At 40.7% G+C, this 72,089-nt stretch overlaps 1 protein-coding gene across 1 annotated transcript; it reads right to left on the bottom strand.

The window, feature by feature from the left end:
• Positions 1–27,934: 27,934 nt before the first annotated feature.
• RBM38 (RNA binding motif protein 38) lies at positions 27,935–58,790 on the bottom strand. The gene is made up of 4 exons (XM_074288674.1): positions 58,285–58,790; positions 56,920–57,043; positions 56,102–56,156; positions 27,935–29,425 (listed from the first exon to the last, which is right to left on the bottom strand). Exons 1-4 carry the CDS (start codon positions 58,507–58,509, stop codon positions 29,125–29,127), a joined length of 705 nt encoding a protein of 234 aa, XP_074144775.1. The 5' UTR covers positions 58,510–58,790; the 3' UTR covers positions 27,935–29,124.
• Positions 58,791–72,089: the final 13,299 nt, after the last annotated feature.

The raw sequence follows: 72,089 nt of genomic DNA, 5'->3' as shown, positions 1-72,089 counted from the left end.
AAAGGAAAGTGAAGATAGTCCATACTTGAACTTGGAAATATATCCACCCTTTGGGGATGAGGTAGAATGGAATATGGGTAATGATCCATAAGCAGGAGTAGTCAATTAAGAGGAGAACTAAGGGAGAGCAATGTCATGAAAACCCAGATTGGATAGCGTATGTGGGAGAATGTGATTAATTAGCAGTGCCACATACTGCAGAGAGATTAAAAAGGATCAAGAGTGATGAGAACCATCATGTCTGACTACTAGAAAATCCTTGGTAACTTTGGTGAAAGCAGTTTTATAAGTCAGAAAGCAAATTGCAAAGGGCCAAGAGGTAAGTGAGGGGGAAAAGAAAAAGTAAATGAGAAGAGGGTTCACTCTTATTTTTCTGGGAGTTTGACTGTGAAAGGGATTGTATTGATTTATCATGCAAAATGACCAAATTGTTTATTCCACAAGTTTGCATAATAGGATATATTTCAGTTTTTCTGGGATCTGTGATTTCATCAGTATTTCAATCACCAATGCAGATCACAGCTCCTCTTTGGATCTCTTAATGATCTTTATGAGATAGTATGCTTGAAAAATTCCTCACCAGGATCTAGGCTGGCGAGCAGCCTCTCATCTATGGAGGCTATATTTCAGGTTCTGCCATCTTAGGGGGACCTGGGGAAAGCTTGCATCCCAGGGTAATCTGAGAACCAAAAGTCATCTCTATCCACAAGATCACATCAGAATAGAACTTTTGGAGAGAAAATAATAATAATAACTAATTTTTATAAACTTTTTTGTAGTTAGAAAGCACTTTCACACACATGATCTCATGTGAGTCTTACAAGACAGATAGGGCTTATATTAATGTGATATTTTACAGATGGGGGAATTAGGGTCCAAAAATAATAATAATCAAGCATTTATTAAGTACCTTCTATGTACTAGGGACTGCATTAAGCACAAGGAATACAAAGAAAAGCAAAAATAATCACTGATCTCAATGAATTTATATTCTAATGAGAGAGATAATACATATATACATATGTAGATGAATAGGGATATATAAGAGCTATACAAAGTATATAGATAATAATTTCAGAAGGAAGATACTAGCATCTGGGGAGAATGGAACAGAAGGGGACATTAGGAAAAGCATCCTGCATTGTATTGTTCAGATGTATCTGACTCTTTGTGACTTTATTTGAGGTTCCTTGGCAAAGATATTGGAGTGGTTTACCATTTCCTCTCTAGCTCATTTTACAGATGAAGAAACTGAGGCAAATAGGATTATATAACTTTCTAGTGTCTGAGATCACACTTGAACTCAAATCTTCCTCACTCAGATCCAGTATTCTATCCATTGCACCATGTAGCTGTCCTAGGAAAAGGTAATAACTAATAATTATAATAGTAATTAGCATTTATCTAGCACCTTAAAATTTACAAAGTATTTTACATAGGTTAATATATTCACAATAACCCTAACAGGTAGGTGCTATTATTATCCCCATTTTACATATGAGGAAATTGAGGCAGGGAGGAATGAAGTAAATTGTCCAGTGTCACACAGCTAGTAAGTGTCTGAGGCTGGCTTTGACCTCCATCTTCCTGACTCCAGTTTCAAAGATTTATCTAGTTCCACTGAACTGCCTCATAATAAAAACTTGATCGATTGACATGCCAAATACATAAATATGCAGAAGAAAAGATATAAGGGACCGGTCCCCAACCTTCACACGAGGAAAGATTACAGTTCTGTAGTCATTTAGTACTATTGAGCCTTCATTTAAAGACACCTCCCCCCTCCCCTTACTTCCTCTTACCCATCCATCAGGAAGCTTATCTCCAAGACTATTGATAGAGAGGGATTTGTGTTAACCTCTTGTCCCTGGAAAACACTGAGTGACAGTGAGAAGTTTAACAGATGTTCTCACTGATAGGACAGAGAGAGTTGGGAAAGTGGAAGGGAGGTGAATGTCTTCTGATATTGTCAGCATTTCCACTTACCTCTCTGCTATTATCTGCCCCCTCGTTTATTGTCTGTGTTTTAACAATTTCAATTCAACACACACTTAATAATTGCCGACTTTATTCAAGGCTTTGTGCTAAGCGAGGGATCTGAAAGGATTATCTTTGCTCTAATAATCAGTGGAGTGAGCTCACTCTGAAATGACTACTTTGTGGGTAGCTGTAGGGGTGGGGGGCTCAGAACCAGGCCTATCTTTTCTATGATACTTCCCCCAAGGACATTCCCTCATAGGAAGGACCTAATGACTTTGTCTCCAGGTCCTTTCCAGATCCTAGAGGGCTATTCCCAGAAACAGAATCACATTCCACTGGGAAATATATCGCCTGGATTTTGGAGTGGTTATCACAACAGCTGCAGGCGTTGATCACCCCACACCTTCCTTTCCTTTCTCTCCTCTCATTCCTTTCTCCCACCCTGTGAGCACCCCTCCTCACTTCTCCTGTTCTTGTCACACATAATAAAAATAGCATTGCCCCAGCCCAGATTAAAGGTGAAGTTATAGGGCAGGAATGCGTTCACATGGTGAAATTTTCGCAAGCAGGAGTGAAAGCCCAGAGCCCCAGCAGGCCTAGAGGAAAAGAGAGCCAGAATTTCAGCTCCTTGGATTGGGATAACAGGGTGAGGAGCCCTAGATTTCTTCTTCCAGGATCCCTAGACCAGTGTGGGGGACGCTGACAAAGGTTGGGCTGTGGTTTGTGTGTCTCCACCATATAAGTCAAGGGACCACTACCCCATGTGGAGTGCTAGAGGCTGCATTCACTGACACAGAAAAGGAGACCATGCTGCTGTGGCAACTGCAACTTCACCCCCACAGAAAATCAACACTAGAGCCCAAAGCCTAATGCACCCTACAGAGCTCCCTGGCCAACTGAACAGAAAGCTTGAACCTACCCCATCCCACACTGCCACAAAGGAATTAAATGAAGGGGGTGGGAGGCAGCTTAGGGCAAGGAACAATAAATTAACTCTAAAGCAGAGGGTCTTAACCTGGGGTCTGTGGACTCCTGAGGAGGTCAGTGGATAGATTTCAAGGGGACCCATAAATTAGGATAGGGATAAATGGCATTTTTCTTTTCGCTATTCTCTCATTAAAATTTATCATCTCCTTAAATTACTTAAAAACACTTTTCTGAGAATTCCACGGAATTTCTGGGTCTTCCAAAGAAGTTCACAAGATAAAAAATGGATTCAGAGCTGGCATTATCTAATGCCAGTGGGTTTGTGAGTCTGAGTTCTGCCTCCTACACTTAAGCTACAAATCCCCTGACAAATCCCTTATTGCATTGAACCCTCATATTTCCCCATCTATAAAATTAAGGGTGGGAGATGGAAGAGCACTGCCATCTTAGGACAGAATATCTAAGAATTTAGGATTCTTCAGGAGCATTGAACTTTGCTCGGAGAGTCTGAGATCAGAGTTTATAAAATCATGAAAGGTTTGGAGAAGGGAAGCACGAGCCTGATGGTCCATATCTAAAATACCAGAAATAGGGTTCTCCTTCAAACCTTGAAGAGAGATGCCAGAAGAATGAATATCTACTTGCCAAATTGCATAATCCCATCCCTTTCCTTCTCTAAGGTTCACTTTCTGCCTTCTTTCCCTGGTTCTAGTGAAACTCAAATGAAAGTATGAATATATAAGTGCTTCAACATGTAAAATGTCATTTTAATGAAAGGGATTATAGGCAAAAGTAAAAAGGAAATAAATATATAAATTGGTATCCCCAGTGGGACATATCAAAAATATAAATATTTCAAAGGGGGTTAAATTAACAAATTTATAAATATAGCTGAAAGGGATTTCAAGAGATTATTATTTAATCTACCTCTTCCTCATTTTTGTATTTGAGTAAACTGAGGCCCAGGGTGGTCATATAACTTACTAAAAAAATTTCATTCATATTGAGAAGTTGTTATTCAGTTGTAACCAACTTTTAGTGAACCCTTAGATTACACCATCTATGGGGTTTTCTTGGAAAAGATACTGGAGTGGATTCCCATTTCCTTCACCTCTACATAATGAGTAGAGCCTTCTAAAAGTAGAAAGAATGGGCTGCCTCAGGTAACAACCCAGCCTTGAAAATCTTCAAACTTAAGTTGGATAATCACCTATCATGGAACCATAGACTTAGATCTGGAAAGGAAACAAGATCCGTGAGAACAGCATATTACAAAGGAGGCAACTGACATTCAAAGAGATTAACTAATCTATGAGGTGAGATTTGAACCCAGGAGTCTGACTACAAATCTGGTGTCTTATCCACTACATGGCACTGCCTCAATATATCAACGATGTCCAGATCTCATTTGGATTAAATAACCTCAGAGTCGACTCTGAGATTCAGAGTCTCTGCATTCTGGGCCAAATAGACTCCTCTCTGTTTCTTCATTATCATCCCAGCTTCTGTGCTCCCCCATAATTGGAATGAACTCTACTCCCCTCTACCCAATTTCTGAATACTGAAGGCTTCCTTTTCTTCAGGACCCAACTTAGACTCTAGCTCCCCCAGTGAAGCCTTCTCCCTACAATGGCATCCCCCCACCTAAAGTTATCCTTCCCTCCTTAAACTTCTTATACAACTTTACCTAGATCTCCCCTCTCTGCTTGCTTTGTGTCATTTGCATTTGTGAACTTGTCCTTCTTTCCTTACTGTCCACCAAATAACAGGTCATGTTCCAGAACAGGGGGAACATCATACTCACTCATGTCTCCCCACTGCCTAGCAATGCCTTATTTTCATTGGTACTTACTTAATAAATGACTGTTGTATTTATAAAATTGAATTGTTCCAGATCACATAGCTATTGGGGGGGTGGGGTTGTGACTCAGACCCAGGTCTCCAGAATGCTTCTAGGATGGCAGATCCAAGACAGATTGATAAGGGAAAGAAGAGGAAGCTCGGGGCTAAGGTTAGGCCATCAGTAACAGCAGCTTCAAAAGGTTCTGGGAGAGAACCCCACAGCTCTTCACAAATCATTCCTCAGCATGCGCCATCAGAGACATGCATTGGCAGGGCCGTGGGTCAGCTCTGTGAGGCACTGTTTATGCTGTTAGGGAGATCACGAGGAAAGGCACAAATGCAGCTGTGCCTTGCCCTGTTACCCAGCTCTGTCCTCCAAGGCATCATCCCTGCTGCTCCTTGGGATGCAGAGTGAATATGATACAGCCATCCTGAAAATAACAACAAACAGTACCCAGACTTTACCCAGACTTTGCTGAGGGACGATCAGTTCCAAAGGAAGCAAGACCTTTGCTGAACAGTCACAAGCAGCCCATGAAACCAAAGAATATATTCCCCCAACCTCCCCACCCCCATCTACCTTCATCTTCAGAGATACCCTCCCCATAAAGGAAATTGGTCTGCTGATACCAGACCAGATTGGAACTGAAACTAAAAGGAAAGGGTGACCCCCAAATGCACCTTGAAGCCCCAGTTAGGAACTCATTGTCAACAGATCTATATGGAACTTAGATTATTTCAGAGAACAATTATCTACAAGGGGAAACAGTTATCCTAGGTCTTTATCATCTTAGTGTAGATAGAGCAAGGGATAGACCACCCTGAGTTAAAGAGACCTGAGTTCAACTGTAGTCTCAGAAACTTACTAGTTGTGTGATCCTGCACAAGTCATTTTGCCTTTGTCTTCTTCAATTTCCCCATCTGTAAAATGGGGACAATAATAGCACCTATTTTTTGTGAGGTATCAAGTGAGATAATATTTGTAAAGTGTCTAGAATAGTGCCTGTCACATAGTGAGTACTTGATAAATGTTAGCTATTATTATTATGAATGGAAAGAGCTTTAGATTGGGAAATGGGAAACCTAGGTTCAGGTTCTAGCTCTGTAACTCAGAAAAGCCATTTCTCAAATCCTCAGGTCTCTGAATCTGTAAAATGAATACAATGGCTGAGATGATCTCTGAGGGCCCTGACACGGTTGATATTCTCCAATGCTAGTAATTATTTTATCTTCACCCATTTAGCAGAATCTGGATTGACTGGAACAACTGAAATGTTGTTCAAAGAAAAGGGAAGGGCAAAAAGAGAAAAATAGTCTGAGACAAGCTGGGTAGATTTTAGAGTTTCTGCCAGATTCCACTGGGCTGAGGCAGTATTTATTGTAGTACTGGTAAAGCTGAAGGCAAATTGGATATCCAATCCAAAGGGATGGCTTTGTTATAAAGAATTCTGGAGTCAGGAGATTTGGGTTCACATGCTAGAAATGACTCAATTGTGGGACAACAGAAATGTCATGTTAGCTCTCTGAGCTTTACTTTGCTCATATGTAAAATGCAGATAATGATGTTTGGGATATCTGTAACACAGAGTTACTGGGAATAATGTGCTTTATAAACCTTTAGTCCTATATAAATGTTAGAAGGGAGAAGAAAGAGGAAGAGAGAAGAAGAAATGAAGAAAAGAAAGAAAGAAAGAAAGAAAGAAAGAAAGAAAGAAAGAAAGAAAGAAAGAAAGAAAGAAAGAAAGAAAGAAAGAAAGAAAGAAAGAAAGAAAGAAAGAAAGGGAGGGAGGGAGGAAGAAAGAAAGAGAGAAAAAGAGAAAGAAAGGAAGGAAGGAAGGAAGGAAGGAAGGAAGGAAGGAAGGAAGGAAGGAAGGAAGGAAGGAAGGAAGGAAGGAAGAAAGGGAGGGAGAAAGGAAGAAAGAAAGAGAGAAAAAGAAAGGAAGGAAGGAAGGAAGGAAGAAAGAAAGAAGGGGAGGGAGAAAGGAAGAAAGAAAGAGAGAAAAAGAAAGAAAGGAAGGAAGGAAGGGAGAAAGAAAGAAAGAAAGAAAGAAAGAAAGAAAGAAAGAAAGAAAGAAAGAAAGAAAGAAAGAAAGAAAGAAAGAAAGAAAGAAAGAAAGAAAGAAAGAAAGAAAGAAAGAAAGAAAGAAAGAAAGAAAGAAGAGGAGGGAGAAGGAGGAGGAGGAAGAAGAGGAGAGGAAGAAGAAGAGGAAGAGGAGGAAAGGAGGAGGAAGAAGAATAATTCTGGATTAGGGAGGGAAGATTATTGGAGATATATCTTGTTTGTTCATAATTATTTGCAAGTTGTCTCACCCACTACAATGTAAGATCCTTGAGGGCAGGGGCTGTTTTTTATCCCAAGCACTTAGCACAGAGCCTGGCACATAGTAAGTTCTTAACAAATGCTTATTGGCTTGTCTTGAGTTACTGCCAATATCTGGTCAATATTCAGGGCACAACAGCACATGACTCCTTTTGGCTGATGGGGAAGAGGGAAAAAAGTGTCTCAGCCAGAACAGACAATCTCAGTTGCACGTCAGACCCAGATACCACTAATGTCTTTCTAAGAGTGTGCTACAGATTGGAGGACAGACCCGACAAGGACTATTTTAGTCACCAGGCTGACAACAAGTTTCTCCACCTTCAGTGGCTGTGATAAGGTGGAGCCAAGTCACAATCATCTTTCCTGAGGGCCCCTGAGGGGGTAAAGGGGTGCCTTAACCCTCTCTCATTCACTTATTGAGATAGATTGTCCCAAATGCCTGTTATAGGCTCCGACCACAAGTGTATATGGCACTGAGTAACCCTGGCGATTGCAGCACCTATTGCCTGTAAAAAGCTATTTTTACCCCTCTGGACTGAAAGGAATGCTTGATTTATCAATCTGGGACCAACCACCTTTGCATTTGGTCTAGTGCTGTGTGCCCAGAGCCCAGAGCCCAAAAGAGGACCTTCCACATGATTATTTACTGAATGTTTGTGCATTTAAATCAATCCATTGTTTTCTCAGCAACATTTTAAAGCACAAGAGAATAAGCCTAGAATAGCACCTAGAATAAGGATCTGAGCATAGTGGGTGCTCAGCAAATAATTGTCACTGATTTGGGAGAGCAGACTCATATACCAGAGTTCCTCCAATATTAAAGTGCCACCTCTTCTAGGAAGTCTTCCCTTGTTCCCTCTCCCTTTTTGTTCTTGTGATTGAATTGTGCTTGACTCTTCATAACCCTGTGGGGTTTTCTTGGCAGAGATAATGGAGTATTTTTGCCATTTCCATCTCTAACTCATTTTACAGATGAAGAAACTGAGGTAAACCGGATTAAATGATTTACTGTTAGCAAATGTCTGAAGCCACATTTGAACTCAGGTCTTTCTGACTTGACTTCAGGCTCAGCACTCTCTCTACTGAGCCACCTAGCTACCTATTATATACTTCATGTGTAATAAAGGATTTAGCACATTATATTCATATACCAGCATTTTCTCCTGTTGGGCAGGGGAATCTAGACTTGAGATTTCTTTAATATAGGTAACTCTTAGTATGCAAATTTCCTCCCACAAGGTAGCTCAGCAAATCATGTGTAATTTAAAATCTTACAGAATTGCCTGGAGCTCACAGGTGCAAACACACATACCACATTCATACAAGCAATATAGTTTTTAAATAAAGAAGTAGGTTCTTCCAGATCTTGTCCTGCTGATAGCATCCAGGAGAACAACAGGCAGACAAAAATACAGAGCACCTTTTATTAATCATTTGCTAAGTACCAGGAATGCCTGGGGGGGAAAAGAGACCCTGGACTTAGAGATCTCACATTCTAATGGGAGATTATACATAAAGTAGATCTGGAAGGGAGAGAGAATGGTGGAGATAACTGTGGAAAGGAGAAGTGGTTGTAAAGTGTTGTAGAAGAGATTTGGGTCTGGGCAAGGTGATCTAGGGCAATGAGAGCAGCCTATGTCCCCAGGGGTCCCTGATGCATTCTGTATCCCTCTATCCCTTCTTATCACATAGGATCTTGGAATTTTAGAATCACTGGAGGGAATTTCTACAAGTCACAGGACTGATATTAGGAGTTAGGCCTAAAAGGGACCTTGTAGTGTGAAATGGTGCAAAGAATGCTGGAATTGGAGTCAGAGTACTTGGGTGCAAATTCTGCCCTTGTTATTAGGGTGATTTGGACCTCAGTTTCCTTATCTGTAAAATAGTTTGAACCAAGTGTATTCTAAGGTCCTAGCTCTAAATTTCTGATCCTAGTTTAATTCCTCATTTTATAACTGAGGTTGAGAGGAATTTATTCTTCCAATGCTACCCAGGTAATATATTAGACTGAATACATCACTCCATTCTTTTCCCTGACTCCTTTCCTCTTCTATATTTCTTGTCCTTTTCTTTTCCTTTCTTCCCTAATTATCCTAGGGCCTGGCAAGGGCCTTCTTTAGTGACCCCTCCCCCAACACCTGACTGTTGCACTTGAGGTGGCTCAGACTTGGCCCATGGCCTGGGCACAAAAGGGCTTACTTAAACACACATGCCAGAGCCCATTCTTAAGGGATTGGCTTTCCCCAGGGGCTGGATTCTCCTGCTCACATTTCTTGGGCACTTAACTCTCAGGCTTGGAGCAATTTGGGCCTTGAGCACCCTCCCCACAGACAAATGGCAGCTCAGCACTTGGGGAAGCTCCAATATGTGTGTGGGGGAGGGTGGGAGGGAGACAGCAAGGCTCCATGCACTGTGGGTAAAAGCAAGGCTACTTTTCTAATACTTCAAAATAAGAACCTATAAAAATCTGCCTACCCCTCCAAAAAAAATTCCTTCCACTCCCACCACAGCAGCCATTCCCTATCCCTTACTGCTTGTTGAGAGCCCTTCCACAGCAGCTACCCCTCTTTACTACTTGCTGAGAGCCCCTTCCAGAAGCCACCCAGCTCCTTTACTGCTTGCTGAAGGCCTCTTCTACAGCAGCTATCCCTCTTTACTGCTTTCTGAGGGCCCTTTCCACAGCAGCTACCCCTCTTTACTGCCTGCTAAGGGTCCCCTCCAGAAGCCACCCAGCTCCCTTACTGCATGCTGAGAGACTTCCCACAGCAGCAACCCCTCTTCATTGCTTGCTGAGGGACCTTCCACAGCAGCTACCCCCTTCCTTAATGCTTGCTAAGAGCCCCTCTAAATCTCCACCCACCCATGGACTGGGTAGTCTGTGCTTTGTTCAGTCTCAGGGGAATTGGCTGAGTGGCTTGAGGGGAGTGGGGAAGAAGGAAGCTTCTAAGGAGAGGTGAGCCATTAATCACTTAGCCTTAATGGGCCTTACTTTTCACAATACAGAATAAGGGCATTGGACTAGAATGAGATGATCTGTGATAGAGTGAAAAGCCATTCTGGGCTTGGGATCAAAGGACCTGATTTCGGATGTTAACTGCTACTACTAGCTATGTAACTTTGGGCATTCTATTTCCCAGGTTCTCAGTTTCTTCATTTGTAAAGTAAGGAAACTGGAATTAGAGAGTGTCTAGCAGTATGGAAAAAAGCCTTGGCCCTGGATCTGGAGTCCCTGGAACTGGACTTGAATCTTGGACTTTGCTACTCCTTTCTAGCTGTGTAAATATGAGATTCTCTTTCTTCCTCTGTAAAATAAGGCACTAGATGAGCTCTAAGACCAGCATTAAGTCCTTTGTTCTCTAGATTGTGACTCAGAAGGCAGTTCACCTTACACAGGTGATCCAAACGAGAAGAAAAATAAGAAGAAAAAGAGCTTCATAAGTTATCAAGTCACCCCTTCCACCTCCTCATACCCCACAGCACCCCTCCACTCAAAGGAAAAACAAATCAGCTGGCAGCTCATCTTGCTGGAGTTGTCACCGCAAAACAGTTATTCAAAACTCTGCAGCTGGTGACTCCAGGGCCCTCCCAGAGAGGCCTAATCTCCCTTAAGGGCTTTGACCATCCTGCCTGAGAAATGTTAGTCTGGAGGGAACCTCAGTTGTGAAATCAACCATCCTCCTCCAGGCAGCTCAGAGGCACAGAGAGGGCCTGTCTAACCTGTAGCCACGCACTGATTGTTTTTCTTTCTTTCAGAAAGGTTACCACAACTTCAATTTTAGCTGTGGTTTCCTTGCTCAACCCATTGTCCTGAGGGGTCTGTATCAATCATCTGTCCCAGCCCACTTATCTCACCTCATCTTGCCTCTACTTTAAAATAAATAATTAAATAAAAATAAAAGAAAGGAAAGAGAAAAAATCAAATATACATGTCCATGTTCTTTCAGAAGGGAAGCCTCAAGTGGGCATATCTATTTATCCTCAGACTTCTTTACCACACAATTATAGATTATTTCTTACAATTCTCCGCCTTTCTATTGTGTCCTAGCTCTGTAGCACAGAATCTGACCAAGTTTGAATCTGACATTATTATATGGGCAACAGGGGCCCTAAAGTTGGTATCAAAAGACTTGGATTATTTCAGAAATAGTACTCAGTAAATACTGTTTCAAATTCAAAGACTCTTCTTTCAAATCCACTTCCTCCAGGGAGTCTTCCCAGGTTAACTCTTGTGTTCTTGCCCATTCCCCAAACAGCAGCTCAGAAAGATCTGGGCTTGATTACTACCTTTGACATTTCCTATGTAACTTTGGACAAGCTAGTTGACTTCTCTTGAATCTCTGTTTACTTATTTGCAAAAATAGGGATAACAGTGTCCTAGCTATCTTGAGAAGAATCAGGGAATTGTAGAGTCAGGAACACTGGAGTGGAGTCTAACCTCTGCCCTGGGGGTATGTAGTCATGGAAAAATCACCTAACTCTAAAAATTATCTAATCATCTGAGATGAAAAATTATCCCAATGTTTCCAGAAACTCTCAAAGATTTATGAATTACAATCTGCCTTGGTAAAAGGAATTCCTCACCATGAGTTCCAAATACTGATGAAATCAAATGACTAGACTTTTTTTAGCCTCCTAGAGTCATTGTGAAGATGAAGTAAAATAATGTATATGAAGTACTTTGCAAAGTACCTTAAAACTAACATTTTCATATTAAAACTTTAAATTTAAATTTTAAAGCATTATATGTTTATTGGGATATGACTGGTAACAATTATGTATGTGTCTATGTTTCCATAGCATGTGTGATTTTTGGGTCTCTGTGTGTATCTTATTCCTACCATTAGATTGTAAGCTCCCGTGGTACAGGAACCCCTATATATTTATAATGAGTTGCCCAGAGTGAATGTGGAATGGTAGTGATTCTCCCCTGCCCTTCCAGGATCCACAGATGCCTCTAAAAGTATGAAAGAAAAAGCAAGGGATTTCAAGTTGGGGAATCTAGGGTTCTAAACTTTGCTACCTTGAATGACCTGGTTATCCAAGGAAAGGAAGTAATTTAGCCGTTCTCTGCTGTCAAATGTTGGACCAGATGGTCTTTCAGGTCTCTTATAAGCTGCAACATTCTGAGAAGCAGCCTTATGGGTTGGAGAGAGCTCTAAACTTGGAAATAAAAAAAAAAATGTAGGGTTCCATTCCTAGTTTTTCTTATGACTATCTGTATGACTGGACAAGCCACTCCCCTTTCTAGATCTCAGTATCTTCATCTGTAAAATGTGGGGTTGGGTTAGGACTAGATGGTCTCAATGGTCTTTTATTCATGAGGACCTGGAGAGAAGACATGGTTTTCTGTCCTGGTTCTGATGCTCACCAACTATGTAAAACTGTAGACAACCATTTGGAGTTTTCATTTCCCCAAGATATGAGTTTTTAAACAGCTTACCTCCTGTGATTGTTGCTAAAAAGGTACTTTGTAAACCATAAAGTGTTAGAGAAATGTAAGTGGAATTTGGAATTGAGAGAAGTGGATTCAAATCCCATTTCTTATGTACTTCTGTGGGACTCAATTTCCACATCTGTAAAATGAGATTACACTAAATGGTCTTTGGGCTCTAAATGCTACTGTTCTCAATGAGCTATGGGTCATACTTTGGACCTTAATACTGAAGTGTTTCTGGTCTCTTATGAGAACCCTTCTTAGTCTGCTTGAGGCCTTCACACAACTCAGACAAGAACACTCAAGCAAGGCAAAGTCAGAACTGCCAAGGTCTCTTGTGGGTTCCATCCTCCAGTCAAGGATCCCAGAATCTGTCTTTGTGCTGCTGGGACACCCAGAAAAATTGTCTTTCCCCATACCCAATAATCTCTTTGTCATAAGAAAAGAGCTTAACAACAGCCCTAGATCATAAGAATGTGTACGTAATAAATGTTAGCCTGGCCCAGGCCAGCCCACACTGAGAGTTAAGGATATTGGGCTTTATCACTGTCCCACACTGAGTGGCTGGGGCTGAAGATTAGGAGGCTGTGAGCTGGCCAGTTGACAGACCCTTTTGCCAGGCCTACTGATCAGTGGCTCTGGAAACCTGAAGCCTCAGCCCTTGGTGGTCTTATTACCAAAAAAAGAAAACAAGTTATAAAATGAGTCAGGCCAGCCTTTCGTTTTCACTCACTGGCTGACTTTTTGGAGGCTGAACCTCCTGACAGGGCTCAAAAGCAAGTGAAAGGGGAAGACATTGTGTGTTTTTATTTGTTTTTTTAAGATACATGTTTGATGGATGCTTTTTTAACTTTGCCATCACTTTCTAATGATATCTTTCCCCCTCTTGTAAAGGCCTTCTCTTGTTTAAAAAAAAAAAAAGTAGAGTTAAAACAAAACAGACCAGCACACTGGCCATATTTGATAATTTATGCCTCATTCCATGCCTTCCTACAAAAGAGAGGGAGCTGTGCTTGCCATGGTGCTTCTGAAGTTATGATTGGTGATTGTTGTGATCAGAATTCTGAAGTCTTTCAATACTTTTTTCTTTATATATTTGTGGTCATTGTATAAATCATCAGAGTCATATAGTAAGCACTTGATGTTTAACCTATGACTGACTGACTTTGTTTATTACTCCTTTCATTTTTTTTATACATTTCTCCCTATGTTTCTTTGAATTCTTCACATTTGGAGCAGCTAGGTAGTTCAGTAGATAGAGCATCAGCCCTGAAGTCAGGAGGACTTGAGTTCAAATCTGTTCTCAGACACTTAACACTTCCTGGCTGTGTGAACTTGGGCAAGTCACTTAACCCCAATTGCCTCAAGGAGGAAAAAATAATAATTCTTCACATTCACATGAGGTGATTTGCTCATGTTCTCTCTCTCTGGCTGAGCTCCCTCAATTTTGCTGGGCTGCTGATAAACAGATTCATAATTTGCATATCTTAATAGAAGCACACAGCATGGTGTATCAAGTAGAATACTGGATTTGGAGTTTTGAAGACATGGTTTCAAATCCTGTCTCTGGTACCTAAAGTTATTAAGCCTTTCTGCCTTAGTTTCCTCAGATATAAAAGGAGAAAAGGAGGGGGCTAGACTAGATGACCTTAAAAGCCCTTTGAAGATCACAATCCATGAATCTATGAAACTAATTAAAACTTTGATTTTCAAAAAATATCTAACTCAAATTGTCTGCAAAAAAAGAAACACTAGACTCATTATTTTGTGATCGAATAACACCCTAAAAATCACATAATGATCACTACTTTTTATGTTATTATTTTATGGATGATTACTTTTATCTGTGAAATAGACTATAACCTATAGTACCTAAGTCACAGACTGCTCAAATGATCAAATGTAAAAACACTTTGGAAATCTTAAAGGATTATAGGATAATAGATTTAGAACTAGAACAGACCTTCAAGTCATCTGTTCTTCTTAGATCAGTCATAGCTGTGGGCTTAGAAGGAAACATAAATGTAATCCAAACTCTCCACTTTTGTTGTTGTTAGTTGAGGTATTTAGTGTGTCCGACTCTTCATGATCCCATTGGGGATTTTCTTAGTGGAGATAGTAGAGTGGTTTGCCATTTCCTTCTCCAGGGGACAGATGAGGAAACATAGAGTAAAGTGACTTAGCAGGATCACACAGCTAATGAGTATCATTTTACAGACAAGGAAACTGAGACCCAGAGAGAAGGGGCATGTTCAAGGTCATGCAGTGAGTCAATGACTACATCAGAGTTAGAATTCAGGTTTCCTGGTTCCCAGTCAAGAACTCTTTACACAGTTCATCCCTCCCCATAGTTCCTCTTATCCCCTTCTATCTTCTTTTCTCTACTCTATTTCTAAAATTTTTATTGAAGCTTGAATTAGAATCACAAAATGTCAGAGCTAGAAGGAACTTTGGAGGACCTCATTTTACTGGCCAGGACAAGTGGCACCAAAAGGGGACATTTAGTGTACTTGAAAAAAATTCTAAGTTTAGAGTCAAATCCCAAAGAGTCCTGCTATTTATTTAATACCTGCTAAGTATTTAGTTTCAGTGTCATCCCCTGTAAAACAGTGATGAACAAGATGATCCAGAAGGGCTCAGTCAATTCTAACATTCTATAGTTATGTGACTCCCAAGTATCTTCCTACTAAAGGAATGTTGTATTTACCCAACAGGGTCTGGCTAGCCATCTAGGTGTTGGAGGTTTGTGTCATTAGGATAGACAGATGCAGAAAGCAGGTCAGTGGTTCAAGAACTGAAGGCAATAGAGCCCTAATACCTATTCCTCTCTCTCCTTAGGGCTTCAGCAAAAAAAGGACAAAGCTAGAGGAATGTACACTAGTGCTGGGATGTTAAATTGAAAGCTTCTCTGAGCACACATTTATGGCAAAGATATGACTAAAAGGTATGATTCTTGTCCAGGAATTGATGACCAAACAGTCAAATCAATAAGAAAGCCCAAAGACCTACATGGAAATCTTTTTTTTTTTTTAGTTTTAATTTTTATTTATTTTTATGATTATTTTTAAAAAATATTTTTAGTTCAAAATTCTTTCCTTCTCTCCAGCCCTTCCCCTACCCATATGACAAGGGAAGCAATATAATATAATATGATATCAATTATTCATGAGAAGTCATGCAAAACATATTTCCATATTAGCCATGTTACCAAAAAAAAAAAAAAAAAAAAGCAAGAAAACAAAGTAAAAAAAGTATGCTTTGCTTCAATCTACACTCAGAATTCATCAGTTCTTTCTCTGGAGGTAAAAGCATTTTTCATTATGGATTCTTTGGAATTAACTTGTATCATCATATTGATTAGTAACTAAGTCTTTCAAATCTGCTCATGGTTATAATATTGCTGTCACTGTGTACTATGTTCTTCTTGTTTTGCTCATTTAACTTTGCATCAGTTCATGTAAGTCTTCCCAAGTTTCTATAGAGAAATTCTGTTGGGAAGTAGAAAAAAACAAACTTAGAAGACCTTTTTTGTGGCCCATTTCAGCAGAATACCTGGCATATGACAGGTATTTAGTAAATACCCATTGAATGAAAGGCGGGATCATGTCTACATGAAAGCTTCCAAACAAATCTTTTAGATCCATCTGGATATCCAGATTCATCGCCAAGATTTCCTGCCTTTGTCATTACTTCCTTCATTTATCCCTTCAATGAACACTCATTGATCACCCACTATGCACAAGTGACTGTACTCGATGCAAAGGGAGAAATGCTACAAAGATGAATATAACATGATATCTGTCATCACAAAGCTAAAATAGTATATAAAATTTCTTTTCTGTGCAAGTTCTATGTCTCTACCTATTGATGTGACATTGGGCTTCATTTTCCCCATTTGCACAATAAGATGATTACTAAATGCCCTTCTAACCCTTACTTAACATTTATTTAACATCTTGCCTCACTTGGATGACTAGTACTGACTTGAACCCAAAATTCTTTTGATTTTGGGGGAGTAAGACAGTATAGACTGGGAAAGTCAGTGGAGTTGGGGGAAAATCATAAAGGGAAAAACAGAAAATTCACAGTGGGGTGAGAAAGATCGAATATAACTGTAGATCCCAGACAATAGTTTTCAGAGGACTAGAAAATAAAATGCATTTATTTCTTCAACATATAAGTATTCTTGTTCCACAGAGCATGAAACACAAATATAAAGATGCCTGCTCAATTTATTGGGTGAAACAGTCCAGTTTTTGGCAAGTAGAAAAGACATTTCAAATAGGGGTGGGGGACAAAGGCAAGTATTTTATGAAAAGTAGAACGTAAGATCCTTGAGGGTAAGAAGTGTCATTTTTAATCTTTGTATTATTATTTATACCAAGGATATTTATAATGCTTACTAGATGCTGAAAAACCTAAACATTTCACTTAAAGTGGAAGTGGGTTTAATTTTGTGGAAGTGGGTTTAATTTTCAGGTTCATGGATTTAACAGTTAAGTCACTTGGAGATGACTTAACTTGAGGGAAGCTGATTTTTCCTATTCCCTACTCACACTTTTTTCAGACAAGATCATACTATCCAAATTGGGGAGAAGCAGCTGGTGGCTGCTTACATACTCCTAAGTCACGCTTAAATAAATAGAACCAGAAATCACATTCCCAAAGGAGGCAAAACAGCTGCCTCAGAGCCAGGAGAATGTCTTGATGGATGAATAAGAAGAGAGGGTGTCAAGACTGGAGTGTGAGGTTTGCAGGAACTATGGTTAGGACCAAAGCAGAGAATATTTTTCTGTCTAATGGGAGGTGGGTCCTCAGTAGAAATCAAGACAACTGAACTAAGTCACATAAGAAGAAAATATTAGTAAAATATTAATAAAAAAAATTTTTCAGGTTATGGTCTCCTGCTTTCTGGAGAGAGAGAGAGAGAGAGAGAGAGAGGAGAGAGAGAGAGAGAGAGAGAGAGAGAGAAGAGAGAGAGAGAGACAGAGAGACAGAGAGGACAGAGAGACAGAGAGACGAGAGAGAGACAAGAGAGAGAGAGAAGAGAGAGAGAGACAGAGAGAGAGACAGAGAGAGAGAGAGACGAGAGAGAGAGAGAGAGGAGAGAGAGAGACGAGAGAGAGAGAGAGAGAGAGAGAGAGAGAGATAGAGAGAGAGAGAGAGAGAGAGAAGAAGAGAGAGAGAGAGAGAGAGAGAGAGAGAGAGAGAGAGAGAGAGAGAGAGAGAGAGAGAGAGAGAGAGAGAGAGACAGAGAGACAGAGAGAGAGAAAACCTCTCTGACTTTTTTATTCACAACAAATATGGTTGGTCATGGTGCCTGTAGGGACTACTAGAGCTTATGTTCTACGGCAGAAAAGCTTCTTTGGATAATAAATAAAAGTTAATATAGTCAAGTGCTATTCCCAGATATGGCTAATTAAGGGGTACTCATGAATTAAACACAGGTGGAGCTCTGTGACACAATATGCTCTTTAAAATTTTACTGGAAAGGGGATTTCTATCAGGTCAAATCTTAAATGGCACATTTAATAAATGCCTATTGAATAGCTGACTGAACATGTGAACATATATCTTTGCAGAAATTATGAGGAGTGAAATCTAGTTTTTTGTTGGGTAGCATACAATGTGCAGAACATCAAAATGTGAAACTGGCACAAGGAGAAATTTATTTTATTTTAGTCACTTGAACATCATGCATAGGCCACCAAATCACAGACTCTCGGAGCTAAGAAAGACTTCAAAGCTTCTCCGATCTGATTCTTGATCTGATCTGAAGCAGGCATCTCTTGCTATATTCCTGACAAGTGTTATCTACCCTTGGCCATTTGATGGGTGACTCACTTTCTCTCCTGAGCATTCATTTCCTTCCTGGTCAAATGTAGCTGATAGGAAGCTTTGCCCTCTCCCAAATGCAAATCTTCCATTCACTTTTCCTACTCCTGCCCTTTCAGACCAAGCAAAAAAGACAATCTCCTCTTTGCAGTAGCCTTTAAGATATTTAAATATGGCAATCATGTCCTCCTTGCTCTTCTCATCAGGATAAACAGCTCTAGGTCATGGGATCTCAGGTCATGGGATTATGGATGAAACTCCAAAAAACACCTCAGAGGCCATCCAATCCAACACTCTTCACTTTATAGATGTGGAAAATTATTTTCAGTGGGGCAAATTATTTGCTTAAAGTCCTTCCAATGGATTCTCTCATATGATACCAACTCCAGTCATCATTGTGGTGGCTGGTTTTTTTTGGATTTGTTTCATTTTCTTAATGTGTTTATTAAAATGTGTTCCCAGAAAATAAAGATTCCTGAAGATTCCCCAAAAATTAAAATACAAAAAAATCCTACAATTTAAAACTATACAGAACATGATTTATTTACCATTTGATGATTCAGTAAGCACTTTAGAAAGAAAAGACCTTTGGTTTCTATAAACATGAATTATCCTTGTTCAGAAATACTACATGGAGAGGTCTGGTAATGAAAGCTGTAAGTAGCCAAAAGCTTTTGGTAACTAGATCTCATACCTTATATCTGCTCCTCACAAACCTTAGCAAAAACCAAGACTTCAGTTTCCCTAAGGGTCTGAAGAGAAATGATAATTGGGTACCATCTCCATGGAGCCAGCAATTGGCTATATGAACTGCTTTGAGAATGCCCCAACCCCTGCCTGGAAGCCTCCCTGTTCAAACAATGAGGGGATCCTTCAACTTACTTTGTTTCCAAACTTCAGCTTACAGTAGCGTCATGGAAAATATCTGACTGCATGATAATAGCTTCTTATAATCAGAGGCCTCAGGGTTTCTTATCCTGGCCAGGGAAAGAATGAAGAGGGACAAGTCCTTTGATGTGTCATGGTAGAAGTAGAACTCAGGAGTCCCAATTCCTTCCCTTGTGTCAATTCAAACTGAGATTTACATAGAGAGATCCAGGATTTTATTAGCTAACATAATTATGCCTAATGAGCAAGTAGTATAAAAAAGAACCCCTAGGGGATCCCAGCAGAATCCCCAGGGACCTCTTATTTTTATTGTAATCACTACAGAAGGCTTTAAATCAGCCCAGGCGTTACTGGGCATCCACTCAGGCATGGATGAGACATGCAAATATTTCCTGTTAACCCAGCCTGGGAAGGGGCTGGTAAGTCCCTCTGATCAGCATTCAGGTACCAAGAATCCCAGGTGACAGGAGAAATTATTTTGTCCCAGGGCCTTTCTGTTATACTTCAGGGCCTAGGCTTTGCCCCATTAAACCTGCTGGGGAGGCCAGGGAGAAAGAAAGGAGGCTTTGGCCACCTCAAGGAATGCAATGTGCCTCTGCTTTTAATAACAAGCATTAAAATAATCATTCTAAAAATGTCATCTATCAGGCCTGGAAAGCCACTCTGTGGATGGCAGTGCCTATTTTTAGTTGTTTATGATTCAGGTCACAGAATGAACCAATTTCAATTGTTCAATGGGGGAGGGTGGATGTTGGGAATTAGGGTGGGGGGGATAGAGATTTGTTTTTATTTTTCTTTTCTGCCTCCAGAGTTTTTCCACTGGCTCCATGGTTACCAGGCAGATGCCACAGCCATTTTAAGGTCAAGGGGGAGTAGATAGCAGCACAGCAGTCTATCAGTAAGAGCAGGAGGCTCCCGAGGAACTATCTGGTGGGGCACGGGGTACCCAGGGGCCAGTTGGGGGCTGATGCATGAAGGCCATTCTCCACCATCAGTTGACTGTTGTTCCAATCCTTTTCAGGATGCTTCTGAATCTGGGATTAGGGCTTTTTACTTATTTATTTATTTGAGAAACAAAGAAACTCCTGCCTCAGCAGGATTCAATTGGGCCATGAAATAAAGAGAGAAAGGGCCCCAGAGTTGGGGGTGGGGGAGCCAGGGAAGAGATTGGAAAAAGGGACAATTAGCACACTCTTTTAAAAAATTTTAATGTGAAGAGAAAAAGATTTAAAAAAATTGGATACCTCTTATCTTCTACTTCATTGTCCCCCTGAAAGTAAATAACACAGAGGGGAAGCAGTTAGGTAGAAAGAGCATAGAATTTGAGGTCTGAGTTCTGCCACTGGCTGGCTTCATGATCCTGAACAAATCACTTTGCTTCTCTGGCTCTTGATATCTTCATTTGTATAGACTAAAAGACCTCCAAGTTATCATCTAAACTCAGATCCTTTGAACCTGTGCTTACCTGTTTCATTGAGGATATTCCTCAATATTTTCTTCTCTCTCATTCTAATCCATTCCAATAGGTAATTTTCCAAATTAGAGAAAGCTGAGAAAAAGACACATGAAAATCCATGAAAAAGACATCTGGAGGCAGGAACAGAAAATTCATCAAGAATCTTTGGTTCTGGGGCAGCTAGGTAGTGCAGTGGATAGAGCACCACCCTAAAGTCAGGAGGACCTGAGTTCAAATCTGACCTCAGACACCTAACACTTCCTAGTTATGTGACCCTGGGCAAGTCACTTAACCCCAATTGTCTCAGGAAAAAAAAAAAGAAGAAGAAAAAGAAAGCTGCTTTGGTTCTCAGCTCTTTCCCACCCATCTAGCACTAGATCCCTCCGCTGGATGAGAGGTAAAAAAACAAATATCCCTGTTTTTAAGGCAAAAAAATTGACTAAATTGACTATTGACTAGCTGGTGACAGAGTTGCTAATTTTGGAATTTTTCTCTCAGGTTCCTATGTTCAAGGATCTAACTTACTGGGACTGGGTTTCACCTCCCTCCCCTCTTTACATCCTTATCCCAGTCTCAGGTTGCCCATTTCCAATGCTGATTTTCTCTTGACCCAATCATTTCCTGTAGGGTGAGAATGTTTGCCAAGGCTACATCTGCCTTCCCAGTTTTCTTCCTCCTAGTTCTGCCCACTCTACCTGCTACTAATAGAAAAAGGCTTATTGTCCAAAATGAGCATTCTATCCCAGAGAATTAGAAGTTGAGTTAGGGTCAGGCATCCTGATCATCATAATTTTTGCCTTTTTCACTCCTCTTCTACCCTTCCATTCATCCTTCATCTTCTTTTTCCCTCTTTTATTCCCAGGTCTTTAGTTGTGCTTATTCTTGTAAGTTAGAATTGTTATTGTTTTTCAATCATGTCTGTCATGTCTGACTCTTCATGACCCTATATGACCACCTAGCCTCTCTTTTCTCGAAATTGAACTCTATCTGTTCTTCAAAGCTGTTAGAATCCCAACCCATCGATGAAGCCTTCCCTGAAGCATTTCAAATCATGTGTGGCTCAATCCCTTCTCTGAACTCCAATTCTACATATTATTTAAGGGGGAATCTAAAAAACCTTCTCACTAGCAGAACTATGAAAAAATGGAATGATGGAATGGGTTTCTCTTCATGAGAGATCTTCACTAGTCAAGTATGTTGACTATCAGACAGTCCTTCTGTCTCTGAAATCCTGCAAGGCTGTAGTTTCTACCATTCAATTTGTCACCAGCATCATCTGCTGCCTCATTGTTTTCCTGTATTGTTGCTTTGTTGTTGGACTTTTTTTACTCCTCAATATGATCTCCAAGGAGGCAGAGATGGAATCTTTTAGTCCTTTGTATTCATCATAACTCCAAGCCTAGGACTGATCCCATAAAAGATGCTCCTCACTTCAATATTCCAAGGGTCCATGATTCCATCAGTGGGTTCATCCTATATCAGTACAAAGAGTGAGCCCACCATTCCTTAGTAGAAAGCCTTCCTCAGTTGCTAGAGTAGAAAAGTTGATCATCCTGCTGATCAAACTGCTGATGAGTCCCTTTATAGATATTTTAGCACATTTAGGAACCTCATCATCCTGCAAGAACAAATCAGCTCTGCTACTCAGACTTCATTAGAATCCTTTGCTCTACTGATTGAAGAGTAGAGTTTAGAGTTTCTCCCTAAGTCTCCATTTAAGGAAGGTTCCTAGGCCACCCATTGATTTGCTTCCTATGGTTATATTCCTTTCTACTTTTCCATCATGTCCCAGCACAGGATGTCTTCCTCCCTATCCCCTTTTTTGTACCTGTTGTCTTCCCCATTAGAATATAACTTTCTTTAAGACAAGGACTGTCTTCTTTTATATTTGTATATCCAGTATTTAGCACAATCTCTGATACTTAGTAGGTTCTTAAAAATATTATCAAAAGACTAATAACTTGTTTGGGACTTGCCACTTTAAGGTACACTTCACCTGTGTGACCTTCGAAGAGCACCAGCAATCTCCATCACACAATAGGCCATGAGCCATCATAGGTTTGAAGGCATTCTCTAAATAAACTATGCTGGGTGGTTGGATGACTGGTTCATTGATTGATTGGCCTAGCCTATCTTTAGGACTGGATATGGCAATGAGAGATCTCATGGAATGGAAGCACCTTGAGAGTTGACTATTTTGTTTTTGTCTTTGCATCCTTTATAGCCTTACACTTTGTGGATATTTAATAAACACTCATTGGTTTAATTGGTCAACCTGTCTTCATGGATATCTATCTGAAATCTATGCATTGTTCTTTTTGTATGACGTACCCAGTGGCCCAGAGACTGAGTGACTATGAACAGACCACAGATCAATTAAACTAAATTCTTGATGCTTGGTGATGTCACTTGGTTGAGAGTAAAGTCAAACAAAATATATTTTTTCTTGTCTAAAAAGACTTAACTAAAAAGCCTAATTACTGAAGTTTTTTTGAAAATTGAAGACAGGTGTTAACCCTCCTATCCAAGTTCCCCTGACTCAAAAGCAGCTGGAAAGTTTTGATTTTATTTTTTTCAGTTGACCTGAATGATCTGTTGAATACTCTTGCCTGGCATTCACTAAAACCCAAAAGTACAGAAATCTTGCTTTTGTCTCAGGGGGATTCTAAAAAGCTATTAAAGTCCTAAGAGCAAATAATTTCTCCCTGCCTTCTTGGTTGGTTGCTAGTCTGATAGTAACACACCCTGAGGTTTCCAACAGGAAATATTCAGTCCCCACAAGTGTCTTAACAAGATAAGTCACATCAGAGTGTCTGGAGCTCATGAACAGGGCCCTAAACCATCCTCCCCTCACTCACTGATACTTTATCAGGACAGTAAATGCTTTTTGAATGGCTGGGTAGGGAGCTGTAGGTGAATCTTGTTGACCCCCATCAGTGTTTTCAAATTTAGAAGCACAAAGGAATGGGATGGTAGGGATTGGCTTTCTGTAATGAGAAGTAAAGCCCTAGAGAGACTGGCATCTAGATTCAGACCTTGGAAATCTGAAACCACTCTCAAATGTTGGGACATTCCCTATATGTTGGAAACAGGAATTTTCCATATATAAAAATAGAAGCAACTGGGAAAGGCTAAGGGATGAGTGATGCTGAACATGCTACAGCACAAAGCCCTTAAGAGAAACTTGTACAAGGTTCACAACTTCTCTTTCACATACTATGAAAGGTCAGGTACTAAGGTCTTGCTCCAGTTTTCTCATGGATACAGCAAAGCAAAGAACTTAAGTGAAAAAAAAAACACTTAGGAAGCTGGTCCTACTCAAACGACTTAGCTCAGGTGAAAATGACGTGGTGGGATATGTGTGGTGGAAACAGCCTGGCCTTTGATACAAGAAACTTGAGTTCTGGACCCAGCTCTGTCCCTCACCTAACCTGGAATCTTCAGCAAGTTCTTCAAGTTTCTGGGTGGCTTCACAGGTCCTATTCCTAAATTATCTGTGTTAACTCATCAAGACATTTTTCTCCTGGGCATCAAGACTTAAAACACTAAAGTTTCATGAAGTCCTATCTATTCTTCCCTTGCAAAGTCTCTCCCATTAGTGACAACCTTTCGTTTATTTTTAAAATGTATTCATTCATCTTATTTCAATACAACATATACTCCCAACAAACTGCCTGGAAAAAAGCACAATCTTTCAATTAATCTATTATTAACAGAAAGGAAGGAATTTTATCTCCACCTTTCTTCTCTTAGCTATCTTACACAGCCAAGGAAGTACACTAGTACCAGCTCTGAGGTCACAAAACTTGGGTTCCAATCCAGCTTGTGACATTTGTACTTAGTTCTGAATCTCTATTCCCTCACCTGTAAAATAAGAGGCTTGGATAGGAAGATCTCCAAGGTCCTTTTAAGATCTACAATCCTATGCTATAATATATTGAGCTTCCTGGAATATACTTTTCATTCCGCTACTCTCGGGCTCAAATGCCTTCACTGTGTCCCTGTTGCCTATAGAACAAAATCCAAATTCCTTAGCATGAAATTCTCTACAATCTGCCCCCCTGCTCCCCACCCTATTCTTTTCCATAAAGCTTCTGCTCCAACCAGATTAGCTGGCTTCTTCTTTCAGAAATGAACTTTTGTGTTTTCCTGCTTCTACTATTTTGTCCCATTTGTTCCCTCTGCCTGGAATACCTTTTCTCCCTACATTCCCCATCAAAATCCTAAGCTTACTTTAAGACCACCTGTTCTGGGAAGCCCTTTCCTGACAACTCTGAAGGCCAAAGGTGAGCTTTAACTCTCTTAAGGTCTTGTAACTCTTTGGATTTTTAATATGGTATTTGGTATCTCTAGTTGAAACCATAGGCCAGACATGAAGCCTTATTGTCTCTACTTTCTTTTAGATATTTCTCTTTGCTACCAGACTGCTTAGGTAGTATAGTAGATAGAGCCTTAGAGTGAGGAAAACTGGAGTTCAAATACTTGCTAGTCTTTGCCTGCCTCTATTTCCTCATCTGTAAGGGGACTATGATAATACTTCCCTCCAGGGTTGTTATAAAAATAAAATTAAATATTTGTAAGGTGCTTTGCAAATCTTAAAATACTGTGAAAATGTTAGTCATTATTATTATCACCATCTGTCATGTTTGAGGCTTAGATCAATTAAATTAAACAAATTATTTATAGAACTGAATTCATGCTTCCTCATTATCAAATTTGTAAAATACTTCACATAATATAATAGGGGCTACAGCAGGCTAGCGATATAGCAGGTGCTTTAATAAATGCTTGCTCCCTTCCTTCCCCTGCCCCTTTCCTCTGAGCACATATGGATTCCTGATAATAGAATCCTACTATCAAAAAATCTGGATTCTCCTGAACTAAACCTCAGGCACTTGGTCTTCACAGAATAGAATAAAAATGGCATTCCAGTGGGATTCTCGTGAGGAAAACAAATGTAATTCAGAAAGAGAAATTATGCATCTAATATATGATGCATATATATGATGTTATATATAATTGTCTTATACAACACATGTATTACATATATAAAAATACATGCATACAGGTGCATGTCATATATCATTGTGCATACAAAATATGTGTATTATATGTAACCACTCATCATTATGATATATATTATACACATAAATGCATATATTAAATAAGTAATATCTGATTGTGATATATAACATATGTAACACCTATTACATATGTGTAATATATAAATCACATTGTACTAGTACTATAATTTAGTTATTAGAGTATAATTATAATTTCATTATGTAATACATATGTGCATGTTATAATTGCTCTTTCTGCTTTTTAGACATATGACAAATTCTATATAAAGTATTTCTCTCAAATAAACTAGACTCTTTCTGTTTTGCCTTAACATATAGTAGAAGTGACCTGAGTTGGAAGATTACACTGTCAGATCCTAAACTCTAGCAGGCCCCAGCAAAACAGAAAGATTTTGAGGAGAGATGGAAGAAGCCATATTTTGTCCTCAAACCAGCCTGGCCAAGTCAAAAAAGGCTCCCTATTGGGCAGGCAGACACCATTTTGAAATGCAATTTGCATTTTAAAAAATTCATATTTCTATTGTACCTTAATACTATTATGCTTAACACCTTAACAATATCTGCCTTACCAGAATGTGAAATATTTTCAGAGGAGTAAACTGAGGCTCAGAGTAATCATCTGCATTGATTAAGCACTTACCAAGTGTCAAGCACTAATAATACACATATAGAAAAGCAAGATAATTCCTGTTCTCAAAGATCTAACTGGAGGAGTAGCATGTATAAGAGTTCACTGTAAGGCAGAGAAAGTGCTGGTGATTCTTAGGGTGAAGGTTCAGAGCTGATGGCAAGTAGAATAAGAATCATTAACATTTATATGGTACTTACTATGTGCCATGAACTTTACAATTATCATCTCATTTGATCCTCACAATCCTGGGAGATAGGGGCTATTATTATCCCCATTTTACAGATCAGGAATCGGAGGCAAATGGAGGCTTGCCCACGGTCACAAAGCTAGTAAGTATCTGGGTCACATTTGAACTTCACGCCTAGCACTGCACCACCCAATTGTCTCTAATGAGATGGGTGGGGAGTTCATGATGAGAAACAATAGATACAATGCAGGTTGTGGTCATTGGAGGAAGGCACTAAGTCTCCAGTGGAGGCTCCCCTAGCACAGCAGTGGGGGTTTGGATTGAAGCATTAGGAGATGAAAAGTAAAGTGATTTTCCTAAGCTCAAACAGCTGCCTATACCACAGTCTGGCTCCTTGGTTTGTGAGTGGCTATTTTGCAAGGCGGAAACTTCCAAGTTTTATCAAACTGAACCGTCTTAGAAATTCAGTTCAAATTAAAGTTCTCCACTTGTGGGTTTTTACTGGCCAAATGCAAGAAGGCACTGTTTAAAATAGCTTTTGTTACAGGTCACTGGAGATCTGACTGTTCTTTACTCCAAGCTTCAAAAAAAAAAAAAAAAAAAAAAAAAAATCCACAAGCACCTCCACTGTGCCTCCCCCCTTGCAAAATAAGTTCTTTAGTAGGCTCTATGCTTATCAATAGCAACACGGTTTTCTCCCGTGCTCCAACCTCCCTAATAAATAAGTATTACAGCCCAGCAGGTCCCCTGAGGCTTGTGAAAGCCAGATCACCCACAGGTAAGCCCAGCTCTGACTGCTTTGTTGGAGGAATGAAGCAGACTGTTAAGTATTTATATAACTTGGCTACATCTTCAGAAACAGCTCTTAAAGCTCAGAAACCAAGAAAGCCCAAACTCAAACAGGCTCAGAGGGACAAGAAAATCCAAACAGGCCTGGGCAAAAGGCACCAAATATTCTAGAGACCCTGCCAAGGCGATGGGTGATGGTCCCTTGGAATGGTAATGCTTCATGGGAGGATTCCAGTTTCTACCTCTGGAAACTAAGATTGGCCTAAGTGGCTTCCTCTCCAGATCCCTTCCAGGTCTGAGGATTTGGGCTTTGGAACCTCACCATGAAACTATGGACAGTGTGGATATAGATGGACAGATGTGGCTAAAGATTGGGGGAAGAGATTAACCAATCCTAGAGAAATCACCCTCCTGGCTTTCTCTTGGGAATTCCCCACTGATTCCAAGGTCAGAATAGATCCCATTCTATTCTGTCATCAGCTTAGTTTTGTTTCTTAAAAAATACATCTTACCTTTGGGGAGGGTTAGAGGGGTGCATGACATACAATTATCACATAGAAGAACAATCTTAAACAGTTTATTGCTTTCTTGGTAAAAATCCACTTAACTTATATAGACTGTTTTCTTTATTTAGACAGCTATCGTACCACAGGCATAAAATGTCCTTTTTTCTTTTTGTTCAGATAGGTTTAACATCATTGATCAGTTCTTGGGATTTTCCTTGGCTCTGCTGGTTCCCATTTTACTGATTTCATTTATTTTACATAAATACTGTCATCATTTTCTTTCCATAGGTTGCAGCAATAACGAAAGAGCTTCTAAAGTATACAATAAGTTCTGTATTCCTGGGGTGATAGGTAGGAGCAAGTGGTGGGTTTTTTCCCCATTTAAAAAATATACTTAAAATTTTGAGATCTGAACAGTGTAACAATTAAAATAAGAAAAATATTACAGTGCGTTGTTTACTGTAGGAATATTTTACTTTCCTCAAGAACAATATTCCCTTTTGCATGTTGAAGTGAATCAGTCATTTTCTTAGAAACTTACCTACATACAATAATTTAGTAAATGAGAATTAAACAAGGCAGATACTTACTACCAACCTTCTGTCTGCAATTTCACAGCTCATGCGAATAAAATCGCAATAAATATTCAAAAAATAGTTCTTTTTTTTTTTCAGTAAGGCATCTGAGTATTATTACAAAGTTTTTGTACAACCAGAAGGGGAAAGAGGGGAGAGAGAAGATTTTTATGCTGGTTGGCTGAGTATTTCTGTGTACCTCATGGTAAAGAGTAGGCTTGCAGGCTGGCATGACAGGAGTGATGGGAAGGAAGAGAGAAGAAAGATGTTGGAAAGTGAGACATATTGGAAGAGGACCACAAAATTGTGCAAGTAATTGTATGGTTTTCAGTTAGATTCTTCCATCATTTTTAGGCCATCATCAAGACATCACTTTCTGATTAAAAAAAAGAAAGAAAGAAAGAAACAGAACTCTGTTCTTCCATGAGCATAGTAAAGATCTGAAAGGGTTTTTGTCTACCCTCAATACTATATAAATAGCTTAGGTATTCATATGCACCTAATAAGTTTTTCTGGGTTTTTTTTTTTTGTTTTTTTTTTGTCATTTTATGGTAGGTTATTTTTGTTGTCTTATTTTTGCTGGGTTTTTTGTGTTTGGGTTTTGTTCTGCATCATCACTGAGCATCTTGCTGAATCCCCCAGAAGTCAGACTGTCCTTCCGTGGGTCTCCTCATTGCATCCGGTCAGGCTGCAGCTGTGGGGGCTGGTACTGCACAAAGGTTGTGGTGGCGGCTGCAGGGTTGGTGGTGGCGAGGGGAGCCTGCACGGCGCTGGTGTAGCCGTATCCCACGAAGCCAGCGGCGGGAGAGGAGGCGTAAGGGTACTGGTCATAGGCGGCTGTGGTGTACTGGGTATAGGCTTGGCTCGCTGTAGTGTAGTCTATGTAGGGGGACGCGATGGACTGGACAGGAGCAGGGATCACCACACTGGGCTGAACAATCGCTTGTGGGTAAATATAGTGCGGGGTAAGCCTGCAGAGATCGATCGAGGGGGAAAAAGGACAAGTTAAAAAAGCTGAAAAAGGAAGAAGGGAAATCTGTCAGTTAAATTCACAGAATGATGGTGGCTGCTGTGGTCAGAACTCCCCAAGACCCACTCTAGATAGACAGTGTCGTTTAGTGGAAGAAAAGTGGGATTTAAGGGATCACGAGTTCCAGATCAGATTCTTTGCAGCCACACAACTCGGAACAAATCTCTTTATTTTTACGAGCCAAAGCTTCCTTACCTGTAACATGAAGATGACACTAACAGCCGTGGTGAAAGGGGAAGCATTTTGTAAAGCATGAGCTGTTCCCAACAGCCCACAAACGCGCCATCTCCTCTGTGAAGCTTCCCCACAAACCTAAGCTGTGCTGTGATGAATTCCTCCTTTTTACAGCCTGTATCAATCATTTGGCACTTAGGGTAATCGCTTCCTTTTTCTGCCCATATCAACTGTTTGGCACTCAGATCATGCTGCCTCCTGATACCTCTTGTATCTGCAACCCTTCCAGTTGTAAAACATTTAATTCTTCAATTTAATTCTTCTCTGACAGCCTATTTCTCCAGTTCCCAAGCAGACTGTAACCTTCTTGAAGGCTAGAACTGGGTGGATATGTGTGTATAGGTCTATATTTAACACATGGTCTTGGATGTAACAAATATTTGTCGAATAAGTGAATGCCTACAAAGTTATATACTGTGTGTATAACTGTGTGTATACCAATTACACGGGGAAGACAAATAATATAAAACACAACCCCTGCTCTAAAGAAGCTACAGTCTAATGAGGGGTATACCTATACCATACTATACTATAAGAGAGGAAGGCATACATAACCTATATTAGGAGGAGCCAGATGCACAGTGGATAGAGCACATCCCTGGAATCAGGAAGGTCTGAGTTCAAATCCAAACTCAGACAATTATTAGCTGCATGACCCTAAGTATGTCACTTAATACCAATTGCCTCAAAAATAATAATAATAATAAAGCCTAATGAGAAAGAAAATATAAGGAAAGTACACAGAAGAGGTCCAAGGAAAAGTATTATTAAAAAAAAAAAAAAAAGGAAGTGTTACATATGTGAATCAATGAATGACTGAATGGGACACTTAGGAAAAGGGAAGCTAAGTTACATTGTTTAATTTAGAACAAAAGATGGATGATGAACTTAGATTACTTTTGGAGACTGAGCCAGACATTCTTTTCTTCTTCACTGGTGTCTAATTCTGTCAGGCTTTTCTTGTAGGAGATGAGCTTTTTACTCTTTGGTCTTGTCAGAAATCAGGATAGGACTGAATGAAAAAAAGGCTAGAGAGAAAGAGACAGACAAAGACACAGAGATCTAGATAAGGAGGGAGAGAAAGGAGGGAAAAGGAGAGAAAGAGAGGAAGGGAGAAAGACAAAGAGAAAGAAACAAAGGGAAATGGAAGGGAGAAGAGAAAGAGAAGGGGGGAAAGAGAGAGAGAGAGACAGAGAGAGAGAGAGAGAGAGAGAGAGAGAGAGAGAGAGAGAGAGAGAGAGAGAGAGAGAGAGAGAGAGAGAGAGAGAGAGAGAGAGAGATAGAGAGACAGAGAGACACAGAGACAGAGAGAGAGAGACAGAGAGAGAGAGACAGAGAGAGAGAGACAGAGAGAGAGAGAGAGACAGAGACAGACAGAGAGAGAGAGACAGAGAGAGAGACAGAGAGACAGACAGAGACAGATAGAGACAGACAGAGAGAGAAAGACAGATAGACAGAGACAGACAGAGAGAGAGACAGACATAGAGACAGAGAGACAGAGACAGGAGAGGAGATACAGAGACAGAGAGAGACAGAGAGAGACAAAAGCAAAGGGAAACACAGAGACGAGACACACAGAGAAAAAATACCAGATCCAACAAGATAGAGAGCCTGACATAGACTCTAAAGAAAAGGTTGTTGATTGAGCAGAAAGAACACCAGAGTAGGCATTGGGATATCTGGAGTCTAGTCTCAGTTCTGCCCCTAATTCAGTTTAATATTCCCCACTTGTGATTTTGCTGGTGCTGTCAATTATGGCAAGGAAACCCTTACCAGGGCCAAAATAGTTCTACAATTTATAGTCAACTGAGTTGCCTGAGATCCTGAGAATTAAGTACATTAAGGCCCCAACTTCCTGTGTAACTCTGGGCAAGGTTTCCTTTTAGCCTTGGTTTCCCTCTATTCTTGGCTTGCCCACCTCAAGAAGTTGTTTGATCGAGGGGAAGGAACAGGCCTTCATAGAACATCCACTATGTGCCAGACACTTTACAAATATTATCTCATTTAACCTCACAACACCAGGAGGTCAATGTTATCACTATCTCCAGTTAATACAGTTGAGGAAACTGAGGCAGGCAGCAGTGAAAGGATTTACAGTTACAGCTAGTGTCTGAGGCTGGATCTGAACTCAGGTCCTCTAGGCCCCAAACTCAGGACTCTGTGCAGTGAGCCACTTAGCTGCCTCACATCACAATACCATGCAAACAGCACTGGCTCTGCAGTCAAAGGGGCCTGGGTCCAATGTCACCTCGGATGTTTGGATATGTCACATTGCATCTCTCTGAGCTCAGTTTCCTCATTTGGAAAATAGAGAGGTTGGGCCAGATGGTTCTAGCCTACCATAAAATAAATGATTAAAGGTACTTTGGGGGGAAAATGCAATGCTCTGTAAAGATGACATTTATAATCAAATCTATGAAGGCACTTTGACGATTACAAAGCATGATGGGAAACCTAAAAAAAGTAATGACATTATGGGTCAAACAGGGTGGGGAGGGGAAGAAATAGATCAAAAGTTCTCTGGGCCATAAAACTCTATGGGATTCAAATTTTGGGCTAAGGTTCAAGTCAGATTTTATTTTATCCACATTTGCTTGTCTGTTCCTGATCTGAGTTAGGGCTTCATTTAGGCTCCAGATGGCTGCAAATTGCTCCTGGGTCCCTGATAACCACAGCCTGAATTCCTCACTAAGGGATACCTTTAAATTCCCTGCCTGCCTCCATACCTCTCGGAGTGCTGGTAAAGGCTGTGGTACTTTTACTGTTTACTTTCCTCAATGCGATATTCCTCCTGCAGTTACCATGTCAACACACCCAAGCCCTTTAGAAATAGGCAGTGACTTGCATTATATTCTGCAATGGTAACCTTTGAGGATGTTTGCCTTTTAGGCCCAAGAAACCCAAGCTAGGGGGAAAAAAAGGAGAGACTTTCTCCCTCTCTCTGGCCAGCCCTACCAGATCAAAGAAACAATGAGGGACTCTCACTTTTTTGGGGAGAAGTCATGCTGGAAGACAGAAAAGAGCTCTAAGAACTGCATTCTTCCGGGGTGTGTGTGTGTAAGTAATTCAAAGGCTCTCCTCTGTTGGGATCATAGGAGAGACTCAAGAAGAGACTTCATAGGCCATCTATTCTGATCTTAGATGAGGAAAACAGGGACTGGGGAGGTTTAGGGAGCTTGCACAGATAAGGTCGGAGTTGGAATTTGAACCCAAGCCCTCCAACTATAGAGTCTTACACAGTACTATTGGTCAACTCTCCAGACCATCCAGAGAGCCCCAGTTCTGTCTCTTGGTCAGCACTACCCCCCCCCTTTCAGGTAGGAAACTACTTCCCAGGACTTCCACAAGGTGGAAACTAGCAATATAAAAGAGAGCAAAATGCAGCCATCGTTCTCTCCATGCCCTCCATGGCAATTCCCTCAGAATTTCAAGAAAATACAGTACAATAACAAAGGGGAAGCTATAGTCCTATGGTCAAAAAGGCTATCCACTTCTCTTATGTCCCCTCCTGGTTTCTCAGGAGATTAGATTAGTTGATCCCCAAGGTCCTCTTCAACTATATAACAACTAAGGTTTCTTGTACAGAGTTCAAAGAAAATCCCCTTCTGAGTGAAGAATAATGGTCCTTCTTCCCTTCCCTATACAGCCTCCTACTTTCTTTCCTCTCAATTTTGTACCAGAAACACTTCCCCTCCATTGCATGGTGGAATCCATCCATTGATCAGAGCAGGGAAGAGCAGCTATGGTCCCCCACTACCCTCTGGGCAGAGAAGGCAAGTTTTTCCTTGGGCCTTCACCAAACCACAAGTTTATCCCTGCAGTGGCTAATTTCTGTCAATATTTACCACTCCAGCCTGGCCTCAAATGGGGTTTAAACAAACAAACAACAACAAGATAACCCAGCCTTCCCCATGGCCTGCTGGGGCAGGAGCTTGCCATGTGCTGGGTTACTTTCTAATCAGGCTGTCCTCCTTTGGTTCTGAGAAGAAACTAGAAGCTTATCTGCTCTAGTCACTGCAGGGAGAGGTATTGGGTGGAGGGTGGGACTCCCTGGTAGAGAAGGCAACCCTTAAATATGGATTCTCTGCCCAGTTCTTCCCAGTTCACCAGCATCCGATGGTGTGGGCAAGCTCCCCGAAGTTGGTTAGGAAAAAATCCATGGAACTGAATGGGGATCACAACATAACATCCTCACTTTTTTTGTTGTTGTTTGCTTGCATTTTGTTTTCTTAACTCATTTTCTTTCTTTTTTTTTAATATCTGATTTTTTTTTCATGTGCAGCAAGAGAATTCTATAAATGTTTATACATATTGATTTAACATATATTTTAACATGTTTAATGGGGGTGGGAAGAAGGAGGAGAAAATGTGAAACACAAGGTTATTCAAGGATCAATATTGTCAAATTATCTGTGCATTTGTTTTGAAAATAAAAAGCTTGATTTAAAAAAAAAAAAAGAAAACAAAAAAAAAAAATTAAGTCCAGAGTCAAGTCCAAATCAAGATGACTGGAGATGGCCCAGAAAGTACTGGATGACCTTGGAACTTTAATTTAAAAAAAAAAAAAAAAAAAAAAAAAAAGGAAAATGTCCCATGGTATCAGTCTATGTGCCAGACAAGAGAAAGTCTCAAGAGATCCCATTATGGGGAAAATGAAGTTAATAACAATAATAATAGCATAAATAATCAATAAGTATTCAAGTACTTGCTAAGTGCCAGAATTTAGAAAGACAAAGACAAAAAAATGAAATTATCTCTCATTGGAAACAATGAGCAGGCAGGAGAAAACAGCATGTGTATATAAGCAGAGGCAAGTTAGGTGGGGGCAGTTGGATGGTACAGTGAATAGAACACCACCTCAGGGAGGCCCTGAGTTCAAATCTGAACTCAGACACTTAGCACTTTCCAGGGAGTGACTGAGCAAATGGGTGGAGGTGGGGAGTAGAGAGTGCACTAACAACTGGGGGGTCAGGAGAAGTCTCATGGGAGGCCGGAGTTAAAGCTGAGTTTAGAAGGAAAGTAACAAGAGGATCATTGTCCAGAGCTACCTGGTCCAATAACCCCCATTTTAAAGATGAGGAAATTGAGACTGAAAAAATGAGATGACATCCCAAGGTCACATAGTAGGCAAAAAGAAGAGCTGAGACAGGATCTGTAACTTTAAATCCGGGGCTCCTTATTGTTGCTATTAACAAGTCATATTTGTATTGTGTAAAGCGGAAGTTTTGGTCTTTCCCCTTTTCCCCCCAGATGGGGAGAGATGGACAAAGGAAGGGAGAAAAAGGTTTTGTTGATTGAAAACATATACATAAAATTTAATTTTAAAATGTTTTCTGATATGTATGTACATTTTTAACACATTGGATTACATGCTCTCAAGGGGAGAAGGTGGGGAAGGGAGAAAAATTTCGAACACAAGGTTTTGCAAGGGTGAATGTTTCAAATTAGCTTTGCATATATTTTGAAAATAAAAAGCTAATATTTTTAAAAAAAACCAAACAACAACAACAACAAAAAAAAAACCAGCTTTCTGTTAGGTGTCCCAAAAGTCTGCACTATAACAATGTCTTCAACATATGATCAAACACTCTTCCAAAGCAAACCATTCCACTTTTAAACGATTCTAATTGCTAGCAAGTTTTTCTTTACATATAACTGAAATCTGCCTCCTCTGAAACCTCCACCCACCACTTTTCAAATGGCTCAGACAGACAAATAGAACAAGAGAGATCTAGGTCTAGATGGAGAACCTAGATAGCTCTTTGCTTTCTTGTGTGATCCTGAACACTTTCCCTCTCCAAGACCCAAGTTTTCTAAGAGATAAAATGGTATTTGGACCAAATTATCTCTAATGTTGTTTCTCGTTCTAAATCCTGTGATCACATAAGTCTAAACCTTCTTTTCAGATACTCTGAACCTCTCTTTCTTTTATGAAATGAAAATCCATAGTACCTACAATAGCAATTCAACAACCAAATAAGATATTGTATGTAAAGCTTTTTGATGGTCTTAAGGCATTATGGAAGAGCCAGTTGTTAGTATCTCAATCTATTATTATAATCCATCCACTGTACTCCTACTCTGGCCCCCTCAGGAATACCCCCAGGAGCTCTTCTGGGCTCTAGTGATCTCCACGTGGCCAACTGGGTCACCTTCCTCAGTCCACAGCAGGAATGGGCCTCTAAAGGCCAGTCTGCATCTCCCTTATTTTACAAAGGCCCGAAGTGAAGCCCAGAATTGAAACCAACCCCATAGCTTTCCCTACTGCATCTGGGGTGCAGAATAAACCTGACATTCCAGATAGAGTCCACCAAAAGCAGCCTATAGTAGGACTGTCACTTTTCATCCTGTGTACACTATGGGGCTCTCTCATGTAGCACCATATGACATTAACTTTCTTGGTTGGCCATGTCAGGCTGGTGACTCATTCTGAGCTTGCTGAAACCCCCAATCTTTTTTTTTTCATTCACTGTTGCCCGGCCTTCACCCCTATGTGATTGTGAAGGTGATTTTTTTGGGAAGCCAAGTACAAAAGTATACAAGTTATTCCAAAAGTCTTGTGCACTGAAGCTCTAACAGTTGAAACTGTACTAAGACTTTTTGGGACACCCTGTCTATTTCTCTCTTAAATTTCTTTTGGATTTGTTTATTGAAATTTGTTAAATTTCTGGATTTGTTTCTTTCTTCCTTATCTGTCAAGATCTTTTTGTATCTGAACTGTCATCCTTCTTAAATATCACTCATAATCTTATCTTTGCTACCATTAACCCTTCATCTCCAAACAAGGAAGAAAAAGCATGATATGACTCAACTGTGTCAAGATACTCAGTATTTTTGGAAGTTTTATGATATGAGTTTTATATTAACCAACCCCTATTTTTTTTCCCTAAAACTAGAGAGGCAAAGGAGGATGTAGGTTTTGTTCCAAGGGAAATAGACATAAATCTTTATAATCCTCACCTGAGATATCATCCTAAATGTCTCAGCTGGGTTCTCCATCACCATTTGGACCTAGCAGTTCATAAACAGCTTATCTGATATTTACCTTTTTACTCTTTAGCAAAACTTTTCTTGGTAATAAATTCATGATGTCAGAAAAATTGGAAGGGAGATGTTTAACCTACTTAAAGAAACAAGTTGTTTTCAAGAACTAGGCCTAGGCAGGACTACTCACCTGAATTTATTACACTAATTATAAACTTAAATATTGAAAGAATTCAAGATTTCCTAAGTTATGAGATCTTCAACTCTCCTTTCTACTTCTTAGGTGATGGTCTTTATGATTTACTGTGCCTGAAAATTCAGCCAGTGATTTAATGTGATGAATTCAGCAAGAGTCCTCTGACAACAGACATACAGCTAAATTCAGAAGTTTTCCTTGAAATCTTTTCAGCCTGGAAGGACTTGTCAAAGCTTTCTCTGCTGGTACAACCTACAGGAACCCAAAATCACCTCTGAGCCTCAATGAGGAGGAAAAGCTTAATGGAAGATTTAAAAATTATCCTTTTCAATTGTACATGTTTAACCTAGGGATTGCTTGATAGGGGAAGAGAGGAGTGGTGAGAGGGTAAAAAGTTTGGAACACAAGGTTTTCCAGGTATTTGTAAATGTCAGAGGGAAGGAAGGAAGGAACGGAAAAAAGGAGGGATACAAGAGAAGGAGGAAGGTAGGAAGGAAGGGAAGAAAGGAGGGAGGAACAGAGGAAAGGAAGGAGAAAGGAAATTAGATATAAATACATTCAGAGTACATGGAAGGTAGGCACTACCAACTGAAAAAGTCCTTCTGCAGAAGGAAGGTTTTGAGCTAAGTCTTGAAGGAAGCCAGGACATCTTGGAAGTTAAGAAGGAAGAACATTCCAGGAATGGGGGAAAGAAAGTCACAGCAAGGTACAGAAATGGAGATGGGATGCCATGTGCAAGAACAGTAAATAGATCAGTGTTGCTGCACATGGAAGGGAGTGAGGTGTAAGAACACTGGAAAGGTGAGAAGGGTTTTAAAAGTAAAAGTGCATTTTTATTTGATTCTGGAAGAAACACGGAGCTAATGGGGTTTAATGAGTAGGGAGGTGATGTGATAGTTTAAGAAGATCTCTTTGACATCTGAATGAAAGATGAACTGGAGTGGGGAGAAGCTTGCTGCAGGAAGACCAATCAGGCAGCTATTTAACAGCACAGATACAAAGGAATGAAAGCCTGAACCATACTAGTGGCTATGTGACTGGAGAGAAGAAGATATATCCGAGAATGGTTGTGAAGGTGGAAATAACATTTAGTAACCTGGCTATGTCAGGTAAGTGGGAATGAGGATATGAGAATAACAAAGCTGCAAGCCTGAGCGACTAGGATAAAGATGATCCTTCCAGCGTTTCCATAGGGAAGCACTTGGGAGAAAAGACAGACATTCTCTGACTTCAGAAATCATGAGCTGGTCTCATCTATAGTTGGATAAGTGAAGAGAAGACTATCAGATTGAGACCTTGGAAACCTCATTGTGGACCTTTTGAAAAAGAGAAATAAAATGTGTCTTCTTTTCAGTTTAAAAAAAGGGAGAAAAGACAGTTCTGTTTTGGACACGCCGAGTTTGGGATGTCTATACAACATACAGTTTGAGATGTTCAACAGGCAGTTAGTGATGCCCAAGAGAAAAGTTAGGGCTGGATATAGAGATCTGGGAAGAATCTTGATAACTGAATCCATGGGAGGAGATGAGGTCACCAAGTAAAATAACATTGGAGGAAAGGAGAAGAGGGTCCAGAACAGAATCTTGGGTACCCACAGTTAGTGGATATCACCTGAAAGAAGATCCATCAAAGAGTGAAAAGTCATACTGGAGTAGAATCAGGAGAGAGAAAAGTGTCACAAAAACCTAAAGAGCAGAGACAATACCGGACAAGAGATGACAAAGTCAAAACGCTGTGGAGAGGCTAACAAGAAGGAGCGCTGAAAAAATGCTATTATGAATGGTGAGACAGCCTAACAAAACAGGAGGGGCTCATCACTAGACCATTATCCTCCACTTGATGATTTATTTTCACCATGGCAAGTCATGAAATCATGCAAAAAAAGCTGCAACAGGCAAGGAGAGAGGTAGCATTGAAATCATGGACCTCTGGAAGTTAATTAAGTCATTTGTTAAAGCAGGTCCCATAAATCTACATTTAATAACACTTTATTTTTATTTAATATTTTTATTTTTACCCAGTTATATTTAAAACAATTTTTACATTTGTTTTTTAAAACTTTCCGTTTCAGATTCTCTTCCTTAAGAAAGCACCTTCGTTAAGAAAGCACATGTGAAATTATACAAAACATTTCCATAAAAGTTATGTTGTGAAAAGAAATAGATCTTCCCCCCCGCCCAAAAATAATAATAATAATAAAGTAAAAAAAAAGGAGAGAGGATATATTTCAATCTGTATTCAGATACAATCGATCCTTCTCTGGATATGAAGTTTTTTTTAACTTTTATAACATTTTTAATAAGTTCTTCAAAGTAATTGTGGATCAATGTATTGCTGAGAATAGAAAAGTCATTCACAGCTGATCATCCCAGAACATTGCTGTTACTTTATACACAGTACACTTCACTTCCCTTAAGTTCATGGAGGACTGTCCAGGTTTTTCTGATAGCATTCTGCTCATCATTTCCCACAGAACAATAAACTATAGTAACATATCACAGTTTGTTTATCTATTCCCCAACTGAGGGGCATCCTCTCAGTTTCCAATTTTCTGCCCTCAGAAGAGAGCTGCTATAAATACTTTTGTACATAAAGGTCCTTTTCTCTTTTTTTAGAAATCTTTTTTGGGATTCATTCTTAATAGTGGTATAGTTAGGTCAAAGGATATGCATGATTTTATAACCTTTTGAGCATAGATCATATCTTCTGATCATTTATCAATTGGGGCATTGCTCTTTTTTTTTTTTTAATAAATTTGACTCAAAATTATTTTTACAATTACTTCTAACTATATTCCCCCAATTTGTTCTATTCTCTTTCCTTTTGCCCAGTTCCTCCCCAAAAGTGTTTGCTACTGACCACTCCTCCCAAAATGCCCTCTCTTTTATCACCCTACCTCCTTCTCCTCCTACTTTCCTATAGGCTAAGATAGATTTCTGTGCTCATATGGATGAATAACACTTAGTTTAGTCTTCAGCTTAGATGTTTATGTATTTGAAAGTAATATAGAATCATTTATTTTTAAATACAGCTTTAATTCTCCACTGGTTTGATATCAGTCATTTTGGACGCTGTCCGGCTCTTTTGTAATGGACAGTTCCTAATTCAGAACTGCAGGTTACTAAGTTCTTACCCAAATGTCAGAGAAATAAGTACAATCAAAGTGAAAGCTATTCTCTGCTAGAATGAAGTAAAAGTAACTAAGAAAATTATATATATATATATATATATATATATATTTTTTTTTTTTTTTAAGTTTGGACCTGTAATTTCAATAGTTCAAGGAATTTCCTGTAAGGAAAATAACCTCTATGAATGTGCATCAGGTTGGTCTATCCACACTATCTTCTTTTTGGGAGAGGCAACTGGGATTAAGTGAGTTATTCAGGTCACAAAGCTAGTACTTATAAGAGGCTGGATTTGAACTCAGGTCCTCCTGACTCCAGGGCCATTGCTCTGTATAGTTAACACCATACTTCCCCTACAATATCTCAAATACATCTTTTGCATCCACCTTCACGGTGCCCCTCTTCACATAATTCCCCCTACACATGTTCTCTCTATTTATCTAAATCTTATCCATTCTTGAAGGTATAACATTCAACTCCCGACTCTTCCTTCCAAATCTTCCTTGAATTCCTGAGCTCACAGGAATCTCTTCCCTCCTCTGAACCTGCTTCCATTCTAAGTCTGTAACTTATTTGGTTTTTAGCATATTCTACATTGAGGACAGTCCTGGATCTATTTATAATGTTGTGGGAAAAGTCCCAAGAACAGTTCAAATCTTTTATCTATCATAATACTAGCTACATGGTCTTGGGCATATCATTTGCCTTTTGAGCAGTAATCTGCAGAACTTTCCTTACAGTGTGTTGTGATAAGTCAAAGGAGCACCTTGTCAATTAAAAAGTACTATTTAAAAAAAACCAACCTTGGCCAAACTAGCTAATCTCTCTAAACCTCCCTAAATTTCTGCATCTATTAAATGTGATAACTTACACTTAAAGAAGTAATAATGTATACTCCCCAATTTAGAGCTGCTGTAAGAAAACTCCATTTTAATAAATCTTTTAAAAATACTATAGAAGTAGGAACTATTATTATTAATTTCTATAGTATCTGTTGTATAAGCTCTGTTTCTCCAACTAAACTACAATTCATGAGGGTGAAGTTTATCTTGGACTTCTATGTATCACCAGGATTCACCAAAGCAGACAATTCAATATTTGCAGATTTGATTAAAAGCCAAAAGATTGCTCTGTCAGGGGAAAGAAAAGTAATTAAGCAATGTGAGTTTCTGTGTGAAAAACAGCGGGGAAGGGCAGTTTGGGGGATTCCCAGTGACTAAGCTCTGGGTGAGACATACATCAAACCTGAGAGGAGCTCAACGGGCTCCTACTGGGAACCAAGAACAACAAATGTCCGACCCTCCCCTCCCCACAGAGCCTGAGTAACAGAACTGAAGCTACCCGAATCACCAAGATTAGAAATAGAAAGCACAAGGTTGTACAGATCTTATCATAAAAGTAATAAAGAACAACTAAACGCCAGATATAAAGCTTTACAGTTTACAAAGGATTGTCCAAGAGGCAGTCCTATAAAGCAGGAAGTACATGTTTAGCACTGGTTTCCTCCTCTGGGAAAGGGGGGGATAAGAAAGGTTAAGACTTGCCCCAAGATAGGGCTTGAATCTGTATCTCACTGGTCAAGCACTGCCCTCTTTCCACTGAATATGGAGGCTTTCCTTTCCATTTTGGACAGTGGGAACAAGGAGTCCAAAGACCTAGGTTTTAGTCTTGGTGCCACCTCTAATTCATCCACATCTTAATTAATAGCCACCCCTTTCTGGACTTCAGTTTCCTCACACGTTAAGTGACAGAAATTCTATGGTTCTATATCCAACATGCCTTTCCTTTTTGGGTAAACACTTAATGAGTAGCTATATAATTAATTTCTCATGGATGACAATTAAAGAGAGCTCTGCCTTTTTTCACAAGCTTGAAGGTCATAACACACATCCTCCTGTCTGATTAAGATTGTACTTAGCTCCTCCCAGTCAGTTGTACTGTTGTCTAAAATTAAGAAGCTTTTTTTCCAAAAAGGGGAAAGGAGAAAGGATGGGATTAATATAATAGACTGTTATCCACAGTTGCTGGGAATTTGAGGGATGCTATTTTGAATCAGAGGTCAGCAAGGTCAATTAAAGAAGAGAAGGATGACTTGGAATAATGTTCTTTCACACAAAACTAAGACAGCTTTTTGGAGGACAGATTTAGCCAAAGAATGGAAGAAGCTGGAAACCAGCATTGAGGTGGAAAGGGTCACTCGTTTATTTTATTTGTATCCCCAATGTCTAGCATATAGTAGGTGTTTAATATGATTAAATATAAAACAATTTGAGGAGGAAGAGATCGCTTAGTATTAGGGAGCTGAGATAAGGTTTCCCAAAGAGATTCTTTGTAAAAATCATGGAAAGAGGAAACGTCAAATTTAGAGAATATCAAGTAGACCTTTTTTGCTGGATATCAAATGTATACAAGAAAATAAGATGAAATAGGCTATAAGAGTCATCCCGTGGGGGGCTTTGTTACCAAGATGAGGTGCTTGTACTGCAGTCAAGGAGCAGGAATTCCCTGAAAGTTCAAGAGCACAATAATGATATATTCATGGCTAATGCTTCAAGATTTTTTTAGCAGTTATATGGAAGATAGAAGAGAAAAAGGAGGCATTTTAGATACCAAGAGTTCTATCAGGAGATCTGTAGGAGCTCAGGTGAGGGGGAATGAAGATGCAAGTAGAGAGAAGGGAGCATATTTTTAAAATGTTATGAAGACAGAATAGATGAGGTTTGGCAAGAAACTAAATATTGGGAAGGGGTCAGTGAGAAACGGAAAAGAATCAAGAATGACTTTAAGGGTTCTGAATCTGAATGATTAGAATAATTGTGGTGCCCTCAATTGAAATATAGATGTTTGGAGGAAGGATAGATTTCAGAAATATTAAAGAGATTTGTTTAAAGTATCACCGAATTTTAAAAATTGAAAGGGACCTCAACAGCCAACTTGTTCAATCTACACCCTAAGTAATTTCCAGTATGACAATATAAGCTTTAACTCATCTCAGTTAAAAGGCCTTCAATGAAGGGGAATCCTCCATCTCCCAAGGGGACCCATGCCATTTTGGAAAGGCTTCACTTGTGAGAAAGTTTTTCCTGACATTAAGATCAAATTATGCCCTTTGCAATCTCCATTCCACTTGTTTTGTTTTCTGAAGCTAAAAAGAACAACTTGACAACCTTTCAAATTCTTGAATCTATCTTCGCTCCATTCCCAAGTCCCTACCATGACTGGCTTTCTCTCCCCCCTCCCCCAGGTTAAACATCACTAGTTCTTCTGGCTTGATCTTCAAGAGTTTGAGATGCCTACAAAACATTCATCTGAAAATATCTAACTGGCAGCTATTGAGGCGGGGTTGGAACTTAGGAGAGAGGTTAGAGCTGAATAGATCTGCATAGAGATGACTAAATCACTGAACCCATATTAGAAAGGGAGAGAGAGTGAAAGGAGAAAGGAGGGAGAGAGAAGGAATGAGAGTATGAGAGAAAGAGAGAGAAAGATAAGGGGGAAAGGGAGAGGGAGGCAGGAGGAAAGGAAGAAGAAAAGGAAAGAGAAAGAGAGAGTCAAGAGAGAACAAGAATAGAATCACATTATGGTGATAAAAATGACATTTATTCGACAGGATGAAGGGAAATTACCACCACATAAATTCAATAGGCTCAAATAAAAAAAAACCCTAATCCATTTGTATTTGAAACTTCTGAATACATGGATACTCTGTAAATAAATTAATAAAAACCCTCCCCAAGTAATGGGAATGATTGGCATTTGGGAACTGGGAAGCATGAGATGAGGTTTGGTAGCTCTGTATCCCGCCTACTCAAAAGATGCTGAGCCCAGAAATGTCCATTTTCCTATCTTTCAACCACTCGGATGCAAAGGCCTCTGGGAACTGACTGCACACCCAGCAGACAAATGCCACCCTCTGGCAGTGACCTCCATTCGGGAGAAAGAAACAAAGTCCTTTATGTTCACTAGCAAAGGCACGCACACCCAGGACGCCTGGCAAGAACTTGGCTCCCAGACGGCGCTGCTCAAAGGGACGACTTTAAGTAAATAAGCGCAATTCCAAATACTTCGCATTCCCCTCTCAGGCCTGAAGAACGTGTCGGCGTTTGGCACATCGCGCCTCTGGTGACATCGAGGCTGCTGCTGTGTCATAGCCCGGATATGATGACAAGCCTCCATCATGCCTGAGCAATGCTCCCTGCCCATTGGTCCTGAGCTGCAGAACAGAATTTCTCTCCTCTGCAGGCAGAGGCAGCTGGGTGGATGGAAGGCTCCCATTGGGAGCCAAACTCTTCAAAAACCTGAGCGTTCCAGCATTAGAAGCTAGCAAATGTCCAGGAAGGTGTGGAGTTGCGGCGAGAACTCTGTCACGGGCTCACCAGAGAACTCCCTTTTCCCTATCAATACAACCAAAAATGTGTAGGGACAGACCCTTCTTGGAAAGTCAATTCATCAAGGCCACTGAGGGAGAGCAAAGGAATGTCACTTTCCTTTCCTGACCATCAGATACTTACTCAATTCAGAGGCACATTGGCCTTGATCACAGGTTTTGTAAAAAGGGGATTATATCTAACCCTTCATTTTACAAATAAAGACCCTCCCCAGCCAAAAGAGGAAATGACTAAATCCCAAGGATCTTACACAATAGATGAGATTTGAATGCAGGTTTTCTGCTTCTGATGCTGGACCTGTTCACTTCAACAGGATCTTCCTAATGTACCCTCTAGCAGTGATAATCATATTTGGATTCCACAAAGTGGTTTAAGGAAATCTAAGGAGTTAACCATAAAGCTCCCCTTTAGGACCCTCTCAGCATGAGTCATTCAGTGCATGTTCAGGGGATTGAACACAAGGGTCACAGGATTTAGAGCTGAAAAGGATCTGAAAAGTCATTTAATACAACACCCCTCATGATGAAGAAACTGAAGCTTGGAAAAATTAAATTGATTGCCATGAGGCTCCTGGCAATAAGTGACAGGGCCAGGGTAGGAACCCAGGTCAGATCCTGACTTTTACTGTAGAATTACCATAGTTGTCTGTTTTCTGGGGACTAAAAAAGAATGGACAAATCCAAGCAAATCATTCTCTTAATGTCACTAAATGACTCTAAAAAGGGACAAGGACAACTTAGAAATCAATCCAACAATTCAGCAAAATTAATTTTCCTAATAAGTCCTCCACTCCCCAAACTAAAAGTTACCTTTAAATACAACCTCCCTGTCACTTACTATGACCTAGTATCTAACCTGCTGGGAAGTTCTGGTTGAGAACTTATTTGCCAATTAGAAGATTTCTCTGTGTTCTTGGTCACTCCCTAGAGAAAACTTTTTATTTCTCCTTTGCCAAGTTAAGGGCAGGCTTAAGGAATGTGTTGATCTGGGTCCAAACAGAATCTGCAGATTGCTCTACAACACTACTTATTAGAAGGAAGTCATCCCCCTTAGGGGAGAACCAACGCAGATGGGCAGAGGACAGATGTTAAAGTGGGCAGATGGTGCTGTAAATTAACAGGGAGAAGGGCCCAGCATCAATAATCCTCAGAAGCTACTCAGACAAGTAGAAAAAAGTAAGCTCTATGTACTTGACTGTCTTTTGTTGAACCTTGGAAAAGCACTGGGGGGTTTCGAAAGGAATCTTCTGCATTCCTCTGCTCATGAGGATCACTTAAGAAAATATAGGAAGCCACACCAAACTACTGGGAGGCTATGGTGTTATCTTGCTAACAGTCGGACCTGAACAATGCCAGGAGAAGGGGTGTGATCCTGTAAGCCACATAGTCCAAACACAAACAGAGCTAACCCGGCCCTCCTCCCTTGTTCTCCTCCAGGCATCAAAAGAGCCACATTGTCCATCACCCTGGAAACCCTGAACACAATACAACGGAAAAGATGTTGGAGGTTCAAATCCACACTCCTTCCTGAATACGTAGGTTCAGACCCTTCTTGGGAAGTCAATTCATCAAGGCCACTGATGGAGAGCAAAGGAACATCATTTTCCTTTCGTGACCATCAGATACTTGGTCAGATCAAACAAATAGCAGAGAAAGGCATCTTGGATCTAGTCTATCTTCCCCCCCAAAAAAATTAAAACAAAAAAAATAAATAAACCAACATCTGTATACTTCCTTCCTCCCCTTCCATGTTCCCCTTTCCTCCCACTAATCCACATTAAAGACAGATGTAGAAACCTGATCTTTTAAAGGCTAAACAAAAAAAGTCTGATAATATGACTGGGACCAAGTAGTATCATATGGTGGAAAGGGCAATGCCTTAGCGATTAGAAACCCCAACTAATTGTGTGACGGCAGGCAAGTCACAAACTCTCTGGGCCTGAGTTTCCTCTTGCCATATGAGAATAACATTGTTGCAAAGGAATAAATAGGCTAATACATCTTGACTTATAAACTTTAAGGTTCTAGACAAATTTGAGTGATCATTGCTATTAAGTCAGAGAAATCGGATCCCTGAGACTTCAGCTAGGAGCCCAGAGGAAGAATCCACAACAGTATCACAATGACCAAGAAGCTCAACGCTGAGCAAAAAATATTCAGTCAAGCTAAGAACAATATTCATCTCTTAAAAAATGCAAAACAGCCCTAAATACATATGCACAGTCATATGAACACATTTTATTTTTCAAAAACCCCTGGGGACCAGAGCTGCTGGGTGGTTGTCTGGGCTTTGGAAGACCAAAGAACAGCAGACTTAAGGTCCCAGAATTAGGAGGAATTCAAGGGTCAAGTCAGGGCTGCATACCTGATCTGGGTTCCTCCATCAGTAACTTTCTATGTAAGTTGTCCCCTTCATTAAAATGTGAGCCCTTTGAGGAAAGACTTTTGCCTTTGTATTTTTAGTACTTGATACAGAAAGTACCTATTAAATTTGTGGTTGTTAACCATGACCTTTCAGTGCCTCAATTTTCTCATTACACCTTCTCTGAATACAAAGAATAAATAAATGCAAAGAAGAATGACACCCCTCCCCACCAGGGATGTCCAGAGCTTCCTGGGTCAATTCTACACCATCCCCCACCTGCTCTCCCATGCCTAGATATGGAGGCAGTGGTCACTAAAAGTCAATATAACTTGATCAAGAAAAAAGTCACTTTGATTAGTTGACCGGTCCATCTGGGAAAACTCCATTAGGATTTTCTAAGTCTCATCTGAACAAAGCTATTGCTGTAGAAAAATGGGAAGAGGTGAGTCGATTATAGTAAAGTTACATAGATTTCTAAGGAGTCTTATTTCAGGACCCCCCAGAGCAATCATTCATCATGTGATGAAATCTAAAAAAGGCAGTGTGCTGTAGTAGATAGGCAGCTGGCCTCAGAGACAGAAAGATTTGGGTTAAAATTCTACTTCATGACTGTGTGAACCACTCTTGTTCTCTAGGCAACTAAAAACTAAATCACAAAATAGGTGCCTATTAGCATTGTTAAAGAGCAGCCAGGTGTTATAGTGTCTAAAGTCAAGAGAACTCTTCCTGAATTCAAATCTGGCCTGGGCAAATCACTTAATCCGATTTGCCTCAGTTTCCTCATTTGTAAAATAAGCTGGAGAAGGAAATAAGAAATCACTTTAGTATTTCACAAAGAAAATCCCCAATGGGATCACAGAGGAGTTAGACATGATTGAAATGACTGAACAACAACCAAAAAACATCATTAAAGAGAATTTCTTCGCTGAAGGCTCCTGATACCATTAAAAACAGTCCAAAGAAAAAGTCAACCTTGAAGGAAGTTTCTACTGTTATATCCTAACATTGATATCTATGACTTTGATTAAGCCATAAATGACAAGTTTATCTACTTATCAGAACATTAACTTAAAACGGTATTATACAACACAATGAATGCCAGAAATCAAAGTCTTGATAAGACTGACTCTAGAATAACATTTAATAGACAGATATACAGTCGTGCTTGGGTTCCAAAATCAATGTCCCAGACAGGATGGGGGTTCACATATAGCTAAATGGTTCAGATAAAACTACCTTGGGTTGAGTGGTCTGTAAAGTTTTACATGAGTCAAAGTGAGCTATGGCATCAGCAAACCTAATTTAATAATGGGCTGCAATTAGAAGGGGATCAGGGCTAGGATGAGAGATATGATGGTTCTGCTATAACCTGCTCAGACCCCACTGGGAGTACTGAACGCCATTTTAGAAAAGACAATGAATGAAATGAAGGCAGAGGATGGTGAAAGGCCCCAAGATCATGTCTTAGATGTTGAAAGGAAATGGGAATAAGTCTGGAGAAGGGAAGACAGGGAGATGGAAGAGGAGGAGGAGGGGGCTTTTTAAATGCTTGAAGACAGCTGCCCCATGGAAGGTAAAGTAACAAATTCCCTTCTTAAATCTACTGTGAGACTTTAGGTCAAGATATTTTAACCTCTCTGTTCTTCCATTTCTCAGTAACCTCCACTGAACGCCTACTGCTGAGAGATGGATGATAGATATAGGCAGAGGATTTAGTAACCCTCACAGCTAACATTTATACAGCCCTTTGATGTTTGCAAAATGCTTTACAGGCTTAGCACAGTGCCTAGCACATAGATGGCACTTGATACATGCTTGCTGATTTGACATTCCTTATTTTATACTGTTTGATATTGTGTCATGAGTGACAGAACCTTAGAATTGAAACGAATGTTAGAGTTCATGAAGTCTCGCCTCCAAAACAAATGTGCCCTATAATATTCCCAAAAAACGGTCATCTAGCTTCACTACTTTCCTAGGCAGCCCACCTTGCCTCTCGCACTGAATTTTAACTCCCTACTAGTCAAGACTTAGGAAGGAAATTTGGTATCGTAGGGGAAAAAAAATCCTGGATCTGGAATCAAAAGACTTAAGTTTGAATCTCAGCTGCAAAAATTACTAACATCACAACTCTGGGCAAAGGCCCTTTTACATCTCTAAGATTCAAACACCTCATCTGTGAAACATATCCTTCCTGGACTTAAACTACTTCTCAGAATTAAAATAAGGAAAATTGCTTTGTCAACTTTTGAAAAGTGTGAGATGGTATAATGTTTTTTTTTTTCTTTTCCTACAGCCCTCAACTCACCTCCAGCATTAAACAAGAACAAATATATACCATTCAATAATAATAATGGTACACCACGACTATGCCTCACGTCACACTTGGACCCAGGTCCTTTCACTCCAACCCCAGTGCTTTTCCTACTATATCCTGTTTCCCACCAACAAACATCTGTTGGTTTTTAGAAGAGGAGAGAATAAACATTTATATAATGTTTTGTACGTGTTGGGTACTATGCTAAGCATTTTACAAAAATTATTTCATTTGAGATTCATAACAACCCTGAGAAAAAGGTGCTCTTATTATTGTTGAGAAAACTGATATAGACATAAGGCAAATGACTTTCCCAGAGGCACAAAGCTAGTAAACTCAGGTCTTCTTGACTCTAAGTATATGGCTCTCTATTCATTGTGCCACTTCCGCTGCCTCAGTGTTTAACAGTAATACTTTTTCATTCATTCATTAAACAAATGTTTAATTTAAGCAAAATGTTTAATACATGTGAATGCATGTTTATCCAAGTGGATATAGATTGGGGATAGAGATGAGCCATTAAGGGATTGATTCTTCCAGGGCCTGAGTAGTTCCTCCCACCTCATGGCAGGGATGAGGTGATGTGGGCCAGTTACCCTAAGAAGTACAGCCAAGGAAATGACCTACATCCCATTGGGTACCAGCCATCATCTCAGAGGCAATAAAATGCACGAGCTACAACACGTCATGGTGATATTGTAGTTTAAAACACACACACAAAACTAATTCCAAAAAAACATTAGATTTGAAACCAGAGGCCTGCAGCTAACAGATCTCTAAGATCTATCTAGCTCAAAATTCTAGGTTATCTTCCCAATGACCTATTTCCTAATTACCTGGGATAGCTTCTCCATGACCTCTGTACCTGTCACTAACCCTTAACCCTAATTCCAATGATTTTCTGCTAGTTCTAAAATGCCCATTTTCAGACGCTCAGAGTCCCTCTGCCTCTCGCCCCTTCACTCCTCCCTATGTTCTACCATAGCCTCCACCATGATGAGTGAGCTCCAAGTGGCCTTTGCCAAGACTTTACTCTCTGGGGTCTGGTGGGAACAAGGCAGCAGGCCTGACAGGTTTCCCATCTGTTGCCAATGCCCAATGGTGCCTGAATGCCAAGCAACTCCTCCACCACCCTGTGTGCAGGATTTCTAAATAAAACTCCCTATTTTGCGTGTCTAGGGCCAAGCTGGAAAGGCAGTCTCCTGAAGCTTCAGGCCTGGGTGTTCTTTCACACCCAGCACAAGAGGAAATATTTCTAAAGTGCAAGCGTGTAGGCCAGTAGGGGACGGGGAGGGGCCTGGGCTTGGGAACAAGCCCTTGGAAAATACTGCTGAAAATAACTGCGAAAGAAAGGGAAAAAACCACCCTCTTTTCTGTTACTGGGCTTGGCAAACAACAGGTGCAGGGTGAGGCTGCCCCCAAGGGTGGCTCCTGATGGAGAAGGGCTGTGCCCCTGGCCCCCCACCTTTGCTTCGGATAAGCTATAAAACAGGAAACTGGGGGGCAGGGTTGGGAGGAGGAGGAGAGGCAGAGAAAGGGGGTACAAGGACACTGCTTGTCAAAGGCATCCTGAAAGTAAAAACAACCCATGTGACTGTTTTGAGAGTGTCACCACAAAAGAGAGATAAAAGTTGATTTCCTTCCATCTTTATTTTTCTCCTTTCTGCTCCAAGGGAGCAGCTTCTATGAGAAGAGGAAGGAAAGACCCCGAGCTTTTGAGAGGAGCTCCATATCCTGCTTCTTCCCCCCAGCCCTTCTCAGAACAAAACCCAGGGGGATCCACTGCTGGCTTCAGAGCTAGGAAAGGCTTCCTGGACCCTCATGAGCAGAACGCCACTTTCTGGAGAAAACATCTACAAACGTATTTCTAAGAGCTTTCAGGCCAAAAATATACTTCATGCTTCTGAGGCTCCCTTTGTCTCTGACTGCTGATGCACCTGGGAGACCTTTGAAGGACTAAGCCTATGCCAAGTACAGCCCTCCACCTGGATGATTATCCCATTCTCGGAGGTTTGGGCTTCTCTCATTTTATGTTTTCACTGCACAGCAAAAGAGATTCTGCGGGCCAGTATTCTATACTCTCTGTGGTCTTAGAATCAATTCCAGCCTCAGTTCAGTTATTCTGCTCAGGGTTGTTCAAAACTCCTGGGCTTTTACCCCAGAAATACCTGTGACTAAGTTTCACATCCTATAGAACTCTTTAAAAAGTGTAAAAAAAAATTAAATTAAAAGATTGGGGCAAGACATTAGCTCTCTGGGATTCATCTCCAGGTCGGCAAAAATGAAGGAGCCTGATAAAATACTTAATCTCCAAAGGCCCCTTTTAGCTTTATAAACAAACCAAAACTTCGCCATAACTTGATCTCTTGTGATTACAGAATCACAGATCTAGAACTGAAAAGGACTCTATCACCTTACATTAATGTCAGAAGTAAGTTTTGAAAGCAAAACCTTGACTGCAGAGCCAGTGCATTTTCCACTGTACCACACTTGTGTTGATCAAAAGGATTATGATTTACATATTAACAGTTTTTCTCTGTTGTAAAAAGATCACCTATCCTACTAATTTCTACCCAACTTAAATGCCACTTCTATAATATATCTTTCTTGATGCCCTTAGGAGAGGAAAGGTTCTTAACCTTCAAGGGGGTAGGGGAAAGGAAGAAGGCATCTGGTAAAACTAGGGGATAATACATTATTTTTTAAAATTCATACTTGAAGGAACTTTTTTTCTGCTCTCTGGCAGCTCCTTTTTCCCCACTGGTGAGTTCCTCCTACCAGGCCTCTTTTTAGAGGAAGAGGCCACGGATAGCCTTCCCAGCTGTATGACTCTCTGGAAACCAAGCTTCATCCATAATCTCATCCTATCCATCTGACCCAGGGGCCTCTTTAGCCCTGCCAGCCCCCTTCTCTTTTTGGCGAGTTCCTTCTGGGGCATCTGTTTGGGAGAGAGGCCTGTATCAACCAACTTCTTTCTGGCTTTCCTTACTTCAGCACTCACCGCCTCAGCACCTACTGCTTTCCAGCTCCCTTTTGTGTGTTGCCTTGCCCTATTAGATAATAAGCTCCTTGAAGGCAGGGCTTGCCTTTGTTTTTGCTTGTATCTTTATCCCCAGAACATACCTCAATGCCTGGTACATAGTGAGTCTTAATAAATGGGTGTTGCCTTGGTTTCCATTTCAGTTAGAGATCAGTGAAAATAAGGATGTAATTTCCTACCCATTCAAGTTCATGACCCTACCCTAATAATAACACTTTCCCATTTGGAGCTCAAATTTGTAGTGTATTTATGTATATTTTGTATTATAACTACCTTATGAGCATAATACAATGACTTATGAGCAAGAAGTGATACAGGAGAGAAGATTGAGAAAATATGATCAGAAAAGATGGATTGGTCATGATGAGAATAAAGGATAATAGACAGCTTGTGTTGTCTTACATGTGGGGTTAAAGCATTTCCTATCAGAAGTGATGGCCTTAGAATGCAAGGAAAGACATATCTACTTTTTAATAGTATAGTAAAGGAATGTGTATTGCTTTACTATACATATCCATTCTGAGAGTTTTGTTTTTCTTTTTCAGTGGAGGAAGGCAGGGAAGAGAAAAAGGAAAGAAGATGGATTCTATTTAATTGGATGAAAATTTAATTTTTAAAATGATCTGCAGAATCAATCAATCAACAAGCACCTATGCCAACCATTAGACCTATAAAAACAAAAATGAAACTGTTCCTGTCTCCATGGAACTAGTATGTTTTGGGAAGAAGGCAGCATGTATATGCTTAATATATAAACCTTTACCTGGCTCCAAATCTTATTTCACATTCTTTCCTTTCATGGACTCTCAGGCAAACTAGACTAACTAGTCACTGAACTCAATATATCTTCTCCTGCCTCCACAGCTTGACAAAAGTTGTCCCCAGTACCTAGAATGTATTTTCATTTCCAACTTGTAGAAATGTATTTTCCTTGAGTTCTACTCAAATGTCACTTTCTCCCAAGAAGCCTTCTGATTCCCTAGTTGTTACTACTCCCTCTTTCCTCAAATGTTCTTGTTACCTTGACTCCATTGATTGATTCCCAGCTCCTCTGACTCTGAAGTCACTATAATTTCCATTATATCATACGGACTCTGTAAAGTTATATCCTTTTATTGGAAGGATTTAGTGGCTCAGTGGTTAGAAAGACCCAATTTCAAATCCAGCTTTAGAAACTCACTAGCAATGTGACCCTGAACAAGTCACTTAATGTTTGTCTCAGTTTCTTAAACTATAAAATGGAAAAAAAAAATAGCATCTATTATCCTGAGTTGTTGAGAGGATGAAGTGAGATGTTTGTAAAAAGCCTGGAACATAGTAGGCTCCATATAGGTGCTTATTTACTTCCCCTATAAGAATTTAGTTCATTGAGAGCAGAATCTATTTGGTGATTTTTTTTTGTCCTTGCACCCTAAGTATTCACAAGACACACAGACACACACTCACTCTCTCTCTCTCTCTCTCTCTCTCTCTCTACATATATTTATATATGTATATATATATACATACACACACACATACACATATATGTGTATATATATGTATAAATGCATCTATACATGTGATCTACAAATGTACATATAAACTCTATACACACATATAATAGGTACTTAATAAATGTTCATGAAACAAACTAACCCAGATTCATACAACAAAAGAAATAACACTGAAGTCTTAAAAAAAATTCCAGGATTCTCTCAAATATATTATTAACATGTTCTACTTAACGCAGGGTAGAGACTGAGAAGTTATCCGAGAGGCACCCAGCACAAGGGGCCGCCAGGAGTGGTTTATTCACTTGCCCGGTGGGCCAGCCCAGACTGACCCAGTGCCAAGCTACCCCTCACCCCCACACCCATCATCAAATTATCAGACCTTTTCATTTAGCATGTAGCTTTTCCAGGCAGACAAAAGCAAAGCTGAGTCAGACTGCTTTCCTTTCCCCAATTGTTTGGGGAAAGACAAAAAGGGCGCTGACTCTTCGGGCTCATCGAGCAAACACCTGATCGCTTGCCTAGGAAACCAGGCATGGGGTTATTAGCAGCTCAGGGTCACACGGACAGACACACACACTCTTCCTCCCCCCTCTGGCTAACTGTACTTTCAGTGACTGAAAAAAATCACCAGAGCAGAAGGCAGCACAGTTCCTGATTTACTGATCCTTGCAAATAAAGAGCCAGCTGATTCTCCATCCACCTACTCAATGCTCAAGCCTCCTCTTCAAATTCACTCCTCCCCTTATTGTCCCTTGGCAACTAATATATAATTTAGAGTCCACATTGTCATATGCAGCAAAAGGCAAGTGCCTATGAATTAGTAACAAAATGCGGGTGCCGGAAGACAGGGACAAAAACATATCAACAGTCACTTGCACAATTACACAAGGTTAAATCTATAACCTACTTTTTTTCACCCTTGGTTACCTAAGGACAGAACAGTATGAGATCAGAAACCCAAAGGAGAAGGGAAAAGGACTTTCTGCCTGAATTACATGTAATGAAAACCATTTGGTGACTTCCTCATTCTCCCCTCCAATTCATAATAACCATCCTTCACCTCATTTGATCATTATAATAACCCTGGGAGATGTTCGAGATATGCAGGAAAGAATTATTGCCTCCTACTTTACAGATGAGGAAACTAAGGTTAGAGATTAAGTGGCTCACCAGTTGAGCCTGGGCTGAAATCCTGATTTAAGGCCTAGGGCTTTTTCCATGACACAGCATTATCTCAACCCTTACTCTCCACCATTCAACCTATTTCCCTTCTAGATCATTTTAAGTCTTATATACTAGGAATGCTATATAATATATGGCATATATGTGAAAAGGCCAGCATATAACTCTTGGTCTAGAAGGGAGATGTCATGAGCTCCCTATTACTAAGTCTTTAAATAGAAATTATATAAGTGCTTATCAAGAAGGTTATGAAAGAGCTCTCAGTTTACCTATCAGCTGAATTGGATGAACTCTTCTCAATATGAGTACCCACGATTCATTAGAACTGAAATGACAACTATTTTTTCCAAGGACATGATACGTGGACTCAGTTGGGGAAAGGTAGTCTAGTGCTCATTAAAAAAAAAAAAAAAGAAAAAGAAAGAAAAAAAAAAAGCCTATTTTGCTCTGTAAGCCTTGACACACACACACATACCCCACCCCTGACCAACGTCCCTCAAAAAAAGAAAACCCCTATCAATATTCTCTTTCTGCAATGGTACAAAGAGACCTACATCAATCATTAGGCACTTGAATGAAAGTGGTATGACAGGGTCTATTATTCTCTTGAAGTACACTCGTCTTTTTTCCGAACAGCTGCCAGACCCTATTAGATGTACAGAATGAGGGCTGAGCAGGGATGGGATCTGCTATTGAAAAAGGGCAAACAATAGGCCCCTTTACATAGGGGATTCAGTCTCTGTATAACATCTGGCCAAAATCAATTTTTGACCTAATGTTACTTTCATTTACTATCGGACTTGGTTTCATATGTAGCCTGTCATCTCACTGAGCATTAGAACCTGTGCTAAGGCTGTCCTGAAAAGGCTTTGGGGGTGTGGTCAGCCTGCAGTCACACATGGAAGAAGCACTTCTGATCAAGGAGTCTATTTTCGTAGTCTTGGGCTCTGCCCGGATTTTTTCCTCCCTAGTTCTCATAGTTTCAAGTTTCTGAATCCTTGAGAAAGTGGTCTTAATTCTTTATCAGAGGGAGTTGGGCAGTTTGTGAAGAAAATGAGAGTAAATAGCTTTTAAGTCACAGTAAAGCTAGAGTACAAATGCACCATTTAAACTGGAGAATTTTAGGACAAATGGATTGCTACCTTCTTTAAAAAAACAAACAAAAACAACCAAAAACAGAAAAACCCAGAAACAAATGGATTTGCTCCTACCCTATAAGAATTATTCTGTCCTCCTATCTAACCCCTCCATTCCCATAAAAAAAAAAAAAAAAGTCATATTCACTTACCCATAAGATCTCTGGATAAAAGCGGGGTGTAACTGCTGAACACCAATTGTAAAACCTAGAAAAAATAATATTGGAAGTATAAGAGGAAATATTGAAGGTGATTATTAGGTTGCTTGCACATGTGTGTACATACTCACTAGATTTGAGCACAAGCTGTCTTACATGAGTCCTTTATTAACATGCATTTCTCAACTCAAGAGATCTAGAGAATGTCCCAATCCAGCCCGGGGTTGCCTCTAGGTAGAGCTGGTCACACTATTTAGCTTCAGAGGTAGGTATAAAAACTCTCTCTCCTTTCTCTTTTCATTTTCTAGAGGAAGTGACAGCTCTGGAGACAGTAACAGCAACCACTCCCATTTCTACACTACATTCTCCCCAGCGACCCCAGGACCAGGCAGGGGAATTATTTTCCTCCTTTTAATTCTTAAGGATACTTAAGTTGACCTCTAGTTACATGTCTCAATGGAAAATGGGGATTTAGCTCTAGATTTCTGCACTCCTCATTCAGCCTTCTTTCACACTGTTCCCGTAAAAGTTCAAGTTTTTGGTTCATGTTCCGTTTTGGCTTTTCCTAAACGTAGGGCTTACTTTTGTCAAAAGGGGTTTCTGACTCTGACCCGAGTACAAATGCCAAGTGACGACTGGGCTCCCTGACTCTGGGGAACACAAAGTAACCAACAACAGCTGATTCAATGACAGCACGAGGCCGAGGCTGTGAACGTGCATTTTATACTCTACCATCCATAAGTATGCTGAATATAGTCATGTGAGTAGGGAAAAATGGAGGAAGAAAAACAAATCAAGGTTGTTCCTCTCACCAGTGTGAATACTCCTTGGCTTGGCTCCCAGGTATGCCAAATTAACGTTCGCTTTGCGGCCATCTATGATGGGGTTGGGGTCTTTACAAGCTCTCTCTGCTGCAGCTCGGTCTGCCATGGTAACCTGGAATGAAGCACACGAGTTCACAAAGGTCCTACCCACACAGGGTCTTTCTCTGTACTATAAAATCTTTCCATTTTAATACTCACTCTCAAGTGGGATGAGTAAGCAAAGGAGGAAGCTCACTCCAAAGGGAGTTCCAGGTGTTTTTCCTTTCCACCTCAGCTTTACCCAATGCCCACTGGGATAGTTCCTCAGACTTTCCTACCTGCCACTGAGCATTGTCCACGGTGTAAAAGAGCCCAAACCCAACCCCAAACCTTAGTTTGGGGAGAACAAGGGAAAAAGGGGGGGCCTTTGTTGACCATCTAACAAAAGGCACCAGTGGGACAAAACATTTGGGTAATTCTGAAATTCAAAAGCATCACAAATAACGAGAGAGGAGAGAAGCCAAAGTCGGCCAGGTCTCCAAGTTCAAATTTGGGGCTGCTCCGTCCCACCAAGTCTCCCAACTTCTCCCACCGGGAGGGAAAGGCTTGCCAACAAAACATGGTGTCACACAACACTTAGGGGGTCGGCCTGGGAATGAGGAATGAACTTGAACATGGTGTCCTTTCTCTTCCAAGTTCCCCGGGAGAGAACGGGGCTGGAGACCATAGAGGTGGCCACTCTCCCCCGCCCTCGGGGCCTCTCCGAGAACTAAGCGGGGGTGACTGCATGTAAACTTTTTTAAAAACTTTCTCCGCAAGTCTAGAGTTTGTTCTGAAATGAAAACGTGCTGTGAGCTCCCTGCAGGTGCAGGGGACCAGAGCTGCTCACCGCCTAGGGAGTCTGGGCCAGGGTCTCCGGGGGGGTGCGCACTGCTCAGTGGGACGCACGCACAGTGGGGGCGGGGTGGGCAGGAGGGGGACGGTTGAAAAGCCGGGGTCTGACTCGAGTTTAGAGACGGAAGAGCGAACGGCTCACCAGCTTACACAGACGCAAACAGCAACTCCAGCTGAAAGGTTACAGATAAGACGGTGGGGGAGGGGAGGAAAGTAGGAGGGGAGATAGAGACCGGGAGGCCCAGTCCCGATGACAGGTTCTACAAGGAGGATGCCATCCCCCGGAAACGGCGGAGAACATAAGCGTATTTATTGAAAACCTTCTAAAGTTCAGTCCCAAGGAAAGGCACGCGCGCCCAGGGAGGTCGAGAAGGGGAGAACCAGCAGGCAGCCTCATCACTTCCAAGTAAAGTTTTCGGCTTCCACGGGGAGTCGGGGGCAGGGAAGACACTGGTATCTAGCCGGCGCGGGGTCACTTACAAAGCCATAGCCCCGGGACTTGCCCGTCTGGCGGTCGGTGATGACCACCGCTTCCTCGATGTCCCCGAAGCCCTCGAAGTACTTCCTCAGGGAGGAGTCCGTGGTGTGGTAGGGCAGCCCCCCCACGAAGATCTTGGTGAAAGTGGTATCCTTCTGCAGGGTGTGCATGGTGCCGGCCGGGGGCCGCCCGCCGCTCAGCGAGCACGGCGCCTGTTGGAGGAGCATCCGCGCCGGGGCCGCGGCCAGACGGAGCCCGGGGGCCCCGGGGGAGCCGCGCTCGGCTGGGTCGTGCGCGCCCACCACCCCCTGCGCCCCCAAAAAACTCCCCCTCCAAAGCGCGTCCCCTTCCTCTTCAAGACGGAGCGAAAAGCGCCTGCTTTCTCCACGCTCAGCGCATCGGGGAGTGAGGAGCAGGTGGTGCGCGGGCCCAGGCACACGCAGCAGCAGGAGAGCGGTCCGGGCTCCGGCGCAAACGCAGCCTCGCGCCGCGGGGGGTATCGCCACCTCCGTGGCCGTCCCGGCTCTTTGTAGGCAGCACCGCCCCGCTCCCGCCCTCGGGCCCGCCCCCGCCCCGCCTCCGGGCCGCCCCTGGGCCCGGCGACCGCCGGGAAACGTAGTCCCTGGCCCAGCCCTGCGCTGCCTCGTTGCGTCCGTCCCGCGAGGCCCGTCCGAAGAGCGGGCTTTCCAGAGGACACTAGGTGAATGACGGCGTTTGCAGCTCGGGGTCTGGTCCGTGGGCTGAGTGAAAAATGAAAGCCTGCGGGAAGAGACCCCTGGGTCTTGGAAGGGAGGGTTCCCCAGCTTGGAGTCCTAGAATCTTCCATCCACGGGGGTCAGAGACCATCTCCCGTCTGACATTTGACAGGAAGGGGACTGAGGCCAGAGTGCCACCAAGTTTTAGGGCCTTTGGAACATCTTGTGTAACTAGTGTATTCCGAGAAACAGGCCCGGAAACGGGGCCTTTTACTCAGGTTAACACGAAGACCTCGCCACCACACACAGAAGATGGATACACGTGCGGAGATAGAAGAGAAAGAAAGGGGGGAGGGGAGGATAAGAACAAAAGAAAAAGAAGCTGCACACCCAGCTCTCAAGGAGAAAGAAAGGTGCGTGACGCACACGTGGCAGCACTGCTCAACACAAGGGAGGGAAGAAAAAGAAAGGGGGCGCACACGGAGACAGCTTCGTTCGTTACTCAATACAAGGGGAAAAGAACCAAAGAGTTTGCACTGCCGCCCCCCCCTCCCCGTGAGCACCAGGTTAAACCTTCGTCGCTTTTGCAAGTGCACGTTATAATGAGTATAATCACCTCCGCTTTCTGCGGCAGGAGCATAAATGAGGTAATTTACAAATGCTTTGCCTGCTTCCGAGGGCGCGAAACCTGGGCGTGGGTCCCGGACTCCGGAAGACAGGCACGGGTTTCCGGGACCACCAGCTCCCCGATATCCCCGCTCCGCTGCACCAGCCCGCGCGGACGCGGACGGCCGAGAACCGAGCTCGGGGAGCACGGTCGGCTTCCCGGACAAGCCCACGCTATAGGCGACTACAAGTCCCAGGCGCCTCGGCAGATGCCCGGCCCCGGCCCTATGCCAGACATGCAAAAGAGCCTGGGGCTGGTGACTCGCGGGCTTTGCGCGGATTTGCCCGGGACAGTCGGGGTTATTTGCCTAAGAAATGAACGTTTGCCAAACAAAACACTACAAAAAAGTTTGTGCTCTTGGAGCTTGCTTGAGAAAGAGGCTTCAATGCATTGTAATTCGTCTCTTGGGTTTACCTTTAATTCTGGTATCTGGGTGCTGTGAGAGCCTGTACCCGGGAAAATAGGGTTGAGAGAAAGAAAACGTGGAGCGGGGTCTGGGATAAAGTAGCCACTTTAGATACCGGCCAGGGCGGAGATTGGGGGAGGGGAGAGGGTGTCAAGGGGGTTCGGGCTGAGGGGAGATATGGACCGCAAAGAGACTGAGGAACATAAGAGGCACGGACACCTTCCCTACTTTTTCAAATTCCCTCCCCCACCCCCACCCCCCGGACCGAGGGGGAAATGTGGGCCGAAAGTAAGAGAATCTGATGTTGGGCTGAGGAGGTGCATAGGAAGTGATTTGCTCAAATTCACACATAACAGGAAGGGACAGACAAGGAACCAACCGAGTACACCTATTAGGTATAGTGTATGCCTAGCTCTTGTAGTTCTAATATTATCACACATTGTCAGAGTTGGAAGAAAACTATAGATCAAAGCCATGAAATATAAAGAATCCTTACTAAATTTAAAAAAAAAAAAAAGGGAATCCTTGAACTTGAAGTCATGGAACTTTATGGAACTTCTTCGGCACATTTTACGGATGAGGAAACTGAGGTGAACAGGGTTAAATGGCTTGCCAGAATCACAAGTGTCTGAGGCAACATTTGGATTCAGAAGATAACATTTTCTGACTTTAAGTCTAGCTGGGTACCATAACTGCTACCTAGCGGCTCCCAAGTCCTGAGACCCGAATTCAGATTCTGATTCTAAACTCATCTATTAAATGAGGGCATTGCACAGGGCGACCTCCGAGCACCTTCCATCCTGGGTTCATTTCCCATTTTTGAATGTGAAAAAAAAAAAAAAATGAAGCCCACAGAAGGCAGGAAATGAGCATTTGTTTATTAGGTGTCTATGTGTCAGGCACTTCATACCATTTGTTCCTCATTACAACCTGGGAATTGGTGTTATCACATACCCCTTTTACAGTTGGGGAAACTGAGGCAAAGGTTAAAAGGTTCACACAAATAGGATTTGAGGTCAGATTTGACTCCAAGCCCAGCCCTCCACCTGCTCTCAGGCCCAGATGACTTGCCCAACATCCCACACCATGTGCCAGTCTGTTCTATTTCCACAGGCACCTCTTCTAATCTACATAGCCCATCTAAATTGAAAGCTGGCTAATGGCCACATCAGTTTGATAATCCTTTAACCACAATGATTTGCTTTGATCAGAAACGCTGCAGGATACATTCAATCTAGAGATTTGCCAGCCAGGGTAATTATGAATTACCACAACAGTCACCTCAAGGAGGAGAAAGCTCCCTAAAGAAAAATGAGTGAGTTACCTGACCACGTTTTAAACAATATCCATCCCAAACAATTGGCAAAGAAACTCTCTAGGTATATGACATTGGCTACAGCCCAGATTTAAACATACTAAATAGTCAACACCTGTCTGCAAAATCTTGAACAACCACCAGGAAGTTCAAATAATCTCGATTTTTTATGTGCAGACATACATCTATCCTGAAGGGTCACTGGAAAATCAAGAAAAATCCAAGTATGTTTAATGATGTTTGCTAGACATGCATTTTATTATCTTTGAAAATTCATTAACTTGGGTATGGTACAAATGTTACTGATGATGCTTCGATCCTTAGGATCTTTGAGAATTCTGGGTCACTTTTATACCAAAATGAGTCTTTAAAAAGGAGAGTTTTGAAGAAGGAACTCTTATTTAATTGGACCGTGTCCAACCTGTGTTTGTACCCTGCTTTACATCTGTGCAGTGCATTATCCAGTGTCAAGAAAATTCAAATCAGTTTAAATAGTAGGTATGAACAAACCCAAGAATGTTACCAGGAAGGAATTGCACTTTATAGGCAGCAGGAAAAATGTCACCAGATGTATAACCAGCAAAGGACATGGATCAGTCATGTCAAGAGAAAGTGGTAATAGCTACTGGGCATAGCACATGTCAACACATCTGGAAGAAGGTCCCCAAACACGAACCCTTAGTAGATAATTTTGGAGACAATATGGACAAGTCACAAAATGAGGAGTATATGGCTTACAACTGGCTCAGTGACTCTTATCAAGTGGAATCCTAGAGCATGGAGTAGTATCAGAATGCAAGGTACTCAGTAGGTATGCAGGAAATGCTACTCTTCTGTGATGTGGATAAAAAGAAAAGCTGGCTTTAAGTCTTGCTTCTAATACATACATTTAACCCCTCGGTTCCCTAAGCACTTCTCTCTGACTATAAATTGCAGAGAAAGGGAGGAGCTGCACTAGTAGACAGAATTCTCTTAGTGGGGAATTTTCACTATACCATTTAAATCAAAGGTCTAGTGCCTCCTCTCTATTTATTAATCAACTCCAGTTTGTCCTGTATGTTTCTTGTTTGTACCCAGCTGTAAGCAGTTGTCTTCCCTATTAGATTGAGCTCCACGAGAGCATAGACTGTATTTTGCTAATTTTTTATATTCCCAGAATTTAGCATAGTGTTGGGCACATAGTAGGCATTTAATAAATGTTTAATGACCAACAGATATTCTTCTCTTTTTCAACTAAGTCTTCTGGAAGGTAAGAAGTAAAGAATAACAGGAAAACACTTTATATTTATATATCCCTTTGATTCTCAAAGCATTTTCATGTAAATGATGATGATGATGATAATGACGATGATGATGATGATGATAAGTATCTCTATAAGAGCCTTGGGTTTTCTTGGCAAAGTTACAGGAATGGTTTGCCTTTTCCTTCTCTGGCTCATTTTACAGATGAGGAACTAAGGCAAACAGGGTTAATCGGCTTGCCCAAGGTCACACAGCTTGTAAGTGTCTGAGGCTAGATTTGCATTCATAAAGAAGACTTTTCCTGATTCCAAGCCCAATACAGTATCCATTGTGCCACTGCCATTAACAACCAATAATGTGCATATAACTCTTTGAAGTTTGAGTAGTTTGAGTAGGGTAAAGGGCCTTAAGGGGGCGGAGGGCAAGGGGTGGGGGGAGAGAGAGAGAGAGAAAGAGACAGAGACTGGGTCTGGGATTAGAAGGCTGGTCTCTCAGCTTCGAGTTGCAAAGTACTTACTATAGGGCATGCATTTGATGAGTATTAGTTGGGGATGAACTAAGAGAGTTGTCCCAGTCTTTAAAAAATAATACTTTAGTATGGGAAGGGGCCTTTGAGTTAAGCTAAAATTAAGCATGGTTCTACTTGTCAATAATTCCACAAGTCAATAAGCATTTATCAAATGTCTTCTGTCACTGTGTCAGACACTGTGCCAAGTACTGAGGATACAAGAAAGCCAAAAGACAGCTCCTGCGTTCCAAGAGTTAACAGACTAAGGAGAAAGACAAAGAGCAGACAAGATACCTCTTGGGTAAATTGGAGATAATCAGCAGAGGGAAGATATTAGTAATTTTTTTTTTAATTTAGGTCTTAGTATTAAAGTGGAATCAGGACAAACTTTTGGAAGGCAACAACATTGCTGCTGGAACTTGAAGCTAGGGGAGCCAAGAGGTGTTGATGAGGAGAAAGAGAATTCCAGGCTCAGGACATAGACGGCCAGTGAAAATGATGGGAGATTGAAATTGACCTTAGTTGAAAATGGTCAGTCAAGAAAATGAATGTCTTTTGCCAGATAAAGCCAGGAAATCAATGTCATTGCATCTTTTTGTGTATTTGGGAGGAAGAAAGGTGTAGGAAGACTGGAAAGCTAGTTTACTTTGGGCTGTAGGGCATAATCTCTTAGAATAATTGCTCTATCTTCAGATCTTGACTGGAATGTTACTGGGGGCCCCTGAGAAAGGTAATGAGGGCCAAACAAAACCAGTCAGGCCAAATTAGTGTCCTACGGGCTGCCAGGCCTGGGCGTGCCCTGCCTCTCCTTGCCAGGCTGAAGCTTCTGTTCCTCCCCTTTGCGCTGTCCAGACTCTTATTCAGTTCATCCACCAACCTTTTCCTAGCAACAGGAAAAGAAAGAAAACTTCCTTAGGTTGCTCCTTATTGGAACACTGACCCCCACTCTGTGAAACCTTAAGGTAAAGAAAGCATCTTTTGGGTGAAGCAGTGTGGAGGCTGTTCATTAAATCTCTTCTGAAAAGTAACAATTAAGTTTCCTTCCTCCCATACTAAAACCCTGGACCGATTTGGGAAACTTGTAAAATGTAAAAGAGGCAAAGTCCTTCCAACCTCTGGATCCTATGACTTAGTTTATTGGATCCTTTCTTTTCCGAGGCAGTTGGGACTAAGTGATTTGCTCACATCTAACTGTCCCTACTGGATCCTTTCTAACTTGACAGCTAGGTGAGAGCAGTTTTGATTTTTGGGGGGCAAGGGAGAATTGGAAGGAAGATGAAGAAACAAGATCTCCTGGGTTGGAGAAGAGGAAGGGAGGTAAATGATCTTGTGACTTTGAGCAAATCACTGTAGGTGATAATAGGAATAATATAAAGGAGAAACTGTAAGGAAAACCTTCATAATGCTGATCAATGCAGTGACCAACCATTCCTCCAGAGAACTGATCACAGAAGCATCTCACAAATGTTTGACAACCAACCAGCACTCCAGAAAGAAAAGAGGGGAGAAAAAGCAGTCTGGCACACTTTTAAGTTCAATTTGCATTCTTAACATTTCTCCATCACTTTCTTAAGTCTAGACAATCAACAAAGCAATAAATCAAGACCAGATTTGCAGCCATTGTCAGTTTCTGAGGTATAAATGCTTCCTCCTTTCCAGCGGGCTCAGGCTGACTAATGGTGCAGCAGCATACCGACTTCTATGCTGGGGAGAAGTTGACTAGCTGTAGGCAGAAACATACATTTTCACATATAACCATTGTGGATCTGCTTTGTTGGACTGTATTCATCTGGGGAGAGTTCTTTTTTTTTATTTATTTATTTTATTTTTTATTCATTTTTTCAAATTATCCCCTCCCTCCCTCCCCTCCCTCCCCCCATGGCAGGTAATCCCATACATTTTACATGTGTTACAATATAACCTAGATACAATATATGTGTGTAAATACCATTTTCTTGTTGCACATTAATTATTAGCTTCCGAAGGTATAAGTAAGTAACCTGGGTAGATAGACAGTAGTGCTAACAATTTACATTCGCTTCCCAGTGTTCCTTCTTTGGGTGTAGTTATTTCTGTCCATCATTGATCAACTGGAAGTGAGTTGGATCTTCTTTATGTTGAAGATTTCCACTTCCATCAGAATACATCCTCATACAGCATTGAAGTGTACAGCGATCTTCTGGTTCTATTCATTTCACTCAGCATCAGTTGATGTAAGTCTCTCCAAGCCTCTCTGTATTCCTCCTGCTGGTCATTGCTTACAGAGCAATAATATTCCATAACCTTCATATACCACAATTTACCCAACCATTCTCCAATTGATGGACATCCATTCAACTTCCAGTTTCTAGCTACAACAAAAAGAACTGCCACAAACATTTTGGCACATACAGGTCCCTTTCCGCTCTTTAGTATTTCTTTGGGATATAATCCCAATAACAGCAATGCTGGGTCAAAGGGTATGCACAGTTTGACAACTTTTTGGGCATAGTTCCAGATTGCTCTCCAGAATGGCTGGATTCTTTCACAACTCCACCAACAATGTATCAGTGTCATCTGGGGAGAGTTCTATAGAGAAGGCAAGAAGGAAGAGAGATTCATTGAAGACTGATTGTGATCTTAAAAAAAAAAAAGAAATGTTTTAAAAAGTACAATCTTTACTTAATTATGTATATAAATGTGTATTTCCACCTCCTCAACTGTAGGATGTAAACTTCTTGGGGGCAGAATCTGCTCTCTTTTATCCTCAGGGCCTAGTTATATAGTAAGCACTGAATAATTGCTTGTTGAATGAATGAATGGGTTTCTAAAGTCCTTTCTGCCTCTCAAATTCTGATTTTAGGGAATTCTAGTTTCTTCCTACTAAGGTGAACTGGAAGACTGTTATTTTCCTTTTTCACATTCCTAACTCTTCCTTCCCTCTCTTTCTCCCTTCCCAATCAAAGCCACAGAGGAACAGAAAATGGATCCCACTCCTGTGATTCCTGTTCCTACACAGCTCACCCCTGCCTTTGCACCATCTGTTAGGGGTGACTGGCATTATAGGATTTCATATTATTGATCAAGAGTTGATGATCATTTTTTGGTTTATTTTTTTCCCTCAATAGTATTTTCTTTTTCCAAATATACATATAGTTTTCAACATTCATTTTTGTAAGATTTTGAGTTCCATATTTTTCCTCCTTCCCTCTCTTACCTTTCCCTTCCTCAAGAGAGCAAGCAATCTGATATAGGTTATATAGGTATAATCATTTTTTTTATATTGAAATTGTGGAATTTTATTTTTTGGTTGTTGCCCTTTAACTCTTTTTTTTTTAATTTAATTTAATTTTTTTTAATTCATTTTTCCAAATTATCCCCTCCCTCCCTTCACTCCCTCCCCCCCAATGGCAGGTAATCCCATACATTTTACATGTGTTACAATATAACCTAGATACAATATATGTGTGTAAATACCATTTTCTTGTTGCACATTAATTATTAGCTTCCGAAGGTATAAGTAACCTGGGTAGATAGACAGTAGTGCTAACAATTTACATTCGCTTCCCAGTGTTCCTTCTTTGGGTGTAGTTATTTCTGTCCTTCATTGATCAACTGGAAGTGAGTTGGATCTTCTTTATGTTGAAGATTTCCACTTCCATCAGAATACATCCTCATACAGTATTGTTGTTGAAGTGTATAGTGATCTTCTGGTTCTGCTCATTTCACTCAGCAACAGTTGATTTAAGTCTCTCCAAGTCTCTCTGTATTCCTCCTGCTGGTCATTTCTTACAGAGCAATAATATTCCATAACCTTCATTAGGTATAATCATTTTCAATATTTTCCATATGAGTCATGTTGTAAAAGAAAAATCAGAATAAAAAGGGAAAAAAAAGCATGAGAAAGAAAAAGCAAACAAACAAAAAAAAAGTGAAAATAGAATATTTCTATACTAATTCAATTTCCATAGTTCTCCCTCTGGATGTAGATGGCATTTTCTTTTCTTTTTTTTTAAATTTTTAAAAAAATATTAGCTTTTCAGTGTTACTACTGAACTTATATCCCAAAGAGATCTTAGAGGAGGAAAGTGGACCCACATGTGCGAAAATGTTTGTGGCAGCCCTTTTTGTAGTGGCCAGAAACTGGAAACTGAATGGATGCCCATCAGTTGGAGAAGGGCTGTATAAGTTATGGTATATGAATTTATAGAATATTATTGTTCTCTAAGAAATGACCAGCAGGATGATTTCAGAGAGACCTGGAGAGACCTACATGAACTGCTGCTGAGTGAAATGAGCAGAACCAGGAGATCATTATACATGGCAATAACAACACTATTTGATGATCAATTCTGATGGTCGTGGCTCTCTTCAACAATGAGATGATTGAGGCAAGTTCCAATTGTTCAGTGATGAAGAGAGCCATCTACACACAGAGAGAGGAACTGAGTGTGGGTCCAACATAGCATTTTCACTTTTTTCTGTTATTGTTTGCTTACATTTTTGTTTTCTTTCTCAGTTTTTTTTTCTTTCTAGATCTGATTTTTCTTGTGCAGCAAGATAATTGTATAGATATGTATACATATATTGGATTTTAAAAATTTAAAGGTTATCTACAATAAAAAATAGCTTCTTAGTTTCAAAATATATACAAAGATAGTTTTCAACATTTACCTTTGCAAAACCTTGTGGTCCAAATATTTTCTCCTCCCTTCCTCCCACTCCCTTCCCTAGACAGCAAGTAATCCAGTATATGTTAAACATGTACAATTCTTCTATATATATTTCCACAATTATCATTGTGGAGAAAAATCAGATCAAAAAGGAAAAAAATGAGAAAGAAAACAAAAAGCATGCAAACAACAAACAAGAACAAAAAAAGGTGAAAATAATATGTTGTGATTCACATTCAGTCCCCATAGTGCTCTTTCTGATTCAGATGGCACTTTCCATGACAAGTCTGCTGCAATTGACCTGAATCACCTCATTGCTGGAAAGAGCAGCATCCATCAGAGTTGATCATCACATAATCTTGTTGTATCTGTGTACAATGATCTCTTGGTTCTACTCACTTCACTTACCATCAGTTCATATAAATCTTTCCACACCTTTCTGAAATCATCCTGCTGGTCATTTCTTATAAAACAATAATATTCCATAACATTCATATACCATAACTTATTCAGCCATTCTCCAGTTGATGGGCATCCACTCAGTTTCCAGGTCCTTGTCCACTATAAAAAGGGCTGCTATAAACATATTTGCACATGTGGGTCTTTTCCCTTTTTTATGATTTCTTTGGGATACAGATCCAGTAGAAACACTGTTGGATCAAAGTTTGATAGCCCTTTAGGCATAGTTCCAAATTGCTTTCCAGCATGATTAGATCAATTCAGAATTCCACCAACAATGTATCAAGAGTCCCAGTTTTCCACATCCCCTCCAACATTTGTCATTATCTTTTCCTGTCATCTCAGCCAATCTGGTATCTCAGAGTTGTCTTAATTTGCATTTCTCTAATCAATAGTGATTTAGAGCATTTTTTTCATATGGCATTTTAAGTTTTTCAGTGGATGGCATTTTCCATCCCAAGTCTATTGGTATTGTTTTGGATCACTGCATTATTGAGGATCATTTTGTTTTTCTGAGATTCTTGGCTGTTACCAGGATACTCTTCATAGTCTGTCATTCCCAACACCTACTCTAGGCATACATGATCCTCTGAGCACTGTTATGGCCAAATATTTGAATCACTCCTGGTCCAGGGTGAGCAGGGTTCCTGGGGGCCAGCAGATTGCCACCTCCAAGATCCTGCCACTTTAAAAGACTTTACTTTCACAGGATTTACCTCTCCCTCTTCACAATGGAGATGGGGGAGTGAGGTTCAGGTAATCTCTAATTTTAGCATCCCTAGGTCCATTGTTCCACTGTCTCCTGTGTTATGACTTCTCCTGTGTTATGTTCTCTATTTGACAACTTTTTTCACTCCAGATGAAAAAATTACTAGCTATGACTCTAGCAAATGCCATGGCCTTTAAATGAATTTGTGGGTCAGCTTGATCACAGAATTTCATTGTTATGTTATCTAGTCCAACCCATTTCTGACCCCAAATTCCCACCAGAACCCTATTCAACTGATTTCTGAGATTCAAGCAAGGATCTCTAGGAATAGGCTTCTAAAGAAAAGGAAATTTTCCATTGCAAATAAGTTTGATTTTCAAGTGTAGTCCTGAGAAAAGAAACTACGACTTCTGTGTACAAAATTACAACAGAGCATGTAGGAGGGGTTCTTGATAAATGTTTATTGGATGAACTAAATGCTTCCTCAAGATCCATTTCCCCATGTTGCCAAGGTTAGAATGGTTCTGTGCAGGTAGATAAGTTTGTGTAGGAAGGAGGGACAAGGTTTCTCCCAGCTGCCTCCATCTGCAAGAATTACATTGACAAATATGATCTTGTCTAAGATAGATGGACCAGATGAATGCCAAGTGCAGAAACATCAAGACTAACAAAGAAGAAAACTGACTCAAAAGTATATTCAAACAATAAAGAAATCTGCATTGTTCATATTTTTTAAACTTTGTCAATTAATTTTTTTAAAGTTCCATTATAAAAAGGCATCCCTCCCCAGCTGGTGTCTTCCTACCCATGCCATTCTTTTCTACCATGACCTGGGTGCTTTCTCTATGCTTACAAAGTACATTACAACTCAGAACTGGAAGGAACTTTAGACATCTTCTTATTTAATTTCTCGAGTTTTACAGGTGGAAAAATGAGGCTCAAAAAAATAAGTTATCTTAGATCACAGAGGTACTAAGTAGAAAAGTGGATTTTAGATCCTTTCCTGGAATCAAGAAGACCTGAGTTCAAATGTGACCTTAGACACTTATTGGTTGTGTGATCTTGGGCAAGTCATTTAAGTTTGGTTACCTCATCTGTAATTTCCTCATCTGTAAAATAAGCTGGAGAAGAAAATGATAAACCATTAGAGTATCTTTGCCAAGAAAATTCCAAATAGGGTCATGGCAGATAAAACTAAAACAACTGAATAAGAACAGTTGCTCACCCAGCCTCAATGACCAATTCCATGTGAATGATCCTTAGCAAGGTTGCTCTTCTAAGCACAATTGTCAATCCAAGTTTTACTAAAGTTCTTGTGTCCATCTCCTTTCCATTCATTTGGAAATTAGAGGTTTCTAAGGGCACTGTGGATAGGATGTTGGACCTGAAGTCAGGAAAACCAGAGTTCAAATTCAGCCTCCGAGACTTACTAACTGTATGACTCCTAGGCAAAACACTTACCCTCTGTTTACCTCAGTTTCCTGAATGGAAGTTGAGGATAATAATAGTATGTATCTTCTAGGGTTGAATGAGAAACATTTGTAGAATTATTATCTCAGTGCTTGGCACATAGTAGGTGGTTGATAAATTCTTTATTTTCATTCCCCTTCCCTATTGGTCATCTACCCAAGTTCAAGCTGTCATCATCATCTTTCACTTGGACTTTTGGATTCCAGTCTTCTAATTTCTTTCCTCTTCAATTCACCTTTCACAAAGATGCCAAAATAAAACACAAACCTAATGGAATCACTCCTTGACTCAAGAACCTTCTTTTAGCAGTTTCCTATTGCCTCTAGGATAAATACAAATGTCACAGCATGAAATTTAAAACTTTTCACATCTGCCTTTGCAGGTTTTTTTTTTTAATATTACTCTCTCACACAAGCTTTATGTTCTGGACAAACTAGACACATTTTCTCTATACAAGAAAGGTGGGGTATTTGGGGTGCCCAGAGAGGACTAGCATCTTTGGTAGGAGAGCTTGCCAAGCTCCTTTCAGGCCTGTTCATACATTGTTGATGTCTACCTGGCTATAAATTATGTGCAAGGTCACACTCTGGTAGATGAACTAAACAGGCCTCTGGGAGCTGGCACACCACAGGCAAATAACTGTCCATAGAAGATATATAAGTATAAATGGCAGGTGATCTCTAAGGGAAGGAACCAGCACCCTTTCCCCACAATTATCTGGTCTGGAGCACCAAAGGACATTGAGACTGGAGTTAGAACTAGAAGTGACCTTAGAGATGATTTTGTTTGCAACCCTCATTTTAGAGAGAGGTAATCTAAGGCCTAAAGAGGATAAGGTATAGGTACAGAAATGAGATTTGAACCTTAGTGTTCTACCTGAATCCCAGGCTCTTTGCTCTACATCTTAGAATTGCTATTTAGTTTTAAATGTCCTCATGTCCTGAGTAGATAGAATGTTTTTGCCCTCTCCCTAATAACATTGTAACCTACATATGGTCAGTGCTCAATAACTACATTTTGGCAGTGATTTTGACCATTTTGGGCAAGCTCAATTACCTGTTTGTCTTAACCCCATTTTCGACATCCTCTAAACTAGATTTGGGCAATAGTGTTGTGGAGGAAGATAGTCTCTTTTCTTTCTTTTGGATCTGGGAATTCCACATGCCCACTGTCCTGCTGTTGAAGAAGTCCTGGCACTGGAAGGACAGTTAAGGCTGGACAAGAGCACCTTGGTAGGAGAGTCAGTCAGTCAGTTGTTCTTGTCTCTAGGCCAAGGCAAGAGAAGGAATGCCCTGGGTAGAAGGGTTCTCCCAGGCCCTTCTAAGCAGTCATGGAACTTCATCAGAGAGGCAGGTCACAGAAAAATGTTTCCAAATGGAGCCAGCCTACTCTTGTTAAACAACTCAGTTGGCAAGAACAGCTGCCTTTGGCTGGTTCCCCAGGATTTTCATGGAGAAAGCCAACAAGACGGAGAGCTTCCTAATGCTTGCTATTTTCTATTCAGCACCTTAACTGTCCCAGCTATGTAACCTTGCAAGGGATAGCTGTTCTGCAGGAAGTTTCTCCTTTATGTTGGAGCTTGTGCTACTCCCAAACCCCCAGATTCCTTCTTATATTTCATGACACCTATGAGCTTGCTGAGAGAAGAGAAGATAGAGATCACACAGTCTCAGGAGGTACCCTT

Source organism: Sminthopsis crassicaudata, chromosome 2 (assembly GCF_048593235.1).
Source record: "Sminthopsis crassicaudata isolate SCR6 chromosome 2, ASM4859323v1, whole genome shotgun sequence".
Lineage (NCBI taxonomy): Eukaryota > Metazoa > Chordata > Mammalia > Dasyuromorphia > Dasyuridae > Sminthopsis > Sminthopsis crassicaudata.
The sequence above is the reverse complement of the archived record's forward strand: the minus strand, read 5'-3'. Positions and strand labels throughout refer to the sequence as shown.

What these genes read in the sequence shown, in the direction of transcription:
- RBM38 (XM_074288674.1), bottom strand. Translation starts at nt 58,509, where the DNA reads ATGCTCCTCCAACAGGCGCCGTGCTCGCTGAGCGGCGGGCGGCCCCCG. An exon ending in GCCAAGGAGTATTCACACTG is followed by an intron (nt 56,157 to 56,919) that starts GTGAGAGGAACA and finishes TATTTTTTCTAG; the next exon opens with GTTTTACAATTGGTGTTCAG. An exon ending in TTTATCCAGAGATCTTATGG is followed by an intron (nt 29,426 to 56,101) that starts GTAAGTGAATAT and finishes CGATCTCTGCAG; the next exon opens with GCTTACCCCGCACTATATTT.